Source organism: Pempheris klunzingeri, chromosome 1 (assembly GCF_042242105.1).
Source record: "Pempheris klunzingeri isolate RE-2024b chromosome 1, fPemKlu1.hap1, whole genome shotgun sequence".
Lineage (NCBI taxonomy): Eukaryota > Metazoa > Chordata > Actinopteri > Acropomatiformes > Pempheridae > Pempheris > Pempheris klunzingeri.
Window position 1 is genome coordinate 19,140,660 of NC_092012.1, and position 59,383 is coordinate 19,200,042.

At 40.5% G+C, this 59,383-nt stretch overlaps 1 protein-coding gene across 1 annotated transcript; it reads right to left on the bottom strand.

Annotated features, from left to right (window-relative positions):
• Positions 1-12,528: 12,528 nt before the first annotated feature.
• On the bottom strand, positions 12,529-36,686 carry spata17 (spermatogenesis associated 17). Its single transcript, XM_070836014.1, has 9 exons — positions 36,619-36,686; positions 36,031-36,120; positions 34,837-34,918; positions 33,341-33,391; positions 30,627-30,730; positions 24,381-24,504; positions 17,552-17,794; positions 13,326-13,474; positions 12,529-12,632 (listed from the first exon to the last, which is right to left on the bottom strand). Exons 1-9 carry the CDS (start codon positions 36,684-36,686, stop codon positions 12,551-12,553), a joined length of 993 nt encoding a protein of 330 aa, XP_070692115.1. The 3' UTR covers positions 12,529-12,550.
• Positions 36,687-59,383: the final 22,697 nt, after the last annotated feature.

The window sequence follows — 59,383 nt, forward strand, 5'->3', positions numbered from 1 at the left end:
AGACCATGTACAGCACAGCCCCCAAACAACGAACACACACACTCACATTAATGCATGTAGAACTGGGTGATGATGTAAAAGACAGAGTTTTCTGTAGAACTAGAGAGTACCGAAGACACGGTTGGTAACACAAATGTGAGTGTGTTTTGTGTGTGTGTGTGTTTGTGCGCCTGCACCGGCTGCTGGAACTAAGCGAGGCTCTTAATCACGGTTGTAACGGGCAACATTACCGGCAGCGGCAGCAGGCTAATGATGAATGCCCGAGTCTCTGTGCAAACCCTGACCTCCTTTTCTGCTGCGATGCACAAAAAGCTCTACTTCTCTCACCAAAACACACACATACACATTTATTCAAGTACACACACACACACACACACACACACACACACACACACAAGTATGCATCAACACATACATCTTGACAAAAAAACACTGCTGAGGCAAATGAACATGGATAAAAATGCTTGCGCACACACACACACACTTTGCTGTTCCGTAGGTGGTTCTGAGCCCACTTCTATAACCAGCGTCGTTGCTCAGGGAATACACTGCCCATGCGAATAGGTATGTATGGATATGTGTGTGTATGTGTGTGTGTGTAAGCGTGAAATGATACAACCTGTTCTCCAATTTGCCCTCTTAAACAATCACTTAGATTACCTAGAAAGCAGATAGAAAACCCCCAAAACATATCTTAAGCTTGGCACTGCAAGAAGACAGCGAGAGAAAAATTGAGAAGTAAATGGGAGAGAGAAAGAGAGAGAGAGGAGAAATAAAGAGTATTAAATGAAATGTAAATGAGGGAGAAAGAGCCGGAGAAATAGAAATAAAAGAGGGAAAGAGAGATCAGTACATGAGAGAGACAGATGGTAAAAAAAGAAGTAAACGAGAGAGATTTTGTAACAGAGGGAGTGAGCAGTTATAACCGAGTGTAAAGTTTTGATGAAGGACAAACTAATGTCAGGGACTGGGGCGGTTCGGGCTTCCTGCTCCCCGGCTACCACATGTGATCCCGCCTGTCACTCACACTCCATCGCCATGACAATCATCGTAATGCAGACGCCTGGGGGCGGGGACAAGCCTGTCCTTGTAACAAACAGAACCCCTCCGCAATCTGACGCCAACAACTGGCGAGAAGATCTCAGACACACACACACACACACACACACACACATACACACATACACACACACACACACACACACACAGGGACATGCTAGATTAATAGAAACTCTTACATACAAAAGTTGAAGCACATTTCACTTTAAATTCAGCTTCATTGTTTTTTCGGTAACAATGATGTGATGTGATGTGCTGCTGTCACGGTGTCCAGAGCATGCTGCATGTTTTGTCAAACACATTCATTGTGTAATATGCAGCATGTGGCTGCCTGTCCATCTGGATATGTGTGTGTGTGTATGTGCTTATACATTTAGTCATCATATGCATTCATACAGTGCATATGAGTTTGTGATCGGTGTGTTCACATATCATATGTGAGTGAGAGAGGAGTGAGAGAGAGACAGAGAGATGGTGTACGTGTGTGCATGTGTGTGTGTGTGTGTGTGTGTGTGTGTGTGTGTGTTTGCCATGGGGTAGAGAGCAGGGACTTGTCAAGCTGAGGAAGAGATGGCAAACTGGATGGTGATGCCAGCCCTGTGTGACAGCTGCTTCACACACATTCGCACACACTTGCACGTACACACATACACACATGCTCTAAACCCCCAAACCTACCCTTGCACACACTCTAGAGCTGTGAAAGCTGGGATGCAGAAAGAAAACGAGACTGGTGGAACCTCCTTTTCACTGGAGGCTGATTAGTGTGTGTGTGTGTGTGTGTGTGCGTGTGTTTGCGGGAGGTGATGGGCTGGCGGGGAGGGTGGGAGTGTGGGGGTTCAAAGTGTCACATCAATTTGTGGCTATGCTGTTTCTGAAAGAGGCTAACCCCACTGCCACTTAAGCTTAGCACAACAGTGACCAGCATACTGGCAGACAGGACACATGAATACAGTGCATACACACACACACACACACACACTTATACATGCATACAGTGTACTTGCAAGCCTACACAGAAATGCAGGCACACACAGTTTCTACAGAAGTCAAATTCCAAATCCTTAACAAGGTGCAAGTATATCGTTATACACATGCATTTATATATCATTTTGAATTGCTACTGCAAGACACTGTTGTTTCAGCTGAAAAATATCAGACAATATCTATGGTATTTTACATACAGGATGACATCAGTGCAGCAAGACTTGGGAAGTGCAACACCATCCAAACAATCTAAACAGGCCTTGATGCATTTGAAGACATTATTCCAACATCTCCGCACATCAGTGCACACACAGTTGAGGTGAATATCATTTTTTGCAAATCTATCAAAGAGCTTGCCTGAAATTGTATTTTGGTGGGATGCTCCATTGTGCCTCTGAGCCCAGAGCGCAAGCAGCCAACTGAGGTAAGGTTGCTGGTTAAAAACCCCCAGGGGTGACCTGGCGAGGGCCCCAGACCACTTTAACCACTCGTCTCCATTAACAGGCTCCCAGATATCATTATGCTCCCAGGGGACCAGGCGTACTCTAACCAACCATTTACCCTCTCTCCTCTATTTCTCTCTCTCATCTCTCCCTCTTGCCATGATGTTACTCAATGAAAAAAGACAGCGGGGAGAAAAAATATGAGATTGATTTATTTGCTTCAGTGTTCTTTGGGATGGAGTCCTCTCCCTCTCTTTTTTCCTGTTTCTCTCTCTCTCTCTTTCACTGCAAACTGAAACCAATTAGCGAGCAGAGCACTTGTAGCGGGGAATGTAGGGCAAGCGAGGAGTAATAAAAAAGTATTGACTTTTCTGTGACTGTACGCGGCGTGAAAGGGGTGCCGCGGCCTTGTCCGACATGAAAGGAGCTCCATTAATTTCACTTATTTCACCCAGGCCCCTGTCAGGAGGCCTTAATGCGTCCCAGGCACACTTCTCACATGCAGGCACTCAGACAGCGCAACGCAGCTCCAGCCTGGTTACCAAATGAGTTTACATTATATATCAGAGTGAGAGAGAGGGGGGAGAGCAAGAGAAAGGAGTAATTTCTAATTCCCTGGTTGAGACACAAAGCGAGGCCTTTCATACGTAGCTAATTTTGCCCCAGCCTCACCTCATCATCCTCCTCCCACCTTGCTTTCCCTCTCTCTCACATTCTGCATCATGTAAAAGCCACAGTTACGGTAAAATTAAGTACAATAACAAAACGGGACTTTCACATATCAGCCTGAGAATAAGACAGTGAGGCACATTGGTTTCAAACAATGTGAGGTGAAACCGAAGTAGACAATGTACATGCTGGTAAATTTCAGCTCCAAAGGTGTAAAAGGCTGATTGTACAATACTATTTTTTTATTTGGTTGCTCTTTTTTTTAGAAACCTATTTTAAGATACACAAGAAAGGTTATGACATACTGGATTAACTGAAATCAGTTTCCTGCACGTGCTAGAGTGGTTTTCACATAATTTAGAGCGCTCTGCCTTTTTGAGTGGCCACTCCAAGCACTTCCAGCTGAAAACCTCTGAACTTTTCAGAAAGGTGCTTTAATTGTGCTTTAATCAGACAGAAACTATCATAACAGGGACAGAAAAGTCCATTTTAGGGAGCACTGAGCAGACTGGCTGGACACTGAGCTGACGAGGCGATGATATTCACTGCACCGGTGTCTTCGATGGATCATGTCATGCATTCACATCGCTCTACGGCTGTCAGACTGAGTGCTGACAATGGGGACACTAAAAACATCTGTACAATGAATGAGGGCAAGCATCCTCTGGCTGGTGAACATAGTGAAAATAACAATGTCAAACAAATTATTAATAAAAAGCAAAGGAGCGATGCAAGTCTATCACACAACGGCAGTCAGAGTGGTGATACATTGTCATAGATCCACCTACAGCTTTTCTTTGTCTTACAGGAAAAGCTCTTCACCCCAGCGCCCCACAGCACATAGCCAGTGCTTTTCTGCCAGAAAGAAAGAACCATGTGGGCATAGGCCCGAACCCTGTCAGCACACTGCTATCTCCTGCTTTATCATGTGCCCAACTTTGTCATCTTAAAAGAAAATACACAAATCTCAGCAAACAGTTTATCAGCTAGGACCCGCTATATTGTCACACAGCTTGTATGTTTTCCTCTAAAAACATGATAGTAATTGTTGCCATTCAGATCCTAAATCCACATCTGGTGTACAAAAAGTGTTCGGTGCATGGTTTGCCATGGTTAAATAAATCCAGTTAGCAATGAGAGGCACAGTGAACTTTTCTCATCTGACTCATCGGCCTACCGTCACAAGGTAAAATTCATTTACCTAGAAATTTAGCAGCATTGCTAAAATTGTGTGTGTGTGTGTGTGTGTATGTGTGTGTGTGTGTGTGTGTGTGCACGTGCGCATGTGAGCCTGTGTTTGCATGTGCCTGCATGCAAGCCTGTGTATGGCATGGACACACACCCCTTGAGTATCTGTGTGTGTGTGTGAAAAAGAGCGAAGAGTGAGAGGCTATCTGCAGACAGAAACTAATCAGTGTGTGTGAGATAAGAAAGCAGCCTTTATGGTGTATGGTAATCAGCCCCCCCTCGGCCTGCCACCGCCATGCATAATCACCGCGACTTATTCACATGATTGATGAAATATGCGTCTGTGAAATCCAAGCTGCTTTTGTTATCATCCTGTTTTTCCCCTCTCCCCCCTCTCTTTCCTTTTTTATCAATCTTTTTTTGTCTTTTTCAACCTCTCTGTCTCTCTACAGTGCTCTACTCTACTGCTCTACAGTGGCCAAAGATGTTTGGAACCATGTACAAACAAGAAATTACACACACAGTATGGGGTCCCTCTTGAAACTATCTACATGAAACTATCTACACACATTTACACACACCACACATACTTTTCTCTCATGGAGTAATAATATGATGCATGAGAGATGCATGAGAAAAGCAACATTGTCTGAAGAGGAACATGAAGAAGAGGAAGAGGGGAAAGAAAGAAAGATAAGGGTAAGAGAGAGCGAGAGACTAAATGAGAAGACACATTAATTGTTCTGTCCTGGAGAGAGAAGTGTTGACTGGATTAGAGGGTGATGAGAGAAGAGAGAGAGAGAGATGGAATGATAGATGGAATTAGATGGATAGATGCTTCAGAGAGCTCTTGTCATTGACACTCAATCGCATTAATCACAGAGTGGATGCAGAATTCACAACTAATGTAACACGAGGAAACAAAGATAAAACCCATTTAAACAAAAAGCAACGACATGTCCATACGGTGACACAACTACCTGCACATAATGACAAAACAGTAATTACAGTAATAATCAGGAAAACAGTCTCATACATGAATCAAGATTCAGAAAAGTGGCCTTCGCCAGATTTGACTATTACAACTTGAAAAACACAACATCTCTATTGACTGAAAACTGGCCCATGTTTTACCTACAAATGTTGGCGGCATGCATTTTATCTGCCATCCTCAAATATTGCTCAGTATTCATCATGTCTTTTCTTATTAGCAGATTTAGTCACTTTTTATACGGCGTATACTTCTCTGCTACTCCTAATCAAACCAGATCAAATCAAATACATACACACTTACATTCCTGGTAGATTACTTTGGAATGTGAATGCCACATTTTTCTATATACCTGGCAATCACTGCTACAAAAAATAAAGTACTTGCTGTTGTGATAACTTTCCACAGTTGTAAAATCCTGCCTAATAATATTATAAACTTCTGTGCAGTGTTTGGTCTCTGAAAAGCTTTTAAACTCATGGATTCACTCCAGACCAGATCGTATTTCATTGTCCCACTGTTGCCTGAAACAACCCGCCCCCACCAGCACGGCCCCTAGTGTTGTAACGCTGGGCCACTTTATATCTGAGCGCCCACTTCGAAGGGTAAAAAGGTTTCGGCCTGGGACTTGCAGGACTTAGCTAATGCACAATGTAGGAAAGGACTAGGAGAGACAAAGCTTGGGAAGAGAGCCGGGACTAGGACTGATTTGGGTTGAAAGTAGGTACGGGGGGAAGGTGGGGGCTGAGACTGAGGGTAAGATTAAGACTGGGGCTAGGGCTGGTGAATTAAGGCCCCCAGCCTCAGGGTGCTATTACACATCTATAATGAGAAATGGAGAAGAGGGGGGCTTGTCTTTGCACCTCGGCACACCTTAGATTAAATATGCACAATTCCCATGCAAAATGGGCCAGGAACAGCCAGGACCAGCGTTGCTGTCTAATCCCCTGTGCTGGAGTTGTTTCAGCCAGGGTTAACAGGCTCATCAGTCAACACAGGCTGCTTAGCACAGGACATCAAGGCCATTTGCAGGTTTAAGTGTTTGTGATTGCTTCCTTTTCCAGGTCCCACCGCCACCCCAACCCCCCACACATGCTCCCCATACTAGCTAGTGAGCATATGAGCCCGCAATAAGACACACACAGAAACACATGCACAGACACACTGGCATGCATATATATCAACCATCTAATAGCATAGGTAAAGGTGTGGCTTTCACATAAACATCAGGCTGCTTACCAAATGTACAAAACAGAGCACACATATCACAAACACACACACATATAGAAAAGATGAGATTCCCCACACACAGTGACGCATGATTTCAAGCATAAACAGTTTGTATCACCAGAAGACACTTATTTTGCCTATGAGAGAGAGAGAGAGACAGACAGACAGACAGACAGAATAAAACAATTGACTGAGTTTCCTCGGGAGTAAAATAAGACATAGAAGGTAAGAAGAAGCAACTAACATAAGAGAATCAAAACACATCCTCTGCCAGCTATTAGAAAATGTATTCCTTCCTTTTTTGACGGCAAAACACACATGTAAGTCTATGTATGCTGTCTGCTGTATCCTCTGTGTCCGTCTACACCGTAGCTTCATCACAATCATTTGCATTTCACAGCCAGGGTTGACTTCTATCACCGGCACACTGCTGTATGAGAGGGCTGTCATGTTGCTCAAGTATGTATGTGTGTGTGTATTGTGCACTCAGCTATTTGATAACACACACACACACAATTCATAGTTGTGGTTGGGAGGGGGCAGAAAAAAGTTGCTGCTAGGTACTGCAGATGAAGAGGCTAGGGAAAAGTGTGCAAATAAACAAGACAGCAAGAGAAAGACAGAGTGATGGCAGGATATAGAAATAGAAATAGGCAGTGATTATACCACACTACATACAGTATGGTTCAGTGGAGCATATCTGCACAGGGACAGGCGGTCCATTAAAGAACAGACATCCTTATCCTGCTTGTCTACCTGCTTTCTCTTACATCCATGTATACATGGAGAGGAAACCATCTAAATAAACCTGAAAGCAATCTTCCATCTTGGCCTCAGAATAACCATGATGACAATGCATTTTATACAGTGGGCATCTTTTATTTTCTTTTTTGTTACTAACAGTGAGTATTAGTTACATACAGGTTATTAATCTTATTTGAAATGTTGGAGAAGTCATGTATTGGCTAGATGTATTTAGACACCATGGCATTGAAATTCACTGAAGGTTACATTCAGGTCTAAAGAAACAAATCGAAACCTACCACTGAATCTTACTGAAGACAGAAGTTGTGAATATTTTTAATGATAAATTGCCAACACTATTTTATTTATTAGTTTTAAACAGGAGCTTGACACAAATTCATACGATTAAGTTAAAAAATTGGCCTGAAGTGACCCGAGTTAATCTGGTCAAGTCAGGTCCAACAGCTTTGAACATAAATAATAGAGTCTAATGTCATTCATTCTCTTAAGTCACGCAAAATATGATTGCTAATCATTTAATTGAGACTGTCCATTTAATATCATGCTGTGTGCACTCGGCCCTCATCGTTACTCTGTATGCAGGGCTCACAGTGCAAAATGCCACTGTAATGGAAGCGAAGTGTTGGGTTAATTGATAAATCTGGGGTCCTGAGTTGGGAGGAGTGTGGCAGGTAGAATGTTTTACGGCTGTGCAAATGAAGGGGCTTCAGAGTTTTACACACGCCGTAAAATGGTTATGGAGAATTAGCGTTCTGTCTTTCTCACCGCAGTAACCCAGACACTAATGCAGCAGAGCTGGAAAGATGGATGGACATGATAACATAGGAGATACATACACACAATACATACACTGACAGACACACATAAAAGGTGGACACATATGAGTTCAACATTTGCTGCCCCTGCCCCATCTAATTCCATTGTCTCTTCTTGTGGCCTATTTCAGTTTAGGTATTAATTGCTAATGAATACTGTTCCCATTAAAAAGATCCCTCATACATCAGTTGTATGCATCATTGTGATACATTATGACTAAAAGCCATTAAGAGTAAGCCAGCATGTGTGTGTGTGTGTATAGACACACTTTTCCAGTCCCTGTTGCCTGAAGCTTTGCACCCACAATACAATACTGACAATAACAAAGCTACACCATAGTAGCTGGGAGGAGACTGGTGTGTGTCTCTGTAGAGGTAAGAAGGGGTGTGTGTTTGAGTGTATGTTGTGGCAAGAGGCCGTAATGGGGCACCATTAAAGTATATGTATGGTTGGGCTATTGGCAATGGACTGTGTATATGCATGTGTATACATGTGATTGTGTATGTCTATGCAAAAGGAAAGCAGGGAAGCCTGTGAAAACAAGCGTTCTGGTGTGTATGAGAGTGTGTTGGTTCTGATCAGATGCTAGCTTTTGAAAGTTGTGATGGGCGTCAGTCTAATGCAAGGGGAAGGAAAGGCTTGAAGCGCAGACAGACACAGACGTGACCACTCACTGTAGTGTACTTGATTAGCACGTAGCCTCCTAATTAGCTATCTTCTATGGTTACAGGCAGTACCGCTGGTGACATGGCTAGTAACACAACCACAAAATTAGCATGGACAGAGAGGGCTTTCCCATATCTGCATTTAAAATGAGTTATTGCTGGTGCATTCAGCTAGTGCAGAAGCTTAAAAAACTTTGAGTATTTTCTCTTGTTGGAAAGTTTAATATAGCCAGTATTTACAGTGCTGGCTGTATTAAACTTTCCAACTGTAAGAGGTTTATGCATTGTTCACCCGCAAAACCTAGTCTTTCTCAAGAGATGAGAAATGTGAATGAATAAAGGACAGAGCTGCAGAAGAGGTCTAGGGAGTTAATCTTTAGTGAGGAACCTGGGATGTCAAGGCAAGGGCACTTAGGAGCTGGAGAAAGGGCAACCATTACACAGGGCCCCTTGGCCTAAGCCGGGGCCATTGAGTTCCTGGAGAGGTGGGCACTAACATCTATGTGATTATGTGTGGATGTGTGTGTGTGTCCTGACAGGCTGGGCCACATTTGCATTGATAGATTTTCTTACTGTGACACAGATGGCCAAGGTAAATAAAGGTCCAGGAGTCAGGGGCTATTTCTGGGGCTTGGGTTGGACTGGGTATGCTGTGTCCATACTGCCAACAGCTATGATGGTTAAGCCAGAGAGTCGTGGTCTGCAGCTAGGAAAAACTGGGCTATGTTAATGATGAGGCTTCAGGCTGTGTAGAGGGCTGAAACTAGGCTTAGGGTGATGATTACAAGCAAAGCTAGGTAATGTGGCAGAGGCTGGGTGAGAGGGCTGTGGCTAGGGTTTGAAAATAATTAGGAGCATGGCTGGATAACATAGCCAGATAATGTGGCTGGGGGGAGGCTGGCTGGGCATGGTATGAAGATGATGAGTACCAGGGTTGAGCTGTCCATTCCATTGGCCCTCTGAGCTGTGACAAGAAGCTCTGCTGGCTGCTGCTTTAGCTGGAGGTGATGCCAACGATAGCACTAATGCACTAATTACCACAGAGCGAGAGAAAAGAGAGAGAGTAAATAGAGGTAGAGAGAGATAAAGAAAGATGAAGCGCCAGACAGAGAGAAGAAAGGGGGAAAATCTGAGGTCTGATGAGCTCTGAGTGACAGCTGTATGACATGGATGGGCTGAGAGCAGGCAACACTATCATCATCATCTTCTTCAACAATGTCCTACACAGCCACAGCTGCAGCAGCAGCAGCAGCAGCAGCAGAGCATTGTCACAGAAAAAAGGGGGGTCAAGCTTAGCCTGCATGTATGAAAATGTGTCTGAATGTATGTGTGTAGGTGTCTCTATATAGGCTTATATTTGTATGTGCATGCGCAAGTGTGTATGTGTTTGATATTCTTCTGGCGAGTAGTCAGGGGCAAGTAGGAAGCTGTCAATCTGCAGCATCCATCAGAGAGACAGTTAGATGATAGGGAATAGCGATAAGTGCAAACACACACGTTTACTTAAGTCACTTTAAGGTTATTAACATAGACTTACCTTAACCTAATCATGACCAATACTTGCCTAAACCTAACCCGTACCCTAACCTTAACCACTGACCCAAAAATCAGCATTTTACCAACTGGAGGAATGGCTGTTGTCCCCACTTGCACAAGCCTTCCACAATCAATTGGTCCTAAGTTTAAAATCCAGTGGTCTGCTGGCGAGGCAGGGTAGGGTTAGGGTCAAACGGAGACTCATACATGCATATTACAAAGGAGACATGCATGCACACACAGACACAAACACACACATGTAGGCACACTTACTTAATTACACCAAATCTAACACAAGCTACTAACCCAGTGTTGCACTTTATGAATATTTGTGGTGATGTAGAGAACATGCACATGCTACGAGCATGACTCAGTAGTTAACAGTATATCCCAATATCAACCCACAGACAAATTTCTACCATCTCACAATATATATATTTATATCATATTTTCTAGCTATGCCATTCAACAAATCAGACTTTTTTCGGTGTAGTTTTTGTGTTGCAAAAAGGGTTCAATGACAACTAATGCTTTGACTAATAGCCTGCAATATGTTTTAGCTTCAGCAAATGTCTGTATGTATGGTTTGTAATTTGGACAGTGAGCTGAATTATCCTTGATGGCTTTGATTTTGGCATCAGTGAAAACCTTACTTTATCAAACACAAAGACCCTAAACGCTTTCCATCAATACTGTATTTTACAAATACATCATGGATGGCACCGAGCAAAACTAATCTTACTCCCACAGCCCCTGTTGTCAGCTGCAGGAGACCCCATTCACCCACCCACTCACTCCCCATACTTATTTATCGCCACTTCCTGGGGCCGTGTTAGTTCATTCCCCTGTCGCTGCTCTCCTTCTTCTCTTGCTCCTCTCTCTCTCTCTCTCTCTTGTTTCACTATTCGTTTCCGGGCAATTGGGTTTGGGTGCTGGTGGTGGGGGGTAAGAGGTTGGGGTGGAGCTGCTGGGAACTTTGTCTGTGTGTGTGTGTGTGTGTGTGCTGGGAAGTGAGCTAATAAAGGACGGTGATCCATGAAAGGCCTTGAGCAAAGACACAGTCAATTACCTAATGCCTGGACCAGACCGCAGGGCCCACGCACACACATTCTCTCTCTAACAGACTCAGACACACACACCCATGAAAGCACGTCATTTACGTATACATGGAGAGGGGGAAGTGGAGGGCATAACTGGGAATTGTGTGTATGTGTGTGGGTGGGTGTGCATATGTGTGTGATGGAGAGCAGCGATTTATTAAATTGCTGTCACTTTTGACAAATTTGTCCAACTCAAGTTGAAAGGGTTAGCCTGGTCTGCTTCTCTGTTTTTGCTCTTTTCTTTTAGAGGAGAATAATACCCTTCAGACTGAAACCCAGGCTACCCCAGGATAAACCAGTGACTGCCATCAGTTTGCATGGGTTTTGCAAGTGTTACCTCACCTGGCTTCATGTCCAAGTTCCACACCTGGGTTTAACACAGATCTGACATAGATTGACTTTAATGTAAAAGGGTGAACATGGGCTTCTATAATAACTGTATATATGGGTATTACTGTAAAATGATTATAGGAAAACCTATTATAGAAAACCTATGGCAGACACTGGACTTTCCTTCCTTTTCAACCACATATTTTGCTTTCAATCTCATTCTCATATCTGACTCTTGATATTACAGCTTTGAGTTGTTGCACTAACATGAGATCAGGAAAAAAACCTCTTTTCCTACACAATCATGCTGAATCTCCAGGAAAAATATTGTAGCAACCTCTTTATATGAAGCAACACAACAGCTCTGTTAGAGATAAAGATATAATTACGTGTTTCAGCAGTCTGAAATAAATTGGTCATATGCAGGTATACCACATCTTCATTATGCTGTGTAACACACAGAGCTTTGTATGTGAAGGTGATTTAAGCGTGGGGTTTCTAGCTTGATGTATTTTGTGTGTGTGGAGGCCAGGCAGAAAAGGAGACATTCATCAGCTATGCATCTCTGCACAGCGCAATGGCTTGGTGTGTGGTCCCCAATGATGACTTAATTTAGGTACATAGTAGGTATATCCAATAATGAAGTATCAATAACAACAACAATAATAATAATGATAATAATAATCATAACAATCATAATAATATGGGGTTTCAACCCTAATAATGTTTGTGTTTTCAACCTACCTTCTGTTAGAGTCAGTGTGGAATCTGCTATCTGAAGCTCTTGGCGTAGGCTGGCTGAGTAAAGGAACTGCTGTTGTGGCTTAGACGGTGGAGTATATTTCCTGTTTCTCTGTGAATGGCGAGGAGCAATGGCAAAGAGTTAAAGGTATAAGACCCAGGGAAATTTCAGGAGAAAATGCAGATACGCAAGTTCCTTTAAAAAATAAACATTTCATAGCTGTGAAACAAAGGACTGAAGAGGATTGGATTGGCAACACAACTGGGTGGTCTTTTATACTGTAGTCAGGGAAATTATTGTGCAAGACAGATCAAACAGAGGGTTAATAGCAGTACTTTACACACATACTCACACAACTGAGTAGATTAGCCTGTGAGTGGTAATGAGGTTACAGTCAAGTGTTTTAGCAAAGACACACACACACACGCACATGCACAATTCATAATTAAAACTAATACAAGCCTTGAAATAAAGTAGGAAGAGACTGTTAATAACAAACCCGGTCTGAAGCGGTCTTAAAATAATCTCCAGGCATACAGCCATTAGTTTTCATAATAAGGTGTGTCCATTTGCTACTTAATGTTGCATGAATTTCATTGTGACTGTGTTGAGTGCATACAATATACGTGTCCACTCATGTATGTGCTCACACGCATGTATGCCTTGGTGTAACCGGAAAAAGGCATATTCAAGGAAATCATGAAACATTTTTGTTTATGTTTGTGTGTGATTGTATATGAGAATGCTTTTGTCGTTGAAAGCATGTGTTTTTGCATGTATTATGCATCTGTGTATCGTCCTCACATTGTGCCACAGTGGAGTCTTAGGGTTTCGTGTTGTCGTAGCTGATTCTGGGCCTCCTCCAGGTGTGTGTATGAGGTCTGCAGACGCATCGTCAGGTCAGGACAATGCACACGCTGCTCCCACACTTCCCCAGGCTCCCTGAACAGACCCTAGAATAACCACAACCATCAACACACACAGAGACACACACACACACACACACAGACAAGAATCAGATAATGATCACTATCTTTCTGTTTCAGACCCCCGCCTCTTTCTTTCTCTGATCCCTCTCCCACAGGTAGTGATGGCTTACTGCTAAAACCAGAGGCCAATCCTCTTCATCTCTCCTCCTGTGGCACAGAGACCAAGAGAGAAGCAGAGAGACAGAGAGAGAGAGAGAGAGAAAAAATAGAGTGAAGAAAAAATTATATCAGGGGAGAGAAGGAGAGAGAGTAAAACCAAGCGTGCCGGAGTAAAAGTGAGGGACAGACAGAGGGGATGGGAGCTACGAAGAGTAAGCTAGATGGAAAAAGCTGCACTTCTACTATATTGTCTGATTAAAGTGGACATAGACAACTTTTTTAACTTTTCTACTTGTCCCCCCAGCGTTTCTAAGTGGTTTTACTGTTTCCGCCACAGTCACAAGACAACCACTAGTAGCCTGGCTGTTGTTGAAAGCAAGATGGAGCCGCAAGACTCCCAATATCAACTAGAAACCCCTACCTGAGTACTGTGGAAGTACTGATAAGTAGGCAGATCGTGTTAAGTACTGAACAAGTAGAAAGAACACCAACTGAATGTCCCTCTCATCCCTCTCATCCCTCAGAGCACTCCTCATTGAATGCCTTTCAAGGTTCACTCTTGTTATACCCAAGACAGAAAATCATATATTGTTCCATATTATGCTCTAATGTTTATTCCATGGTGTCGCAAAACAGGGGGGTGGAGGGATATGGGGGCTGTCGAAGTGGCACAGTCTATCCTAAGACAGCAATTGCTTGTCATTTGTGGTTTTACCCTCCAACTACTTTTGGAACCAGATTTCAGGACCAAATCTCACAAACAAGTCAGTTAAACTTTAAACATCTGTCTGTCAATTTTATTCCTTGCACGTCTTCTTGACATTGGGCCTCCTACCCTGGAGTGATACGTTTCTGATGTTGACTGAAATATCAAAATTGCAAAGACAAAGAAAAGTCGTTTTTAGTAACATGTTTTTGTGCCATTCCCCGTCTAAGCATCACTTGCTTGACTTACATGCCCTTGAGTTTTCATCATGACTGTCACAACCTTGTATGTGAGGTCTTTGATACATTTACATATATTCAATAGAGTGGTCAGTGTGGTAAGAAGTAAATGCCAAAGTGATGTGACTGGAAAACAAGTCTAAATTGTTTATCTATTTTACAAGTAGTATTTTATTTTATGTATAAGTCGAGGAAAGCTGAGGATGTTGCATTTATTAGTGTTACAGAAATGCAGTTTTCAAATCTCAAAACTCAAAATTAGGTTAATGGTTCATTAACCTGTCAAGCCACTTCACACAATATGCAAAAAACTATCACTATCCATAACTTGAGACTAAGACATGTTTCTGTTACTTATACTTAATAATTCATAATTAAAGTTTTATGTGGTTGCGTGTGTGTGTGTGTGAAGAGGAATAAAATGCAACCTCCAAATATGCATTACTATGTTACTTGTGGAAGTGTATACACTCTTTTCTGAGAGTAGTATGTAAACTTTGTGCAGTGCAGATTAACTTAAATGTTGTTGCTTTGTTTAAGGTGACCTTCAGTTGTTGTTTGGTGTTAAAAAAGGAGGGAGGATGAGAGGGGAGCGATAGAGGGAGGGACGGGAGCCTGTCCTTGCTCCTATCGCCACGGGATCGGTGGCCTGGCCTGACCACTTCCACAGCCAGCACCTCAACCTTATCCATCACCACTAGATAGTTATCACACCAGGGAGGGAGGAGATGTGGGGTGTAGGGGGTGAGTGCAAAAGGAAAGAGAGGGGGACTTCCTGCACTAATCACATACACACACACACACAGCTCAAAACAGAGAAACACATAGCGGCAGAGACAGATAAAGACAGACGTGTATAAATATAGATAAATAATTTATTCGTCTCCATGTCAGCACCAAGAGACTCTCCTGACACCATTAATGAATTCACCCCTAACTACAGCCAGCTGGAGACATTTCTGTGTGTATGTGTGTGTGTGTGTGTGTGTGTGTGTGTGTATACATGTGTGAAAAGCAGCTAATAAAATGAGACAGATCCACGCCTCATTTCTGTTCACTTATGTTTTACATTACTAGAAACTAATAATAGAGAAAGCACTTTGCCATAAAGAGCTACAGAGCGTAAATAACACAAATGGTGAAATGGGTCCTCATCAAATAATCAACACACACACAAATATGCATGGGCACAATCACATACATTCATAGACACAAGCACAAAACATAGCCACAGATACACGGCTAGACAATGATAAATTCTACTAAGATGAATTCTCACTTGACAGCAAGTAAAAAGACTCTCCAGTTCAAAAGCTGCATTGCTCTCAAACTCCATTCATAAATAGTTTTGATATTGAATAATACTGAATTAAAAGGCATTTTTTCACATCAGACATTTTGAGTGGTCATTGTTGGAAAAGCACAGCTGTTACAAATAACACTGACGATGGCTCCGTTCTATTCAAGTGTCATGACACTTAGTCCTGACAGCGTGACAGTGAGCCATTATGCACAGCAGCAGAACCCTAAAACTGAGGCAGCTTCGTGGAATTCAGCCATCATTAAATTCATCATTCAGCCCCTGGCCACACTGCTCAATATAGGCAGCAATATAACTAGGGGCTGGCTCAAAGTCAAGGCTCAAGACCAAAGATGACTGTGCCTTCTCTATTAGATCACCTATGCTTTGAAATTACCTGCCTGAGGACGTTAGGCGAGTTTAATCAGTCTCATCTTTTAAATCCTTTCTAAAAACACACTTTAACAAACTGTCTATCACTTTTATATAACATTTTCAGCGCGTTTCTAATTGTCTCTGTGTATTTTGTTTTTATAGTTGTACCCGCTTACCTCATATATTTCCTTTTATTCTTGTTTTGTTGTTGCTACGTCTAGGCTTTATTGTACATAGAGCACTCAGTAAACCTTGTTTTAAAAAGGGCTCTGTATGTAAAGTTCTTCCAATGGGATGCCTATGTTGCTCCATCTGTTGAATGTGTTAAAAGGCATGATGTTTACTTACTTAACTTCATAACCTGACAGCATGTCAAGACTGGGTTCTTGGGAGCTGCCTTTTTCAAAAATGACAGCTAATGCAGGTTTAATGTGATAAATAGAAGTCCCTAAAAATAAAAGGACATAGCTCCAACTTTCTCTAAATTATATCTCTCTGATGAATTATGTAAATCATTAAACCGCTTTGTTGAATTCTCCATTCTGATTGGTCAATTACAGCATTCTTTTGTCTGTTATTTCTGTATAACAGCCCATTGCTACAGACACCATTCTGATAGTAGAAGCAAGAAAATAATTTTCAAATTAATTAAATTCTTTATAAGCCAGTATTTGGGTCAAATTCTTGATTTGTTTAGTAATAAGCAGTTTAATGTACCGCTTTGCGTAAAGGTCCTGCATCACCGTGTCAGGGTTCGTTTTGCAATAATGACCAGCTCGCTGTACATTATCATCATCAGAAGACAAAAAAATTTCATAAAAATGCATTTAAAAAGAAATTGCATGTGTGCTTGTCACAGAACAGATCAGAAATGCTGGACAAGCCACACAGAAGTCATGAGAAACACAAATGACATCTGTGTTTTGGACCCAGTTCTGATATACACACACAGAAACATTTGATAGTAACATATAGTCACACAGTCACACAGACAGCACTCACTGAAACACAGACATTAAATGGCTCTGTGCTGTAGCCCCCAAGACAACTGTCTGCCATGTTTTAATGATGTCATTCTTCTTTAAAAGGAGTTTTAAAGGGATCTTTGATTCTATCAAGAACCATCTCCAAGGGGATAATGGGGTTCCAGTTTTTAGTATGACACTTTGTAAAACTAATACTCTCTTTAACCTCTTATGCATGATTTTTCTCATTTGTTCTTGTGCATTTATTGTAATTTCTCTTTTATATTGTTGGTCTCTGTTTCTCTGTCTCCACCTGTTTATGTATGTCTGTCATTGTCCTAGCTTTTACCATCTCACCTGCTGGTTCTTGCTGGCAATGGGGGGCAGTTTGGGCCTGGGGGAGCAGCAGGTTCTTGTAGTTTCGATCCACGGGGATCCAAGAGTCCCAGAGAAACTGGGGGCTGTTTGGCGAGGTTTGCCCAAGAAACAAGCCCTGCCCCTAGGGGCCAGCCTGGTGGGGGCCTGGTACTTGACCTGCCTCAGCAGTTGTTCCATCTCATGGGGGGCTGGTCTGAATGGGGAGTTGTAGACCCCTGGGCACTGAAGGGAGAGGAAAGTGAAAGAGAGAAAGAGAGAGAGAGATTTGTTTTAAATACTCACAAAATGAGTGTGAGGTAAACATTGTGAGTGGAACTGTTCATACACTGTCCAGGGGTTCATCAAGGTTGTAATATATTCTCAACACCTTTCAATACATAGATCGAACAATTATCAACCAGCAGTGGACTTGGAAATGAAATTAAATGTGTTTTTATGCAGATGACCTATTATTGTAATCACAAACAGAACAAGGATTGCAAAACCAACCCGAACAAAGTCCATGATTGCTGTGGAAACTGGGCAATCACAATAAAGCTTGATAAAACTAAAATTATGATGTTAAAAAAAAAGCAAGACCACAAATTACAGCACGGTCGGGCGGTGGGTAGCACTGCTGCCTCACTGCAGCCTCACAGCAAGAAAGATCCAGGTTTGAATTGGCTGGCCGGCAGGTTGGTGGTTTGAACCTTGAATCTTTCTGTGTGGAGTTTGCATGTTCTCCCTGTGCTTGTGTGGGTTTTCTCCAGGTAAACTGGCTTCCTCCCACAGTCCAAAGAGATATGCAGGTTAGGGTAATTTGTGACTCTAAATTGCCCAGAGTGTGAATGTTTTGTCTGTCTCTATGTGTGGCCCCTGTGATTGATAGGCGACCAGTCCAAGATGTACCCCGCTTCTTGCCCAATGGCAACTGCGATTGGCTCCTGGAATTTTCTCACAAGTTGTCCAAAATACAAAGAAATTAGAGAAAATGTATTCCTCAGATTCACACAGAAAATCACAGAGTTTCTTTCTCTCCAAAAGCACAGACTCATTTAAACCACTCCAGGAGATGATAGCACTACAGTAGAACTGGCAGGAGAATTTGTTACAGCATGTCACAAAGCAGTTAATATGTATCACTAGAAATTGAATTGAATTAAATCAGTTATATTTCAATAGAATTAGCCAACTTTAATAACTGCATTAAAAAACTGAATTTGAATTTGAATACACTTGGAGTTTGGGAAAACCAAACAGGGGTTTTCTTTATCAGGGGGAGCATCAGATAATAGAACGGCCACCTTCTGGGACAGCTTAAAATGAAACTAACAACAGTTAGTCATTTAATTTAAACTATTATGGGCAATATTATAAGATAATGTGAAGAATCTGTTTTGTTAACAACATTTTCATGATAGATGTTCATACACTGTGTTCCAAATTATTACGCATATGCTGTTTTTGTTCGTTTTTCCTAAATAGTCAATACAAATGACAGTCGGTACGATTTTTTAAATCCTCAACAATAATATTATAATCTAACCCTTCAGATGATGACAACAGTGTTTTTTTTTTTTAAATAACTCAAAATATAGTGTTCCAAATTATTACGCACAACAGAGTTTCAAAGCATTCAATAGGTTATAAAGAATTGAAAATGCAAATCTGTTGTATTCTCTGCATCCCATCCATTGAACTTGTGAGTCCATGTATAGTTTCTGCCTGGATTTCATATAATTATGCCAGAATCGCCTCCCAGAGCTGCTGTTTTGAGGTATACTGCCGGTATACTGCCGCCCACCCTCATAGATCTTCCTTGTAAGGGTGCTCCACAGGTTCTCAATAGGGTTGAGGTCAGGGGATGATGGTAGCCACACCATGATTTTCTCTCCCTTTATGCCCATGGCAGCCAAGGACTCAGTGATATTTTTTGCAGCATGGGATGGTGCATTGTCTTGCATGAAAATTATTTTACTCCGGAAGGCACGGTTGTTCTTTTTATACCAAGGCAGGAAATGATCCGTTAGGAACTCCACATATTTTGCATAGGTCATTTTGACACCTTCGGGCACCCTGAAGGGGCCTACCAGCTCACTCCCCATTATTCCAGCCCAAAACATCACTCTACCACCTCTTTGCTGACCAACCACCAGCCACTATGTCCCAACAGCCTTCTTGGGACATGGTGGACATCCACCAGCCACCTAGAACTCCATCCATCTGGACCATCCAGTGTAGCACGGCATTCATCAGTGAATAAAACTGTTTGAAAATTGGTCTTCATGTATTTCCAAGCCCATTGCAAACGTTTCTCCTTGTGAGCATTGGTTAGGGTGGCCGAAATACAGCTTTATGCATAACTGCAAGCCTCTGATGGATCCTGCATCGAGAGGTTCTTGGGACTCCAGAGGCACCAGCAGCTTCAAATACCTGTTTGCTGCTCAGCAGTGGCTTTTTAACAGCTGCTGTCTTAATACGATGTATTTGCTTGACAAAAATCTTCCTCAATGCACCTTTATCTGAACGAACCCGTCTGCGCTCTGAATCACACACATATCTTCTCACAGTACAATGATCTCTCTTAAGTTTTCGTGAAAATTTCCAGTGTTTTCATACCTTTTGCAAGGTATTGCAATATTTCACTCTTTTCATCTGCAGAAAGATCTTTCTTTCTCCCCATATTGCATGAAACCTGTGACTTGCATAATAATGTGGAACAACCTCCTTAAGTAGTTTCCCTTTAATTAGGCTCACCTGCCAAATAAATTATCAAACCTGTCTGAAATTGATGTCAGTGTTTTAAACAGACAGGAGAAACAACACAAGCAAAATGTTTCATTGAAAAACAAAAAAACAAAAGTTTATTTAAATCTTCAGAGTCTCGGACCGCCTGTCGGCGTCAAAGACACAAACACAAAGAAAGCAAGCTAAACAGTTTTAATGGGAAACACAAAGGTAAAATGAAAAGTAGTAAAAAAACGCCCATTTTACCCCAAGACTCTGGAGGGTCAACTGAAATCCTACTTGCATAATAATTTGGAACACAGTGTAGATGTTCATACGATCCATATTAACCCAAAACTTAGTGAAACTGACCGTTCTGTGTCCCTGCTGATAACAGTTGTTGATCTTCATCACCTCAAATGGATACACCATAGCTCTTGGCTAAACAAATGTTTTTGCCAAGTTAAATATTTGGCTGGAGTAGTTAAGTATGTGCACTTCACCTAGATTGATTGAACAAAAATGACTACAAGACTAGAATGTTGTTGTTCACTAGAACAACACATGCACAAATACACACATGTACACACGTACAAAACTTTGCCTGCTCTGAAGTGGAGTAGAGATTTGCCACAGACGGCCTCAGTAATAATTATTCAAATCACAGTGATCCTATTGCTTGTGCGTTAATTACCAGACCAAAGCTTTGAGTTGGAGGACTCTATCTACTCTATATGCTAATAACACTGCTTGCTATTTAGGCCACTCTAAAAGACTGGGACAAATGGAGAGAGAGGAGCGAGAAAGGGCATAAGTGGGAAATTGCTCCAACTATATATCGACCCAAACCTCACTCTTTAAAATAACATATTAACAGACTAGTTAATTAGTAAATGTTTCATTATTAGACCATGAGTACTTTTGATGTGAATGTCAAGTGTTTTAGAATGAGAAGAGAGAAATTAATTTAACTTCACTGACCATGGGTTGCAGATGCAGCTGGATAATGGCAGATTTTTAACTGATGGGTCTTGGTGCAGTTTTTTGTGCTACTATAAAGCTGACAGTACAGCTAATGCATTACCTTCATTGAGTAAAAATGGGTGAACCACGTCCTAAAACTATACTACTACTAAACAGAATTTTATGTTATTAAGCCAGAGTCACAACTGGTTTAGAAAAATGATGCCTTCTACACCTACTTTAGGAATGTATGAGGTCCTTCCTTTTCACGTTATAAAAGAGAAGGACCTTAGGTCCACTGTTTATGTAATCATGTAATATGACTTATGCAACCTTTTAAATCACTACATTTAAGAAATAAACATTGGCAGCAGACAATAATTATTAATACATAATTAAAAACAAGGCACATTCTACTACAATTAATCATATTTGCCTTCTTGTCTTCTAAAATAACTTTTATCTGTGTTTACTGAAGCATAAAATCAGCTTTAAAAATGGGACATCATATGTCCTTGAGAGAATATTTTGGGTGCTGTATATTTGTGCCTTGCCTCTCTGCCTCTAGAGAACCATTACTGAAGCTTGCACAAACTCCATGTGCTGATACTGTATTCCATAGGACCTAGCACACAGCTCTTGTTCCTTTGCATTCACTCTCTCCTTTAAGAGCATCTAATAAAGGTCTTTCTCCTTTGACAATATCCCAACAACAAAATGGGAAACAAGCAAGCATTTTATACTAGATCAAATGTGTGTCACTGTAATTAACTATATCAGAGTGTGTTGACTCAGTAAAATGAACCTTCAAAATAGTTTGCAGCTGTTTATAAATGTCTGGCACTCTTAATGTGAGAAACACTAACCCAAAATTGTCAGTATCAGGATTTCTGTGTGTTTAATAGCATTTCTTTAGTATTCCCATCTATAAAATGCATTAGGGATGAGTGTACACATCTAACTCAAATAGGAAGGAACAGAGGGCTGAGAACACACACATCACACAAACACATACACAAATGTAATCCTCACCGCTTTTAAAGAGACACACACACATGCAAGCCCAAAAGTACCAACCTAGCTACTGGAAGAACAATGATGTTGACCCCAGGAACACACCATCTCTGTCTCTGTCATAGGGACTTGGGGCCTTTTGGTAAGCTGTGTGTGAGCGTGTGTGTGTGCGTGTGTGTGGGCTGGGGTCCGAAAAGTGAGGAAGGATGAACTGTGTGGGAGAGCCATCTATTCACTGCTGACAAGGTCAGAGCTACGAAGGGAAAGAGTCCCCTGCCATATGCAGAGAAAGAGTGAGAGAGATATATAGAGAGAAAGAGATGGACAGAGGGCGGGGAAGAGCAAACAAACTTTTCTTCTTGCTTTCTTTCCTTCTTGCTTATTTAAAAGATATCCAATATAGTTATTTCTAAAAGAATGAAAACAGTGAGCCTACGGGTATTCAGCCAATCTAAAGCACTTAGAGAGTCAAGCACGATCTGACAAAATGCCAACTCTAGCTTACAGCACATTCATAAGAAAATGTTTGGAAGTTGTGTGTATGAGAGTGTCATAGGTCAACATGGGATACTTGCAGGAAGTAGGTAGTAAACCAGATGATGACGATGCTGGTCGAACAGGCATGAAGGAGAGAGGAAGAGGGAGAGAGAGAAGTAGTGGTGCTGAATCAACAGTGACCAGTGTGCTTTGTCTTCATTATGATCCCAGTGGGAAGTCACAGAGATGTGTGGATGCTACACACACACGTACACCTGTGCCAGGGGAAGCACTAAAGTACTACACTCAGCACATCAGAAAAGCCATGAGGACACATACTTACTCATGTGCACTATACTATAATTCACCACTAGAGGAGCAGTGGCGCTGGATTGAAGGGGTGATTGATAAAAGAGAGCACAGGAACACGGAGCATAACATGTGTGTGTTGACAGTGCAGTAAATGATTTAGCATAGCGGTGGAAGAATCAGTTCCAGGCTCATTTAACCCTTTCATGCATGAATTATGATAACCTCAGTCAGGATTTTTTTACTAAGTGTTTTTATTTATCTTTAGGCATGAAAAACAAGATCTGAACTTTTTTTTTTTTTAACCCAAATTTTATAAAGATATTTTTACATGTCCAGTAGTTGAAATATAGCCAGTGATGCATGATGTACAATTCAGTGGACATGTGATTAATCATAATTTCCTCCCAATATAAAATCAATACTTGGAAAATTTAGCAATTGCATGACTCCTTAGACTCCTTACTTGATGTCACCATATTTTTATTACCTGCAAGGGTTTCTTTTTATAGAAGGTTTGAACAGAAAGAAATGAGCAACTTGGTGTTTCTGGCTGTCTGTCAACCATCTTGGTTTCACTCTTTTTTGTTTTTCACTTGCAATGGCTTGGCATAGGGGAAAAAGTGTATGAGATGATGCAGTAGCTTCCACTGTAGTGGCTGATGTGCAACTATGCCATCAAAACTCATGCATATACAAGAAAACAGCTTTTGAATAGCTGTACACTGTAGTGACCTCTATGCATGAAAGGGTTAAGGCTAATCAAGGGGCAATTTAATCCAGTCCTCCAGAAGGTTGGTACCATCTCCAGTGCACAGACATTGTTCAGGGAAATGATCAGCCCCCCAGAGCGTCTGTGCATCTTTCTATGGTGAGTGAAAATGAGCGACAGTGGCGACACCAGCGCCTTTCTGAAAAGTTCAGAGATTTTAAACTAAGAGTGCTAAGAGTAGTTAGTTTGTAAATGAACATGCACGAGTAATACAACATAATTATTATTCTTCAAACAACCGATTGTGGATCTTAATGACGAGCCTAAGGTCCTCAACCATACTGACGCTGTACATGCATCACTTGATATGTGATTTATGATCAAATCTAAATTTGCAGGGAGTAAATGGCAGGGAATTTGAAATTACTACTTTAAAGAGACAATGACATGTTTTTTTTCTCAAAACAAATATATAGATCTTTGTGATCCCCCACTAATAACTGCTTCTCACTGCAACAACAGTGGTTGTTGCTACATAGGCCTCTGGTCAAATATTAGTCTAATCATAATCATTTCTATGGATGTGCGATTGTGTGTGTGTGTGTGTTTGTGTTAATGTAGGCCAACCTGCTTCGTACTGAGGAGGTGGTGAAATCGGTGGGCTTGGTAGACCTTGGCTGTCTGCTCTTTCACCATCTCCAGACAGTCTCTCTCTCTCTTCTGAAGTTCCTTAAGTTCATCCAGCTCCATCCTACATGTACACACCATACACAAATATTTTTGCAACTCAAATTCTAAACTTCCATTTAATTAATTTACATGACAGGTCTTTGACAGGGACAACAGTCTAAAATATATCAACATGGCACTATAAACTTTTTTCTTATTTTCAATTAACATATTTGATATAACTTCATGGCTTCATACTGTAAGTAGTCAAATCAATTTAACTCATACCAGAGCAGAAGTTTATCATACTCATATGCTCATGTATTTTTGCTGAATAACAATGACTGTTTGGACAGTGCTGCTAGATTTGATCTTGTTTAGCTCTACATTACTTACTATGACAATCATATCAGAGTAATGTTTTTGATCAATATACCTTTTCCAGACCAAATGAACCTAGTGTGTTATAAATTATCTGGAGATTTAGCTAACCTTACATTGTAATACTATTTAAATAAAAGACTTGTGCACAATGCAAACTTAATGCAAGTAAATGTGTGCACGTTTTAGTGTGTTTTCGGAACACAGTCCTCTGTCGTAATGCTGACAGTTCCCTGAAGTGTCCTTCAGTTGGATAAAAAAAAACTGCCTAATGACAAAAGAGAGAGTAGGACAGACATAGATACAAAGAGGAACTGTGGCAGAAAAACAATAGAATGAGACCACTTGGTCGGAAAAAAGCAAAGTGAGAGCCCAAGAGGCTATAAGTGGGAGGATGATGGATATATTTCATCACTGCAGCCAGGACAGGTCTGTCTGTGACATCTGTTAAGCGAAGCTAGCTAAATGGGATGCATTAAAAGCCCATACACAGCAATTTCATTCCACAATCACACAGCCTTATTGTTACAAGGGGGTAATAACTTAAATGGGAATTGGAAACAATTACTAAAACACACATGCCATGGTAATGTGAAAATACGCACATGCAGCTAAGAGTAAAGCTGTAGCTCATCAACAATCCTTTGCTCTTTTCCTATTTTCTGTTCTTCTTCTCTACTGCTTCTTTCTCTACCCAACTTCTGTTTTCAATTACAAGCCTCCACAGAGGAATCAGAATATTCATAGTGTGTCTGTAATGTGAGGTTAACACATTCTGCGGCTACTGACATTTAAAAGGAAATCACAACACCATTCCCGTTGCCTTTGCATTCTCATTCCTTCCTCAGCACCAGATTAAATTACAAAATAAATGAAATATGCAGAGCGCTGTGTGTGTATGTGTGTGTGTGTCTGTGTGTGGTGACAATGAGAGCAAGTTAAAATGTGTCTGTGTGTGTTTATGTAATATAAAGCACAGTAATTTAAGATTGTGTATAGATGTGTGGCAGTGTGTCTATATATGCTTGTTTGCATGTGTTTGTTTGTGTACATGTGTGTGCGTGTGTGTACATATAGAGGTTGCTTGGCCCCTATTTATCCACCTGCCTAACAGGGATATTACTTATTAATGTAAAGTATAAAGCTTTGGTTTATTGTGGAACAGTTTGGTTCACAGACCAATTGGTGCATATGTGTATTTAGATTTCCAGTATATATTTGTACTTCTGTTCGTTCCTGCATCGACACAGCTTTAAAACTGACTGGCAATGTTTTAGGGGGTCAGGACCTGTTTTCATGCGTCTGAGCTGAGAGTGTGACTGTATCTGTGTGTGTGTACCATGTATGTGCAGATCAACGTTCAACTATGTGTTCACACACATTTGGTTGTCTGTGTGTGGGTTTGTGTGTGTATGTCAGGCTGAATGGGTGACCTTTGCTTCCCTGCCCCCAGCCCCAGTGTTATTAATTGCTGTGTAGTGGACAAAAGCCAAACAGATTTGTAACGGCTGAAGGCACCTCGATCTGTGTCGACCCAACCAGCCGCCACAACATACAACCCTCATTAGCCCTGTTCGGCACGCAGCACGTGCTGTGTGTGTCAGTGTGTGTGTGTGTGTGTGTGTTTGACTGAAAGAAAGAAAGAAAGAAAGAAAGAAAGAAAGAAATAGAAGAATAGAAAAATAGATTGTGGTTATATCTGGATTATTATAAGCCTCATTGATATTGTTTGACTTCTGTATATAGATAAAAGGGACAAACTACTGTGTATTTTGATAGCTAAGAAATATATTCAGGGTACACACTGTAACACACTTTAGGCTACAACTTTTTCATTCAAGATTTTACTTACCATTAATTGTACGCTGAGAATACAGATAATGCTGTATAAATATAAAAATTCTTAAAAACACATATTCTTGCTACCAAGAACATAAACATTTCTCTACAGTTTAAGCTTATTATTGTATCCCAACAATAATCAATGCTATTTTTCAACTTAACAGGTTTTTAAGTTTTAAATTCGACAGTTCAAGTGGGTATCATTCAAAATGAGTATTTTTTTATTTTTAGAAAAGTTATTAAAAGTTATTAAAAAAAAAAAGTTATTCTAGATGCTAAAAATGTGCTTAGCAAGCATTTGTTCAAGTCCTGACTACATAGTACTTTTGACAGCTGCTGAACTGTTGGACAAAGTAATCAAGCATATTTGAACTGCTTTCAAATAATTGAAACTCTAAGTGACATTTTCACCCTGGACTGTTAACTTATTTAAATGGCTAATAAAGTACAGTGAAATTTCTCACTTCTCTCTAAATTATTTACTCCCTGGTTCACATTAGGATGTCAAGGGCTGATGGGAAATCAGAGAGTGAGGCAATGCGGGACAGCAGGCCATACCTGCGGTCGTCCAGGCCAGCACTAGAGCAGCTAATTGGCCAGTTTCTAAATATTTAATGGAGGCTTGACCTGATTGGATGTTTAAATTGTTCCAATTAAATGATTCAATAGCTGGTAAGAAGGTAGTCAGTCAGTCAATTTAGAGTGTGACTGGCTCAATGTATTGAGTCTTGAACACCAATATAACACAGTGCTCCCATTTAAGTGACTGACTGATTGATTAACTAATTCACTAAAGTAGTAAGCAAGTGTTTGGAAAGCAAACAATTATCCCAGCATTGAAATGATCTCGAATCAATATATCAATATTCCTAATATTCAAAAAGAGGAGAACATTTACAGATTCATATATTTCACATACTTTTCGCCATTGTTTTACTTTCAAAAGTCATTTCCTAAAGAGGCAGGGGGAGCATAGCACCCAGATTAAACTTCAACACACACACATGCACACACAGAATATATAAATCCAATCAGACTGAAGGAGTGAACTTGTCTCCACCCAAACTGGATCAGAAAGAAAGAGCAGCAAAAGAAAGACTGACGCATAGAAGCGGAGAGTGATCGCAGGGCAGGCGTGCAGGCAGGCCCACACTCTCTCCACCACAGCAGCTCTCCTTTCATGAATGTCCTTGAGAGGGACACAAGAGAGGGAGGAATGAAGAAGGCTGGAGTACAGCGAGACAGGAAAAAAGTAGAGAGCGGAAGAGAGACAGCATAGCACCAGAAGAGAAGAATTAAAAAAAACACACTAGAGCTGCTCAGCCCAGCAACACCAAGTCCATAAATTCTCCCTTGTTCTCTTTAGGATAAGTTAAAAGATTTTGCCGTGTTGTTGCAACATCACAGGGAGAATTATTTATCTGATTATGGCAGTAATAATTACCCAGCTGTTTATTGCAGATAGAGGAATAATTCATGCAGTCAACAGGCCGTGTTGGTGGCGGCAGCGATGACACCAGCACATTTAGTAAATATGCAAAGCGGGCCGGCTCGGCTTTCCTAATTGCCCCCATCGTCCCACTGCATGCCCTTATTAAAGCCCAGGAACTTTAAGTGTCTCCCTGACAAAGTGATAAATTGTTGGGGTATCAAGGAAAACTGTGGCAGAGCGGGGATTGCACCGGGGTCCTGACTTCATTAGGCTATGCAGAAGGAGAGGAAGGATGAATGAGGATGGACACTGAAGCACAGTGAACCAGTGGCAGAGAGAGAGGGAGAGAAAGATATAGAGCAAAATAGATTGAGAAAGAGAAGGAGAAAGAGAGAGGAGAGAGGCAAAGATTGAGGGAGGGAGGCGGAGTGAGGGCAGGGAATAGAAGAGGGTAGTGTAAGTAGCATGTATTAGCTGGATGCTGTACCTAATGAAATGACACAGATGGTTTCGTGCAGGGGAAATCTGTCATGAGAGAGAAAGACAGACTGAAACAGAGAGTCAGAGTGAGAGAGAAGAGAGAGAGGTTCGGCAGTCTGTGTATTACTCCTATATCATTACCATGCGCAGCAGATCAGCCTGCACTAAATGGGGACCATTAGTCCAACTTTGAATAATTTATGCAGCGGGCTGGACAGACAGACAGACTTGCAAGAGGCAGGGAGCAGGTGGATTAAAACGCGGACCTTTGCGGGATGAGTGATCAGGCAGTGTGCGATCCGGGGGCTCAGCGGCTAACACAGAAAGGATATTTTAAATAAATGCCTGCACGGCGTTAATTGATCGTGACCCTGGCAGCACTAAATAAACATGTGATTAACTGGAGAGAAAGTGACCTCAACACCCCAAACCACTGTGGAGGAGGGGCTGTGTGTGTGTGTGTGTGTGTGTGTGTGTGTGTGTGTGTGTGTGTGTGTGTGTGTGTGTGTGTGTGTGTGTGTGAGGGGACTAGGGATGTCACATAGTTGATCATGAAACAGTGTGACCAACTAGTAAAATGACATGCCTTGTGTTTATTTTACAATTCTTTACTTCTGCATTTGTCTGATCTAGTCTAAATATGACTTTTGTATTTTATTGTTTTTAAAACATACAATGCAAAAAGAAATACAATAAGAAAGATGTGTGTGACAATATAGCAATAATTAATACTTAATTGTTTGCGAAGACAGGATCCATAAATTTGAAAACTACAAATGTTACTGTTATGAACCGCAATATGCAAACTATTTTGATTATTGAAAGCTGTGTAACCTTTTAACTATGACGTCTTTTAATGTGACGTCTGTTTAGTCAAGTTTGATAAACAATAGCAGCATGTGCTATATATTTATATAGTGGCCTTATAATCACAAGACATGGCGTAGTAACATTTTACCAGTTTTACATCTTTCATCACTGGCATAGCATGAGAACATTTGACAAAGTTGTGTGTGTTTGTGTGTGTCTGTTTTTGTGTGTTATAATACTAAAGTGGCAACACCTCCTTAATGGACTTAAACAGCCTAGTCCCCCCACCTCTAAAAGGGGCAAGGAGTGTGGAGGAAAGGTGGAACGCTGGTGGGGAAGTGAGGGGGGAAGTCAGTGATCCAAGGAGCACTTTAACAAATTTACATTTAATTTTAGCAGAAGCCTAAAGATATTTTCTGGTAAAATATATTAGCAACATTAAAAATGTGACTATTAGCTAAACGTGATGGTTTTTTTTGTCAAAAATAAAAGATGGCGTATCTCTAGCAGTAAGCCCTGGAGCACAGGATGTTTTATTAATGCACGAGCTGCGGTTCAAATCAGAGGCTAATTTTTAATTTCTTCACATCGTTCACTTCTCTCTCTCTTAGCCTTGAGCGCTTTAGAGGACTTCTCTCTCTCTCTCTCACTCCCACTCTATCTCTTTGTCTCTCTGTCTCTTTCGTTCCTTCATTTTTCCTTTCCTCTACCCTCGTCCCTGTTCTCTTCCTCTGAGGTAACAACTATGAAACTACCTATCTCACAGACACCTACCTCTCTCACTGTCACGCGCTCCCTCTCGCACCCCCACCCCCCCTTCCCTTCTCTCTCTTTAAAACACACATTTTAAGGTTACAGGTACACAAGTACACTTTTAAACCAACTACCTTGACACTCATCAAATCAATTCATCTTGACTGATGTGCACCAGCTGGTGATGGTCCCTGGAAAAAATATGTTTTATCACAACTGGGTAAATGGTACAAGACAAGGAGCTGGTGACACAGAGAAGAGAAATTGGAAAAGACTAGAGAAGTATTGGATTCTATAAGTATTTCTTTTCAAAACTGTACAACACTTCAAAGAGTTTTGACAACTGGACGCTATAAATGAGAAATATAATAAAAACAACAGAACTGGATGGGTGTTACACAGGAAAGCATAGTTAGCATAATATGAAATAGGTGCCCATGCAAAAAAAAAACTGAAATAAAGAAAACACAAGCAATGTGTCTGCTCTCCTCATATACTTTTTTTACCTGACATGTTCATTTTTCCTGGAAAGTCCTTCCAAATATATCTTGCGTGCGTAGAAATTATGAATATACTTCCTCACAAAGAATCCTCTCCATCTCCGCTGGATCTGTGAGGGATTAGAGCATGACAGAGGTTTTCCTCAAAGTTCCTCAGAACAGCTGATGAAATCTGGTCATATGGCAACTTTGATGATTACTGATTAACAAATATGAAAGAAAAAAATGTTCCAAAAAATGCTCTTCAGAGATTATAAGGTAAAGCATTATGATGTGAATTTTTTTTCTTTTTTTTTTCATCAAAAATGATTTGTCCAGTCATGGAGATGTTATTGTTTTGTCAGGTCTGAATTTTTCAGATTTTCTTTTTGCTCCTCCAACATGCTGAATACTGAATACATCAAATATTCTTGCCAATGCTTCTTCTCATTACCTAAACTTTTAGAGGACACAGTCGACATAAAATTCTACACATGATGGTATTAACATACATGGGAGAACACTATTAAAGCACAGATAACTACGCATGCATTTTTTCCCCAGTAGTGATGGAGAGACAATCCAAGAGGGGACAGAGAGGTGTCATAGCTCCATACGTTTAACTATATCAGTCCACATTGATTGTGAAGGCTACAGATAAGCTACTACACACACAGCCACACACACACCAGTGGACCATTTTAAAGCATGGGGGCGGATGTCCTTCAGACTAATTAGGAGATTAAAACAATGGCAGGTAAAAGAATAATCACACTATGAGAGGAGGGAAGAGGAGAGAAGAGGAGAAGTGGAGGGTGGGGAAAAACAACAAAGAGCAAAATGAGAATTAGCATTGATCTGCCAGTCAATAGATAATTTTAAATAAAGTAATTGCCGCCTCCCGAGTTCTTGCTGACCTTTGTTGACTAGTGAAATCGATGCTGTTGAATCTAATACAAATACGAGGTGTGGCATGTAAACACTGGTTTCTATTACAGCTCTAATACATTATCTTCTGTTAGCTACCACGTCGTGATAAAGACAACAGGAGGAGAGGGAGAAAAAATAAAAGAATCAAAATTGATTCAAAGGAAGCGTCACAAGGGGATTCTGAGATTATTGTTTTTGCCTTTGTCCATCCATTTTTCTCTTTCTCTCTATTTACACACGGATTGCTTTTTGGTAAAAACTGGTCTGTGAGTACAGCTGTCCGTCACTCATTTGTGCAGAGGGTCTCTCTCGCCCTATTTCAGTTTCACACACACGAACAAACACTATTGCCTTATTCTGTCCAAAAGACCAGTGTGTCAGAAGAGATTCTGAGATTGTACTGTAGAGCTCAGTCAGTATTTTGCAGGAAAGAAGAAATCTAAGAAATCCTAACATGTTATATCTTTAAGTCTGTGAAGAACTCGTATTTCAACAGGTGGTATCATAAAAAAGACACGACTATTAGATATATTTTCACAATACCCTTTCATTAGTCCTAACATTTTTTTTATCTTTTGAAGTGTTAAGTTACGCCTAATCAACCCACTTGGAGAAAAATGCTTTAGGACCAACTCCACTTCTGAGGCCAAAATGCTGGATAAGAGCAGTGGCAGGAGTGTTACAAATACTTTCATGCCTTTTGCGGTAGGAGAAAACTGGAGCACCCAAAGAAAACCCAGACAAGCACACAGAATAAAATGTGCACTCTGCCCAGAAAAGCCTCATTTGGCCCTTGTGGGGTTCAAACCCAGTGCCTTCTTAAATTGCAAACCACTGAACGACTTTGCTGCCATTTTCACATATATTTCATTTTCCCTTAAAATTCCTATTACTTCCTTTAGGAAACTGAGTTTATTTTATATGGGTAATAAAGGGCTCTTTTCTCTAACTTCAGAAGCTTCTGCTCTGCTCCACATGGTGACATCACGCCTAACCTCTCACCCTGTGACTTAAGACAGACGGGTCAAACACTAATCCAGGACCCATGTCTCTCATATTATGTGACATTTATTGAAACAACGGGGTGGTCAGCTTTATTTGCTTAGATTTCTATTAAGTATAAAACTTGAAGCCCTCAATTTTCAGGATTTTCCACCAATATGAAAATATTGCAACCACCTCTGTCTAGCAGGGCCGTGACACACCCTCTTCAATAAACACTAGTGGATTTTTTTTGTTGGCCTATAAAACCCTTTAATGGTTTAGGCAGAATGAAACTGTTAGCCAAAAGAGCAGACTATATGGACTTGTAAAATATAAGGTTTCTGTGCAATATCCTTGTGTAAAAGTGCCAAAACATCAGTCACAGCACAGAGGAAAATAAAAAAAAAAAAAGCAAATGTTGCTAAAATTGAGAGACAAGGCTGACAATAATATCAATGAAAGCATTCAGGACACTTTTATTCAAAGCGCCTCTTGCCATGCATGGTGCATGAATGGAATAAGATTTAAGGTTATATGTGAAACTAATAGCTTAAATGAGGTTTGTATTCTTGTGTGAATTATAGAGATAAATGAGGAAATAAAATGTAACAGGAATGTCAACATGATGCCACGTGTTATAATTAAGAAAAAAGACTGCATGTAAGATTAAAGAAGTTGCTATAGAATTTTTTGCAATAAAGTGGTGTATGAAGTGCTTACAGGCTGCTTTTCATGGGGCCTCTCATTCACAGCACACACAGAGAAACAGAGTGTCCCCCCACCACGACACTCCATTTGCTAAAACAAGACACTGTGGTGATATTTACCCTGACCGCCATCTCCTCGTAGAAATTCATCTTCATGATAAAATATGCCGCCTGTGAACACAAAGGAAAAGATGGCGTTACATCTTGTCTCCCGGCCCTCTGATCTGTCCACAGCAGGCGTCAAAGATAAAGAGCTCTTTATACATAATACATTGCACAGAGCAACACAGCAGCACAGATACGGCCACAGTAGAGGGGGAGGGGGGAGGGAAGGTGGCAGAAAATGAGAGAGGGAAAGCAAGAGAGACAAGAGAAAAAGTCAGGGGGAAGGAGAGAGAGAGAGAGAGAGAAAGAGAGAGGGAGAAAGAGAGAGAGAGAATGGTTAGGGGGACTTTGTATCAAGGGGAGGACGGTACTCTTTTAATACAGCAACGCAGACAAGGGCCAAGAAAATCTATGGTAGTCAAGCAGCGAGCTAATGGAGATGTATGACGGCCAAACGCTCTCCTCTGGATTTCATAATCAATGACAGCACTGCCAGAAGTGACAAACAAAAGGCCAGAGAATATTCAGCGACGCACTCGCCCAGCAATCGCACACCAAACGCGCCGGCCGACCACTGGGGGCACATTTCAGGAGCAAACTGGAGAGACGGCCATAAAAGGATTCATATCTCAACACGTCTTTTTTAATAAAGACAGGGAAGAGAGGGAGGAGAGGAAGGGGAAGGAAGACTAAGACTTGAAAGGGGGCTGTAAATTCAGCTTGATGTTTTGAGATGAGGCTTCGTGCACGTCACATTACGCATGATAAGGTCCGCAAGAGTGAGAGGGGAAAAGACAGACCGACAGAGAGAGAGAGAGAGAGAGACGAGGGGAAGAATAGAATCTCTCAGGGCTAATTCAAAATAGTGCGGTGTGGCAATTCTGAGTGATTCAAATTAGTGCTCGTCTGTTTCCAAATGAGACCAAACAGCCTCTTTTTAGCCCATATGTGTGTTGTGACACATCCTTCATCGTTTATTTCAACACCCCTCAACCCCACCCCCACCATCCACCCCCCCGTTTCTATTTCTTGAACGCGTCCCAAACGGCGGCTGGCAGTTATGCTTTAGCAAACAGTCAATTTACAGGCATGATAAATAGCTTGTTGTGATACGTTTACAAAACTCAATCCAGGGGAAAATTATACGTGAGAGCGCTGGGTATTGGATCCGGTATCAACAATCTGTTCAATTAAGAGGCAGTTGGAGGCAATATGCTGAAAATGGGGCCTTGTTTTACTAAAGCGCACACATACACACACAAACTCCTCTACTCGTTCCCTCTCTCTATTCCTCTCCACACCTTCTATATACATCCCAGGAGTTGTGATATAGATGGAATTTCTTTATCATATTGCATCATATTTCCTAAGTGCTAATTTCCCAATGTGTAATGAGTGAATTATATCTCTTAAGGTCAGAAGCAGGGACTTAGGAATATAGCAATTGAATTCTAATGCATGCTATCATAACATAATCAATATATCTATAACCGTTCCAGGCACTGGCTTACCTTCACCATTTGTCTGAAACGTGCCCTTGCTGTGAAGCCGCGCCATATCTTCTGTATAATGACTGCCTTCTTGTGCAGATGGCTGTAGAAAAAAAAAAAAAAAAAAAAAGTAATTTTGGGGAGAGGATTGGATTTGTATGTTTTAGTAGTTGAGTTAAAGGAAAACACTAAAAAAAGTTATTCAGATACATGAGGAAAAATATTTAAACCTAAAGCAGGAAAATGAAAACACTCTTTAAATGTGAGGGAGCTGCAAATAAAAAAATACTAAAAGCTGAGAGATTTGGATTCCTGAATGTAATGCAATTTATTTAATTATGTCATAAAATTCCCTCAAATCATACTGCTATAATAAACCGTGGGCCCTTTTCTTTTTGAAAAACAATAAAGACAAGAGTGATTTTGTTTTGTGCATACAAATGATAGGCTGTAAAGGACTTCAATTAAAAGGTCAGGAAAACATCACGCTTACAAACATGCTCTCACAAAGGCATGCACACACATACACACACAGGCAGAAGACTTCTGCTCCTCCAGGCTTTTCGATCATGTCTGATGAGCCTTTCACCCCCTTTAGTCGGCGGCACACATTTGTATTCATCTTCAAACATACTCTAAATGCAAGTCCACTGCGATCCTCTGCCTCCAATGAGGCCATCAATTTCCAAAAGGCCATTCATATGCCCAGAAAATCAATGCTTATAGTGGGGATAGCACAACCCCGGAGTTGCACTTAAGCAGCTAAAATTGTTGCTAATTATCCACTTAACGCATTGATCAATTAACTAAAGTAATCTGAATTAACCTACTGTCTGGAAGTTTGTCTGCTGACCCTGCAGAATGGTGCTGGGGTCACAGTATAGGAACAAGCACACAGATAGAGACATTCATTTCTCTGCATGTGAAAGGAGCACAGAGTGCAAGCGACATTTATTCCTCAAGGCCATTTGCAAAGCTCTAGAAGAGGGATAATTATAAGAGTGAGCCAGTATCAGGGTATCCCTTGAAATTAACTATTAGTGTCCTGCCAGAATGTTTTCAAACCCCGAAGGAACCAGCAAACTTCAAATTGGTATATAAAATATTAAGGCTTGTATTCTTTTTTTTTTTTTTGCCTGTGGCATATGAAGGTGTACCATAAGTCTATTTTTCTGCTACACAGATTCAAATAGGACAAACACACACACATTATACCTGAGGTAAGCACACACTTTGCAGGCTCTGAACCAGCTCTGGATCCGGGTGGCAGCCTGCTTTTCCCTCTGCCTGTTCTCCTCAGCTTGGCTAAGACACACACAGACACGGTCAGACAGCAGTGTACTGTAGCTGCATTATCACACTGTTACGTTGCCTACTAACCCCTATCAATACGCAACATTAATAGTTTAATGTAGTTAATAGTTAATCAATATACACACAAACAATACTACTATCTAGAGTTTCAGTTCTAGTGTGGCACCACTGTTAGTTCTATTATCATCAATTATACACTAAAACACCTTCTTTGCTAAGAGATGACAAACATTTCTGTTGATTGTTTTTGTAACGAGCAACGTCTGTGTGCTAGTAAGTCACCAAAACAACGGTAGCTAACCCAGTACTAGTCTATGCTTAGTACAAACATTACATGCCAGTTGAGCTAAGCTAGGTTAACTATCGACATGCTAGTTGACGTTAACATTAGCTAATTGGTTTTACGGTTTGGCTTTGACTGCCAACCCGCGTAACAACGGCCACAATGGTCTTTAACATCTGAATTAACAGCACATATGTATGAAACACCTGTTTCTGGAGAAGTATTCCCTTTTGAACTCCTCCACCTGACTTGCTATTTTCAGCAGCTCCGCCATGTTTACTCCGGCCACAGTTTACCTGTTGCCGTGACAACAACACAGCTTTCCTGCAGGTGCTGAAGGTGCGTTCAAGAATCAAGAAAGTAGGAATTTCCCCTTAAGGAACTGAGATTATCTGTCAGGTAAAAGGCACTTGTTTAGTTCATTAGGAAAAGCAGTCGTTTTGTTTGTGTTTTATCTTATTTTCAGATCATTAACTAACTTTAGCATTTTTTGCAGATCCCTTTGGCAGGAAAGTCAATTTAACTGAAAATGTTTTAATTATCTTCCGAGTGAATGTTTTAACAAGGCATCTATCTCTCTTTTACCCTTCACGCCATCTAAATGCATCATAGTGTTGAAAGTGGATATTAAAAATAGCATTGCATTTTTGTCAATAGTTTATAGACCATGTTTTATTTACAGATTTATAGAGACAACGACTCATATTTAACAACTATATTTTGATTTCTTTTAATGTGATTAAAAGTTTATTTTAACTGATATTTTTAATCATCGGTATAATGTATATTGAAGTTTGTTTGTTTGTTTATTTGTGTATTTGTAGAATAAAAACCCTTACCACTTTCTAGTCTCCAATCTGTGATCCGCACTGTACTTTACTAAAGCAGAAATACAGTTTAAATGATATAAGAATGGTAGGGAAAAAAGAAAAAAAAAAATCCCAGAAAAGATATTTTTAACATGTCTGCTCTCTGGATGCAGATTGTGGATCTAAGTATTGATCTGCCAGCTGCCTCACTTCCTTCATCCATCCCTCCATCCATTCCCCTCCATTTCCTGACGTTATCACCCTTCATCATGCGGTTATCAGTTTATTTCTCCCCACTCTTCCTTCCTTATTTCCCCTCCTCGTCACTCCTCCACTCCTCTTCAGCCATATTCACCTGTCAAAATGATCACCTCAGCAGGGTTTGTGTGCATGTGTGTGTGCGCGCACTTGCATATCTGTGCAAGGAAAGATATCTGTCTGGCCAATGGTCAGAAAAAAAGACTGTCTGTATTATAAATTACTCCTCAGAGACAGGCAAACGACAAATAGTGAAAGTGAATGAGTGTGTGTGTGTGTATCTATCTCCAAGCTCTTTCATGTCTGTGTACCGGCATCCCTGCCTCTCTGTGAGCCAGGCAGTGGGCTTGTTTAACTATCTTTTTCTGTCTCTCTGTCTTTCTCTCAGGCCAATTTGCTGTGTGAGGGCTACCACATTGGTGAAGAGCAGCAGACGTAGAGCAGACGTCCTAGGTAGAGTTATGGCTAGAGGGGCGAACCCGTGGTGGCTCAGCCCATCCATCGAGGGCCGGCAGGAGGGCGGCCACCCTGGTAATTACCGGAGAAATGTTGTTGTGACAAGACGGCATGAACAGTGCATGTGAGTGAGTGAGACAGAGAGATTTTTAGAGAAGTGTTGTTTTTGACAAGACTGTAAGGACAGCTGGAAGCCATTCGTCCTGGCACAACACTGATTAGGTGTCACCAGGAGTGTATCTGTGAGAGAACGACACAAAAAGGAGAGTGAGAGCACTTTATAAAAGGACATGCTGTTTACACACTGTCTAATGACCCACTTCTAGACCCAGCCAGACCATCATCCTCTCCACGTCCATCTACTCTTGTAATACACTCCTCCATCAAGTTCTTCCCCTTTTGTCTCTCTTCCTCTCGTACTTTTACCTGCTCTCTCCACTCTACTGCTTTCCTTTTTCTTTCCCCATCCTCTGTTGCTTCTCAATCAAAACATTTCTGTTGCTCGTCGAGGCAATAATTCCTTCTCCAGGATCACCCATGTATACCCCCTCTCTCCCTCTCTTTCTCTCTCTCTGTCTCTCACTCCATCTCTCCATACGGGGCATGTCATTTAACATGCCTCCAGTCACCTCTCACAGTCAGGAAGCTCATCCAACCAGTCATTCTCCATAGCCATTGTTCCTAAATGAGGGCCATATGCGCTGTGGCCAGCACTGGTCATAAAGACACACACGCCAGTGGTGATACTAGTGTCTATGGATGAGTGTGTGTGTGTGTGTGTGTGAGAGACTGTCTCACATTGCTCTGCACAGTGCGTGTGTATGAATCATTATTGTGTGTGTCAGTGTATGAGTGATTATATGTGAGTGTCGGTGTATGTGGGCCTGTCTGTGTGTGTTTCTGTGTGTGTGTCTGGCTGTGCATGTGTGTTCCTACAGCCACAGTAGGGTGCGGCGGATGGAATGTGTGTTTCTCGGCAGGACCAGTTCGGCCATTATTATTAAACATCTGTCCGCAGCACATTAATTCCCCCACTCTGACGCATCCCTCTCTGCCCAGGGATCACTTAATTGAAATCCATAATGACTCTTTCTTCTCTTCTCCTCCACACTGAGCAAAGTGAAGCTGGAAAATATATTTTAGACAAAGAGAGAGGTTTCTGTCTACTATTATTAAATCTCTCCATCACTTATTGTCATATTTTGTTATATTTTTTATACATATTTTTAACTACGTGATGTTAACACACAGCATGATTTTCTGTCAAATTAATTTCAATGATTAGCTAAATTAATGTCTTGAACTGTGTCAGATTGTAATAACAATTAGTCCCTATACAGTTAGAATTATATCAAATGTAAACAATGAAACAAAGGAAAGAAATGTGATTAAATACATGGTCTACAAAAGATTCTTGATGACATTCTCTATCATAATTAGATTGAAGGCTATTACACAACAATGTGTTGGTTCAGATGTATGATTGTATGATGGGTCACTGTAAGTTATTAATTATTATAAGTTATTCTAAGCATTCAGTGTTTTTACCCTTTTTTTAGTTCTACTTTCTGGTGGCAACTGGTGCAAACACTAGATCGTCATGTAGTTTGTACAATATATGTCCAGCTTCACATGTTTCCCAAATCAATATAGATCTAAACACTGTATGGGCTGGATGTCAATACTGTACGTCAATTTTATGCCAATTTAAGTATCTATTCAAATCAATAAATGTATACTATTTATTGGGACTGTGTATAGGGAGTAAATATAAAAAAAATAAAATACAGTGAAGTATCCTCCCTTGATTCACAAATTGTAAAAACAATAGTTCACAGTCCCATTACCAATGCCAACGCAAAATATATAAATCATTAGATGTGTTAAGAATGTCAAGAAATATGTTAAGAATTATGTTCATTGATGTTCATTTCAAGCTTTAAGTTAAGAACAATACAAAAGAGGGTGGTTTGTGTCTGTGTTTTTAGTGTTTTATAAACTACTGACAAACTTCTTTATTGAATCTTCTTTATAGGATAATTTAGGGTATTTTCACCCGAGGCCTTATTTTTATCATCAAGACAATTAAGATTCCCCATCACACACAGGGCTGTCTCCAAGGACCTTTGAGCTGCTGTCATATGTGACACTAAAATGTTCAATATGGAGGAGGCCCTTAAACCAAAAGCTAACCAAGGGCCTAAAAAAGGCCAAAGACTGGCCCTGGTTCTCTTAGCAAAACTATGCAAATCTGTCCTTCATATTTCCTACCTGGGGCTGCTGTTACTTTTTACAGTGGCAATGCTTTTAAACCAATTTGAAGCCATCTCTTTTTCCCTCTCCATCCCATCCCCTCCCTCCCACCTTTCCTCATTCCCCATCCTAATATCCTACTAATGGATAAAAACTATGATTGTGCCGGTAGAGGAGAAATATCATACCTTTATTAGCTCACCTATACCCACAGAGAGAGGCAGAGAGAGAGAGAGAGAGAGAGAGAGAGAGAGAGAGTAATGAATTGAGCATTGTGTAAAATAGTTTAATGCAGGGGTGGTTCATCATTATTTGTGGCGGATTGCATACAGACAGGGGTGATCCATTAGTGTGGTCGTTTCCATCTGTGTATACGTGTCTCAGCGTGTGTATATATATGTATGTGTGTGTATGTGTATGTGTGTGTGTGTGTGTGTGTATGTGTATGTGTGTGTGTGTGTGTGTGTGTGTGTGTGTGTCCCACCCAGAAGGACATTCGCTGCTGCCGGCCCCACTGTCACAATGAGAGATTCATCACCACACGCACAGTCACACACGCACACACACACACATGCACACATAGACACAGGCTACAGTGCACTTGGCATTATTGTTCCATCATTACTCCTCTCATTCTTCTTCTCAACAATTTGTCATTTTGCTGTCTGTGTTGACACACACACACACACACACACACACACTCACACACAGATTCATATTGCAGTTGTTTTCTGTGTGGACGGTCAAGGCCAGAATAAGAAACATTAAATTGGTTTAGAAAAAAAATCTAAATGTAGTGATGTCAAAAAAGAAATCATTACTCAATACAATTTTACATTGCAAGACTTTGGGTTGCACTTAAATTATTCAAATGTCTATCAGCCATCTGATAGAATTAGTCTGATATAATTATATTAACTGCAAGGTGAGTCCTACTTATTAAAACAACAATGAAGGAAATTGATAAAAGATACAGTGAAGAAGAAAAGAATACAGTAACTGTAGTGCAGCAGCTAATTTAAAAGCCACTGCATCCACTGCTTGATGTTATAAAATTCAAATCTCCAAACTTTACCTCACAAATTGTGTGACCCTTATCCAGCACAACCCACAATTAATCACAGTGATGATATCTTCTCCCATTTTCTGTACATTTTTCTCTCAAACATATCATGCAAAATTTAAGTGCACTTCAATCCTAAAATACAGACAAACTGTGTTTCTATGTTGGTGTGTAACTTTGGTAAATAATATGACTGCAGGTGCAGTTTGTGTCAGACACAAAGGCTTAGTGAATGTTGCTGCAAGAGTTTCCCGTAAGTTTCTTTTATTGAGTAGCAGTCTTTTATTATTATTATTATTGAATCTGTGTATGTATTGCACTTTTTAGAGAGAAGGGAAAAAGAGAACAGAACAGTAATCAAAAAGGAGAAGAAGAGAGTAAAGAAAAAACTTTACCATCCCCCCCACCCCACTCATCCACACCCATGATCACATTCTCCTTTCAAAATAAAACCCTCAGTAGTTTAATGGAATGTAGATTTTTTTTTTCCAGGGACTCAATACTGGAGAGGGAAAATAAATCACCCAGTGCATACTCTGATCATGGCAGGGTGTAGGCATGCATCTGAGGATTCTCCATCTTCTCTCTCTCTGTACCACTTCACCACTTACACTTCACTTGTTCTTTTCATCTGCTTCTACCCGTTTGCTATTATGCTCATCTCCTGCTCTCTTGTTCTGATTCCTGTCTGTCTTTTGCTTGCTCTTTCTGGTTTCTGGTATCTTTGTCTGCCCGGACTTTTTGACTTCTTGCACGGCTATCTCCCCTTGTCTCTCTCTCTTTCCCTATGTTTCTTTGATAGTAACCTCTTTCTCAGTTTTGTTTTTTTTTGTCTCCCTTTCCCCTCCTGCATTTCATTCTTAATCCTTTTCTCTAAAAAGACATGCTGCACCCATCAGTCACTAAAAGCACAAATGACACATTTCATGTTAACAGTAATGACAGCACCCTCTGTGACTATGCTCTCCTTGTCCCTGCCATGGTGTTTTTAACAATCACTTGAGCTCCACACACCTGAGAAATACAACTTTGGAACTGTAAGATTGCAAAGTTCTCCAGATACCCTAAATAATGACAAAGATAAGCAACTGAGTGTGTGTGTGCATCCTGTCACCACAGGAGCTAGTCTATTTCTCTTTGCTCCCAGCTAATTGGTTGGACCGTGAGAGAGACAGGCTGGAGAGGTGGCCAGACCTGACAGTGAGTGTGTGAGCATGTGTGTGTGTGTCACATGTCCTCTGGCATGCCTCAGAGAGCTAATCATAACCACACTGCAGAGATTAATGAAGTCAAGAGCAATCAGCCCTGACACACAAACAGGGACACACACATGCACACACACTCACATACATGCACACACACAGGAATGTATAGTAGTTCTGGCTCAGATACATTGGACCTTGTTTAGTTGAGGCAGTGACATGTGGAATGACTTAATGATTAATTGAATCTCTTCTTGTGTGAACATCTGTACCTACATATGTTGCTATTGTCAAAGTTCCTTTTCCATGCTTGCTTTACTTGTGCTCAGTCCCTCTGGAGAACGTCTTTTTTTATTCCTGTGGAATTAATGCATATATTACTGTGGGGAAAGGCAGAGGTTGTCTACCATGGCTACGGTAAACAGTTTCATGCTGCACAGATTCAGGAATGGAGAACTTGAAGAGTTGTTATACCAATCATTTGTGGTGCCAATGAGTCAGATAGCAGTGGTGGTGCCAGAGCTTATTGTTTCCTATGTGTGAGCTGAACAAAAAAGCTCCATCTGAGCAGTGGCTCACCAGTGGAACATTTTCACAGACTTAAGGGACTGGTCAGCACTAAAATTTTGAAGCACCAGCAACCAATAGCTATGCCAGCCGTGTTAACCACCTCACATTATTTCTAAGCCTGGGCCTCAGGCAGGTGGTAATGGCAATGGACTTATCTAGCCTGGGGCACACCTGCCTTTGGGCCAGGAGGTTCCCCAGATACTGGATCTCCCCCCGCGCAATTACACACTTTTAAGGGGTTGGCTGTGAGTCCGGCCTTGGGGAGTACCACGACCACAGCCACCATCTGCACACTCTGCCCCATTTGTCAACCACAATGATGACATCATCTACGTAGGCTGTAGATAACACCTTGTGGTAAAGTTATTTTTCCTAAGTCTGACGCTGTCTGTCGACACAGAGGTCCATGCAGACATCTCCATCAGTCTGTCTGTATTCTTTGCCCCACTCTCCCACCCCACCCATGCAACTGGGCACCAGTTCAACTAGCTTCACTTTCTCTTGGGGGTGACAGGTTGCGTATCCCAATTGGATTATTAAACAGTTACTTGTTTGTGGGTCCAGGAGGTGTACTGACAGCGAGAGTAGTCAGAGGAAAAAACGAACTCCAGCCTCTCTGTTAGAAAGATGAATAGACATGAGCACTAATTATCAACTGACAGCAGCTGTGGCTATAACACCCTGCCAGCCACTGCCTCAAATCCCAGACCGATACCAAAACCACACCCCACTACCACAACAACCAACACCCCTGTTGACAGACAGAGCTTTTTTCTTCCTGAATTGTCTCGTAATTGCTTGGCTCATATCTGGCCAGAGAGAGAGCGAGAGAGAGAGAGAGGGGAGAGAAAAGGAGGGGGCAAAATGTACATTATACTCCTCTGTTTCAGAGCACAGGGCTTTCAGCTCCTCATAAAGACCTTGACCTTTTGCCCCCATGGGCCTCTGTGCATGATTCACAGGCTACAGAGGCCCCTGATCCCATTTATCTGTGTGTGGTGGGCATGGGTGTGGTTGTGGTGTGTGCACATGTGGGAGTGTACGTTAAGTGTGCATTTAAAGTTTGACTGTGTTTATGTGAGCACGCTCAGGGAGAGCCAGTTTCACTTGAGCCATGTGTGGCTTCACATAAACATCAAAAACACTTATGATCCATTAGGAGGGACACACCTGAAGAGCAACAAATACATTGCAATCCTTGTATGCTGGATGTGTCACATGAATGACACCATGTGAATTTACCTGGTAATTGCTTAATTTAAAGACAAAGTAACCCCGTTTGGCAGTTTTGAATTTTGAATTCTTTTCAGTGTCTTTATCACATGAGACAGTGTATGAGAACACAAGGTCTGTACTTAACTCAGGCCATGCTCTTGAATATAAAGTACTTACTGGTTGCTAGTGACCACACTATAACACGCATCAACACACTTGCATTTGTGGTTCACAGTGTGTGTCCAAAGAACTTTGACTGGGTTTGGCCTTTGGCCATTACCCCCACTGATAGATTTGTTTTCCACTCCCATTTACTGCTAACTGATTGCCATGATTGGACCATTACCTTGAAATGTTTTCATAATGTACAATATGCTGTATAATGTGAAAGTAGTCTACTGGAGTCTACTTCTAATAAAAGAACAGACTCATCATTTAACATACCTTGTTCAATTTGTTTTTCAGGTGAAGTGTATATGAAATAAGAATATATTTTCCTCCATTTACTATAATTTCATTAGCTGTGTAGTGCTCCAACTGTTAAATGACATTTCCTAACTTTTCTTTAAGTAAAGAAAATCCCAATAGTGAAGACAGTGTAATCAGATTACTGTAATATAGTTATAAAGTCCATTACACTCTCACTGTGCACTCGCATACAGACGCCTCATTCATCACAACACCAATCTTACTTTCAACTCAACAGAAATCAGTCGTGGCCACAGGTGACTGGCCTGGCCAAATAGCCTTTTATAAAAGTTGTGTGTGCGTGCGTGTGTGTGACTTTTGTTGTGGATTAGAGGATTTAAATAGAGGTCTGCGGAGTCCAACACTGAAAGGTACTACGATTACCTTGGTAACCTACATTTCTTATTTCTGTTCACATATTATTTACCAATCAAATGCATGTCATATTTGTCAAAACAGATTATATTTGTATTTTATTTTTTTTTATGTCAAAAGCAAAAACTTGTCTAGACTTACTTCAGAAACACTACTGGAACACCATAGTAGCTGAAGACAACTTTATTTTTTATTTACTTTGAATCAGTATTGTACCCACAAGTTCCTGGAAAGCAGTACTGCTAATTAGAGGAATAGCCTGATGAAAATAAGTAAATGAAGGAGGGTTAAAGTGTAAACTGTTAAAAATGTGACTGAGACAGACAATCTAACATACAGCAGCAGTAGATAATGAAGTGTAGACAGATATGTATACAAACCAGAGGAGAGGGTGCAAACCAGCCTCACAAAGAAAGGTGATGGCATAGCTTCAAATAGACAGTGACAGTGAAAGAGACAAAAACTAAAAGACTGCAAGAGACCACGACAAAGACACATAAACCATAAGCTGTACAAAGCAGAAACCAAGCATTTGGTACTAAGGCAAACAGCACATCAGTTACAGGCATTACCGTACCAACTGATAGCAGAGTGGATGTGTAAACCTGGTGATGATGAGCTTCTCTCTTCACATGTCACAGGCAGCAGCAAAGGTCACTGAGCACTGAGGAAGTGTGAGGCTTTTAGGGAGGAGGAAAACACTAAATACTCCTAATCCCCCGTTTATTTGCCGCATGAATGGTTAAAAGCTACTCTCAGCCTCATAAAATTAAAACCAAGTGTGCACCGAACTGTGGAGAAGAGGCATGGATATAGAAAGATAGCAGGAAAGGCAGGGAAGAGAAAAAGACTTAGATGATGAGGCGAGAAAGATAGTAAGATGGAGAGAAAGAAAGAGAGGGAGGTGGGGAAAGTGTAAAGAAGAAAGGGGAATTGAGAAGCGGTGATGTGCAGCTCCAAAACATTCTTTAGCAGAATGAGCTGTCACCTGTACCTCCTTTTCCTGGCGATCTATGGTTCACACCGGCTGCCTTTGATTAATACATCCTACCTAAATCATCGAAAGTTCCCCTTTCCTTCTTACCCATAAAATGCAATACACAACACAAATCAGCCCCTTAAACAGAGAAGCCGGATAACAATCGGAAAATAATGCATCTTACCTGGGCCATCCCGATAAATTGTTCCTTATAACACCCTCCCTTAAACCAAAATCAATTCATCCGCCTCCAATTTTTATTAAAATCCCCAGTAATAAATCTTCCCCCAATGTTTGTTCATCTGTTTTTTGATACATTTATATCACTTTCAGTTCTGCTCCAGTGTTTCCCCTGCCTGTGCAGCGTAAAATGGGAAAATCTATTTGGGGCCAATAGAATAGTTAAAGGGGTGTTATGGGTGCCTGTTCTTGTGGTGAAAATGGGTGTCAATTTGTGTGAGTGTGTGTGTGTGTATGTGCACATGTGTAAATGGAATCGATAAATGTGGCAGTGTGGTGAGTAGAAAGCACCCTTCCCCTTGCCTTTCTGATTAACCCACACCACTAAAAACCTGACAGCAATATAACAATATTAGCGGTGTGTGAGTGAGTGTGTGTGTGTGTGTGTGTGTGTGTGTGTGTGTGTGTGTGTGTGTGTGTGAAGGGGTTTGTAAGCATGCTGTGCAAAACCTTCAGGGTACACACACACACATTTTACAGGTATGAGAGTGGTTCTGTGTGGGTGCAGTGTTGAACTTATTTACTTATGCTTCTTTTTAGGGGAGACCGGGGCTGGTTGTCATTCTTTTTACTCCCCTGTGTTTTGCTCAACGATCAACGCATCTCACACGAGACATTCCTACATTAGAAGGAAGCTTAAGGTATCTCAGAATATCTTAGGTTCAAGGAATCTCCCAAAGGATATCACTTTTCTTCTTATAGTACATTTCAACAGCAAGTTATTAACCAAAGTTACTCTTACACATTGTGACTATCAGTCCAGTGATGGGGTTGGTTGTCCCTATAGTTATCAATGGGGTTTCATTAAAAAGAAGTTCACTTTTGAAACATGAAAACATGAATGTGAGCCATGATTTATTTGACATATTTGTTTGAATTGTTTTCTACAATGAGAAATAAAATTAAGGTAAGTAATTACTGGTGGTGCTCCTCAAGAACACACTGTGATGACATAAAGAAAAGGATACTATTTGCACCTGGGTGTAAATAACCAATGTGGCTATTTACACCCAGGTGTATGTTGGAAAGAAGATATTCCTTGTTTAATGTACAAGGCATTTTTATTTGTATTTGACCCAAACTGATCTGTGATCCAAACCTAACCACGTAGTTTTGCCTAAACCTAATTAAACTGTGACTGTAAAGTGATTATGATAAAGGCAAAATGAACTGTATAAATTACTTGAGATTACAAATGAATAAACTACTAATGTTGGTGTAATGTCCTGTAACTAAACCATTCAGCCACCATATCCTCATTAGTCTGACTATGAATTTATCTTTCTTTATACTTTGCGACCAGGCCAGGTTTTTACCCAAATAGCAAATGCAAATAGCCAGACAGCCGCAATTTGGCTATTTACACCTGGTTTGGTCATGCAGTATAAAGAAAGGTAAAATCCTAGTCAGAGTAATGTGGGTATAGTGGCTGAATGGTTTATATACAGGACTGTCACGCAGTATAAAGAATAATTAATTCCTATAGTGGTTGAGTCCACCATAGGAATCCATGAACGTCTTTCTTTTTCAGTCACAGTTTGGTTAGGTGTAGGCACCAAAACTATTTGGTTAAGTTTAAGAAAAGATCATGGTTTGGGTTAAAATAATAAGTCAAATACAAATGTAAAAGGCAGGGGACATTAAATGCAAAATATACTCTTTCCAACATGCGAGTAGTATTGTTGGCTACTGACATCCTTGTGTAAATAGCATCTGCCAAAAAAGAGACACAAGAGAAAATGCAAAAAAGAAAGCAAAAAGTCAGAAAGACAAAAAAAACATACACTCTGATTTACAAGGTTAGTAGTTTTCCAACCAACATAATGTAACAGTTTGACAAGAAATAAGCACATTGCCTGATATTTGACCTGTCAACCAAAATCATAAATCTATTTTACCTCTCATTAAGGTACACCTTCGAACATTCTTTTCTGTACACCAGCATCACCTTTATACTCATACAATGTCTTTAATTAGGGTTAGGGTCTGTAATTATGGTCTGTACATGAAGTGCACTTTGCGCACATTAGAGACTAATTATTTTACCCCATTTCCATTAAAACACGTAATTAAAAGCTGGCTGTTATTTTACCTAACAAGACCAAATACACTTGCTGCTGCAAATGATCTCAAACTTCAGTACGATTTCAACTTGACTGAACATATGTTACAAAAAATGTCATTGTCCAAATTGTTGCTGTCTGATAACACTCCACAAATGCGTTACTTCCAACTTTTACAAAGAGGCAAAACAATATAGTGACACATGCCCTTGGCCCTGTATTTATAATAAGACCCTGTCATATATTATCTGTCCAATAGTTACACTATTTGTGTTTCCTGCCACTGCCAACCTGATCCTGCCTCCTTGCACACCCGACCTTCATTCCCTAACAGTTACAACACATACACCACATAATTCACCTGTGAACTTAATAATGAGAGACAATTAAGAATGAAACAGTGATGTCACATACATTTCTGCAATAATACAAGACACAATACAACACAATAATACATGTTATTATTATAGTATTTGCTTTTACTTGTTTAGTTTGGGAGTCATTCTTTAGCCATTGAGGGCAAGATGCAGAATTTTGAGCCATTATACTCTGCTTGGTCCAAATTCAGAGCGGTGTGGCAATACTGCAGTGCAACAGGCTTCACATTGTCTAATATGAATGATCTGTTATAAAATCAATTAACAAGATCAAACAGAAACTAAAGCCTAACTTGATCTCACTCGTCAAGGTCGACATTATTATACCATTTTGCTGAGCTTTGACTCAGTACCTGACAAAGATCAATGGATTTGAAACGAGGAACACAGGACTTTCATCTGTTTACCTCTTTGCACAACAGGTGTAGAAATACTCCAAATAGACATTTAACTTATGCAGAAATACAAGTACACTGATATAAAAATACTCCCTTACAATTAAAAGTATAAAAAAAAGTTCTCGTTCTGCAGAAAATTGACACGTAACATATTCTATTTCCTTGGAATGATAAATGTTAGATAAATGGTGTTTTATACATTTTGTCTACACTTCTTTTACCAAGTTCTTATCACAATCTGTCTGTCTGTGGCAGGGCGATGATGGACGACAGCAGAACAGAACACAATAGGAATACAATACAATAAGCTTCATCGCCCTGCATTGTCTCATTTGTTGGGTGATCAATGAATGCTTTGCAGAGTGCTGGATCAGTCAGTGCTGAGAAATGGAGAGATGTGCCGTGATTTATTCTAGGTGTTAAACAATAATTTGTTTGGATTGATTAACGTTAATTAATTATGCTAATTGAGCAGGATGAAAACAGATGTCGAAAGTGCCCTCTTACTCATCCCTCGGTAAAACTGGTCCTTTAATTACAGATGCTATTGGTTTATCTAAAAATAACTCATAACACATGCAAGTGTTTGTACAAAGTACCCACATGGACACAGACGGGCACAGACACATGCACCTTCACCAGCGTGCATGCTTACATATTCACACAACAGACGGATGCTATTGTAATTTTACTGAAATGTTGGTTGTTCATCATGGTCCTGGTCTGTTACACTTTGGAGGTGATTTTCAAAAGTATTCCTTGGTTGTGTTTGAATCTATCTCATGTAGAACACTGACATTTTGAAAACCTCAGACTTTTTGGACTCTTAGCTGTAAAGCAGTCAGCACCGTGCAACAAAGATGCAGAATCAGTGGGCTGACAGCAATATGGTGACTGTACCAACCTTCACTGGACTGTTTTCTAAAAACAAAAACACCATCTTAAAATTAAAATTTGATTAGATCTTATAATCTGTTATTTCAGCATTTCATTACTGTTTACTGTACCCAAAGTAGCCCTGTGCAGAATCCAGATATTTGTAAGACCAACGCAACGAAGTCATGATGTTTTTGTGTTGTTTTCTGTGCCCATGCATAAAACTTTTCACAGTGTACTTCTTGACTTTGCAGCATCCTTTAAGCGTGCATCTAACTCCTTATACCTGTGTTATACACACACAGAGTGTAACCGCTGGTGATAGAGAGGCACGGCTCACAGTGTACTCATGAATATCATCACCTGATTTGTGTGCAGTGGTGGAGAATGTTGCATCTAGATGGCATTTAGAAAATTTTGAAAGTTAGAGTTAAGCGCAATGCTGCTGCGATTGTTGAGTTGAGGAGTTGAAAAAATTATTATAATCCAACTGGATGTCTTGTTAAACATGTGTGTGAGATTATGTGTGTTTGTGCTGTGATCAAGCAGATTGAGTTGCTATCTTTCCAAGCCAAACCCTTTGCGGTGGTTGTGTGTGTGTGTGTGTGTGTGTGTGTGTGTGTGTGTGTGTGCACATGTATGTGTGAGTGTATGTGTGAGTGTATGTGAGCTCGAAGGGGCAAGAAGCTGCGCTGAGCCGCATGGATTTGCTGCTAAAGTTTGAACAGTTTTAAATTAAAATGTATTGCCCATTCTCAATGTATTGATCTCAGGCCCAGCTGTGTCAATACGCCGCCCCGGCTATTTTTCCAATAACTTATAAAGATCTGCCAGCCAGGCATAAATTCATTACATAGCTCTGAGTTTATATTCTCTCTCTTTTTTTCTCCCGCACTCTTATATCTGCCTCTCTTTCACCAGCTCTCTCTTTCTCCTTTCACATTTTCTTCACTGTCTTTCTCGTCTTTTCTCGTTGTCACAGCCCTCATTCCTCCGTTTAAGTGTTAATTCAGAAGGTTGTTTTGCTGCTGTTTCAGGTGTGATGGTTATCGACCACCGGCACTCCCTGCTGGGATTACGTTGTTACAAAAAAGCTAAACCTAACCTAAAAGGACTCCACCCAACACTTGATGGAGCCCAAGGTGAAAACAAACATTGATCACTGCTGTTTGAGACAATCTTTAAGGACTGAGTGTCCCATCATGCTTTAGTTTGTCAGAATCATTTAGATCTTTTGCTTTACATTTACAAGGTGCTTTAGTTTTAAGTAACTTTTTTTTAATTCTATTTTTTTTCATTTTCTCTTAATTATTTGTGCAGCATTTAAAGAAATAATGAACTGAGAAGAGATTTTGCCAAAGTAAGAAAGAGCTCTTTTCACTTTATGAATAAGCTGAAACTATTACGAAAAGGGAGATTCAATCAAACAGCATCTTCAAAATGTATTTACCTCAGTACATTTCACTGTACAAACATAATAAGACAAAAATATAGTTTTTCTGAAACCTCTGCATCATTTAATAATCACAGCCCTAACTTTTTCTAACTCTTCTTTTCTCTTGCCACTCTGCTTCAGCCAAGATTACTTTTCTTGTCATCCCTGTCTCTTCCTTTCCCTTTATTCATTTTCTCAACTCTTGCACTTTTTTTCTCCCTTTTCTCTGCCATTCCTCTGCTCCACTCTTCAATCCCTTCCCATTCATTTTTTCTACTCCTTTTCTCTCATCTCTTCCCGCCCTCCTCCTTCCTCTACTCTTTCCATCTCTCTCCCTAATCTCCCTCCACCTCCTCTCATTGTCAATACCTATCTAATTCCACTTTAGCACCAGTAATTGGCTGATGGATAGAAGCTATGGATTGGCCTCTTCCTGATGACTGCATGACATTTTTCCCCCTCCCCTACAGCTGGTAATACTAATAGAATTCCAAATCCGCGGCACCGGGATCCTGTCATGAGTAGGTCAACCGCTGTGTCAAGGTCCTATTGGAAAGCCGGCATCTAACATCTTAATTTAGACTTAGCCTTTTTTCTCTCTAGCTCTCTCTGCCTTGCTGGATGATCACTGTGTCTCTCTGTTTCTGTAGTTGTCGCCTGCTCTCATTAACTGACCATACAGATATTTTTGGACAACCTTTTGGAAACCTGTCAACTTGCTCGTCAGTGTTTCATTTTTAAGATTTGTAACATTTAAAAAGTGTGCTGAGAGTGTGCCTGGCAGTTGGATGGATAACCAATATGTGTAATATTAAGTACTTATTTTGTGGCTTTCATTTAGTTCCACTTGTCTGATCCACCAGCTCCTCACACAGTTTACCTGCCAGTTTTGTATATAAACCAACAGTTATAGTATAAATCAAACAAATCAAACAAACTTTGGAAAGCTACTGCCAACTAAAGTTTATTTTAATTTTTTTCAGCTGTGAGATGCACTTCCATTTTCTTTGTGCATTGTAGTGAGGGAGAAAAGTGTGTGTGAACAACACTATTAAAGAATAAAGTGTATTTAGTGGTTTCCAGTTATTCATAGACTTTAATGAGTGAAGTCTATCTTGGTGAAATCAGTAGCAATGTTACGTGTCATCTAGGAACGCAACCATGTTGTGGACACAGACATTATTTAGGAGAAAATGTGAACTTTTATTCAGAAAGCCTGTGAACAAGATGAAATATCCTGATGACTTTGCTTTTTAACAAACTTCTATTTACATTCAATGTTCCACACCAAAAAATGTGTGTATATCCTTTGGTAAATGTGTTAAATGCATGTCCTTGCTCATAAAATATTTCAAGGTTTTCTGAAAAATGGAAACCTGCGTTGTTTACTTGCTACTGGTCTTCTTTGTTTAATCGCCACCTGCCAATCTACAGTGTCAAGACCGAACTCTGAGGCATGAACCCAAATGCACAACTGGACAGAGAGGAGTTCAAAATAAAGATATTTAATGAAAAGTTATCCCTGCCAAAGTACAACAGAAAATTACTCTTGCAAGAAATAAAACACAAATAACAAAAAAGCGCTCCTAAAGAGGAAATGATCAACTGAAAGCTAAAAGCTCATATAAAAAAAACCCCATAGGGATTTGACAAAACACTGCCTCTCTGACACAATGGACAAGACAAACTGGCACAGGACAAAGGGAGATGTGGACTATATACACACATGGAATATGCGTACACACACACACACACACATATATATATGAATTTCCACATAAGAACAGAAACCTACACTGACTCTTGCTTTGTTGGATTTTTCTTTTATGTAAATCACTATCTGGAAAACCCAAAAGTCAAGTAAGTAAAAAAAAAAAGTCAAGAATACTCGACTTACGTCTCTGGGGATATTCCTACCTCAAGCAGAGGCGACCTGTGGATAGTGTGTTTGTACAGTATGTGTTTGGCATTTGAAGTATTTGACTGATGTTTCTCATTTGATGTTTTGCTGTCTCCTCTGAGTCGGACCCTGCTGGTGTCTTTGTTCAAACAAATGCAGGCACACCTTCATGAGTGCGTATTAGCTACCGTGTGTTTGTGTATATTATGCATGTGTGCAAGTATGTATATATATACCAAGGCAAGCACACTCCTGGCAGCATAGCTCATTTATATCTGTCTATAGACTTTGAATTGAATTTCTGATCAATGAAGAGGACATCTTGTTCCCCCCATCTCTCTCTCTCTCTCTCTCTCTCTCTCTCTCTCTCTCTCTCTCTCTCTCTCTCTTTCACTCTCTCACTCTTGTCTCTCTGGACAATGAACTTCAGCAGCTGCCAACAAACACAGAAAGTTTATTGGATTAAATACCTCTGGGCATGAAGTACCTTTGTGCTCTATCTATCTATCTATCTATCTATCTATCTATCTATCTATCTATCTATCTATCTATCCAATTACAATTACATATGTGCACGATAGTACCCGTGTGTGTGTGTGTTTGTGTGTGTGTGTGTGTGTGTGCATGTGTTATAGTGATGAATTGGGGAAAAGAGGTTGGCTAAATCGGGTTGTCATGCTAATTCAGCCAGCTGACTGCATAATGCAATGCATCAGGGAGACGGACTGAACTTGACCCTGTTAAACCTGACCTTGGCCTCCGTCTTTCTCTATCCTCTCCCCCTCACATATATGGGTGCAGGGGTCGGCAAATTAATGCAATAAATCGGGTATGTGTGTTTGGACCTCATGAAACCTGTTTCATGGTATAAGAAAGGTATAAAAAAAAAAAATCACACTCATCACAACTGAACACAGATTTATTGTAAGCAGTGTTTAGCTAGTTACTATTCTAAGACAGTTTTAACAACTATCAATTACGCTGGTTTGGAAGTCCTTCTACACAGTTGAACATGCACTGTGAGTAAGTAGTTAGTTTGATGAATGGTCGACTGATTTTGTTGACTTGGCATTTTGTTTTGCATGTCTTTAGCTGCTCCTTTGGCTGACAAGTTAAATGGACCACGTCATGGACTGCCATTTAGTCAACAGTAATAGCAGTATTTGCTGTGCAAGAATTGATCCTGTTAACTCATCGGGAAAAAAACGCACCACAATTTAGTGTTTGAGTTGGTCGATATATGTACGTATACAGATTTATATAGATACTGGGTTTTACAGTTTGTTCCATCCAGAGAAGGTGATAATAATCCATCCAGCTCATTACAGCAATTTGATTTTACTTGTCTAACACACATGAGCACACTTCTCTGCCTATGACCTTCAGGTTTGTAAAAAGACTTTAACAAATGATACTGTTGAATATCTTATACTTTAGATAAAAACTCCTTCATGTATGAAAAATCTAATGAAATGATAAATAACTTACAATCAATAAAACTTAAAGCAACAAATGGATGGAATCAGTCATTCGCCTGAAGTCAAGAGTAACATTTGTTTATTTTAGCACGGTGTTAGAAGGTGGGGTTACAAGCCTGTGTGGAATGTCCCTTTAAATTATTCAAAGCCCAATCAGGTGTCTTTTTCTCCTCTGATCTAAAGATGGGTATCAGAGGTCATTCATTCTTCCTTCCAGGGTCACCTTTCCCACTTTTCCTTTTAGTACTGACACTCTCACACACTTCCACTCCCTATCTCTTTCACTAATGTTATGTAGGACACTGTCATGGTCACATGCGGGTACATATGTGCATGCACGCACACATTAAGAAAAGAAGAAGCCGTGTGCATATAGACACATGCATAGACACTCACCCATGCCATGTGATGCACACAAGGCATGCACATACCTACCGACCCCCACACACACACACACACACACACACACACACACACACACACACACACACTGAATAGGCCATCCTGGCTCCCCTGCAGTGAGCTCTATTGTGTGTGTCAGGACATTGTTCATTCTCCCTCTGTGTTTCCATGTATCTGAATACCTTCTGACCTTCTCATAGACTACAAGGATGTGAAGCATTATTGCTCTTCATGCAACTTGCTTTTTGTGTGGTTCCAACAATAGGTGACAAAGGTGGATGGCTGACTGTGGAGAAACAGAAGGATTACAGGCAGGAGGTTAAGATTTAGTTTAGTCTTTTGACTTTGCATCTTTCTCCCTTTACATCGTATGGTAAATACAATCAGTAGCATATGCACCACACAGTGTTCTATGCTGTGTGTGAATACTTTTATAGACAGCAAGTGTCTCTAATAATAAATAAAAAAAGGCATTTACTGTAATGTAACTGGTAAATGTGCCTTGTGGTCCATTTGTAAGTTAGTTACTTAGGTTAAGTGTGCATACTACAAGGGATGGCTTGCTTGTGTGTGGGATCCTACATACAGTATGTGTGTCTGTGAATGCGTACTCACCGCTTGGGGCTTGTTGTCAGAGCTTCTCTCGACTGGCCAATTAATTATGATGGCCTACTTATGATGTGTAATGGGATGATTTATTAGTAAACACACAAACAGAGCAGGGACACAGACAGTCAGGTAGCTGCGCTGCATTCTGTGGTCTGGGATCATATACTGGGGCAAGATCACAAGCCACCTCTGGCTGTGTCCTACTGGATCAGAGCGAAGATTACAGCACACTTCATGTTCAAAAAGTCCAGTTCGCAGGCTTGTCCTGATCTATAGGTTGTATGTATGACTGTTAGCTCTGCTTATACACTTTTGTCGCTTTATCTTTCAAAAGTGAGAAAATCAAGCGAGCATGTTGCTCTCATCAAACCCTGCTTCACATACAGTGTGCTCACATGTACACAAGTACCAGGTTATTTAGAGGAACTGGGTTATGCAGGTAATTGAAGAGCGCGTTTACATACTGTAGTAACCTGTAGTCTAAGTATAATGTAGGTAGGTAAGTAGGTCGCTAAGGAGATTCCATCCGTACTCCAAACTTATTTTAGAACCATTGTTTACTCGTTGTAAGTGACTTTTAGTTATCATAGACACCACTGTGATATGACTGATGTCCAGTGATCTCCTATAGAGAGGAGGTGCACAGCTTCTCCTGACACTGTTTAAAGATCATCCTCTGGTAATACTCACATCAATACTTTCCTCAGTATTCTTTGTCATAAATATGCACACATCAAAAGAAAATGAGAAACCTTGTTACCCATACCCATGGCTGATAAAATCTGCTTTCTCCAAGAGGAATGTTTCTCCAACATTCTTTGTTGAAACCAGATCTCTTGTTTACATCTTGTTTTTACAATTTACGGCAGAAAGCTGACTGTTACTTACTTACTGTTACAACTCTGTGCCTTCTTTTCCTGCCGGGCCCCTGTGAAAGGTCAGTGGGGCTCTGGGCTGTAGTCGCTGGCCACTGTCTGCCTCTTCAGCTGCTCAGCCACCTTCAGACTGCACTTCGCTCCCTCACCCTCTTTTTCCGTCTTACTTTACTCACATTTTCAATGAATCTCACCCTCCGCTCCTTTCTTCTACGCTTTTTTTTTCTCTACCATCGCCCTTTTTTGTTTAGATGTTAGATTTTGAATAAATACATATTTGAGTGTATTTTTTTGAGACTGAATGTTCTTTCTCTCTCTCTCTCTCTCGCTCTTTCTGTTCCTTAAACTGTTGTTGTTGTTACATTTTCATCCTGAAGTGTGTGTTTGCAGGTGTGTGCGTGCAGCCACCACATACACACCTGCACGTTTCAGAGTGTGTGTATGCACAGCATGTGTGTCCCCGTGTGTGTGTGTGTGTGTGTGTGTGTGTGTGTGTGTGTGGGCAGCATTAGGCGTGGCTTGTATAGGTGCAGCAGGTCTGTCCTGGTACCGAGGAGAGCTATTCTTTTTCCGTGGCTAGCTGTCTGACTAGCTGGGTGGGTGTCCTATTTCTGGATCACACACACACATACACACCAAACCCCGTGCCCCCTCTACCATACGTCGTGGGACATAATTTATGATGGCTCTCTAACATATGGACTTTTCATCACTCAATGGCAACAAAGTCTCTCCACTCAGTGTTACAGCATATTGTCTCTCTCCCTCCTCTTTCTCATTTGTTTTCCCTCTTCTCTGACTCTCTTTTTTATTTGAGTTTTCCTCGCGCCGATTTATATTTCTTTCTTTTTCTGTGTCGTAGCTCTTGGTCTCATTTCACAACTTATTCTCCGGCTGACATGGAAGCCAATTTCTTTTCCTTATTTAAACCTTTCATTACACCTGGAATTTAAATGAAATTGTAGATACACAGCTTCTTGCTCAATTAAGGTTATGTAATATTTCAACTGTTGTAATTTTTTTTTAAATGTTCTTTAATAGCTGATATTACCAGAATAGAAAGACATATTAGCAAAAATAGAATAAAATTAGCATTTTCATTTGAAATGTGGAACTACTTGAAAGCTTAACCCTTCCAAAAGAACATCACATCAATCATCTTAGTTTAATTTGCTCTTACGTGGCAAAATATACCTCCTCCTTTTACCTCACCTCCTTTTGTCTCTCTATTTGTCTCTTCAGACTCTCCTTAAGGCCATCTTATTTATTCACACTGATCCTGACATTCTGAGGGAAGAGAAACATCTCTGCTGTGAATTTGCTCTAATTTTTAGTGATGATAGTTCATATTGTGTTTCTGACATGCACTGACTGCATGTGTGTGTGTTTGTGTGTGTATGGGCTGGCATGTTGACACCTCATCGTCATGCAACAACCGTGTCGTCATGGTGATTATAATAAAATACTTGCTAAGTGCATAAAGGAGTGGATCGTTACGGTTTTATTAGCAACACACACATGCACAACCACATCATGAAATGCGTTTTACACATTATAGATCAACCACCACACACACACACACACACACACACACACACACACACATACAGTGCAAATGTCCTCATTTTAGATTTATCATGCAGTCCTCTAGAAATTCTATAAAGAGCAAAGGTGGTGATTACAATGTTGACCATTGTTGATTTTTCCAGAATAAGTCTATTTATCACTGAGCCAGCTGTGCTGTTGGTATGTGACTAGGAGTGTGTGAGTGTGAGTGTGAGTGTGAGTGTGAGTGTGAGTGTGTGCAGGAGCATGTGTGTTGCAAGAGATGCAATACCTGTGATATTACAGTGAAGGTTTACTTTTCTTTTCAATTAATTAAAAACATATTTTTTCCTTTGTAAATCAGGTGGATAACATTTAATGTCTTTCATTGTAATGGAATCCAATATGAGATCATAAGTGCAGCCTCAGTCTCATGCAATTATATCATGTGTTTGTGTAAGTTGTGTAAGTCATTTTCATTTATGTAATCACAGTTATATATTCTTAAATTAAACATCACTAAGATAAAGTTGTCACATTACATAGTAAAGAATTTATTTAGTCTCTTTTATAAATTGTTATATTTACATAACGTGTTATCTCCTGTCCCATCCCTGTGGACTTTCTTCTACTGTATTCCTTTCTGTTCTGTTCTATTCTTAACCACCATGCTGGCACTCTCTGTAACTATTGATGCTACTTTGTCCTAGTGATGAAGCAAGCGGGCTGTTGTTGGGTCGATGTGTGTCATTGTTATATTGATGTGAGGACAGACCCCTGGGGCCTGCAGCCTTCTACTCCCCTGAAAGCAATAAATCTATGGCCTACTGTTCCCTGTACTGTACCCAGCACAGCTTCCCTCTCAAACACACACACACGTTCAGTATACTGTCTACATAGAAAAGGAGACACGTACAAACAGGTAACTTTGTGGCCTTCTGTTCTACACTGCAAGCAGCATGATCACACACACAAGGAGAAAATTTGCATTTTAAATTTGAGCCTTTTATGCATTGAGCCTTTTTTTTTGCCCTGTATGTGCACTGGTTTTTGTGGTTTAGCAGTCCTGTATTCAGTTTCTATGAATCATTTTTAATTCCCTTCAGTCAGCCAGTAGAGGCCACT

What these genes read in the sequence shown, in the direction of transcription:
- spata17 (XM_070836014.1), bottom strand. Translation starts at nt 36,686, where the DNA reads ATGGCGGAGCTGCTGAAAATAGCAAGTCAGGTGGAGGAGTTCAAAAGG. An exon ending in GTTTCAGACAAATGGTGAAG is followed by an intron (nt 33,392 to 34,836) that starts GTAAGCCAGTGC and finishes TTGTGTTCACAG; the next exon opens with GCGGCATATTTTATCATGAA. An exon ending in ACCTCCTCAGTACGAAGCAG is followed by an intron (nt 17,795 to 24,380) that starts GTTGGCCTACAT and finishes CTCTCCCTTCAG; the next exon opens with TGCCCAGGGGTCTACAACTC.